Genomic DNA, 72,089 nt, shown 5'->3' on the forward strand with positions numbered 1-72,089 from the left:
TTAAAGAAGCACATGGTGCACGCTACTCGATTCATCTAGGGGCCATGAAGATGTACTGTGATCTACAGGAAATCTATTGGTAGAGTGGGATGAAGAGAGATATTGTAGAGTTTGTTGATAAGTTCTCTACTTGTCAACATGTTAAGATTGAGCATCAAAAGCCTAGTGGGTCTATGTAGGAGTTTAGTATTCCCACTTTGAAGTGAGAAGTAGTGAACATGGATTTTGTGACAGGTTTACCTCGTACTCATCAACAACATAATTCAATTTGGGTCATTGTGAATAGGATGACCAAATCAGCCTATTTCTTACCAGTCCATACTTCCTATTCAGTCGAGGACTATGCCAAGCTCTATATTAGAGAGTTGGTTAGGTTGCACGGTATTCTATTATCTATCATCTCAGACAGAGGTACTCAATTTACCACTCACTTATGGAAAGCTTTTTAGAAGGTTTTCAGTACCTAAGTACACCTTAGTACAACCTTTCACCCTCAGACAGATGTCAGGAAGAAAGGACCATTCAAATCCTTGAGGACATATACAGAGCTTGTGTTGTTGAATTTAATGGAGGTTGAGATGACCACTTACTTAATTCCAGTATTCAGATGGCTCCATTTAAGGCTCTATATGGGAGAAGATGTAGATCTTTGATTGGTTGGTTTAAGATAGGTGAAACCACTTTGATAGGGCCCTAATTGGTATTTGATGCTTTAAAGAAAGTTTATCTAATCTAGGAAAGGCTTAAGGAAGCCCAAAGCCAACAGAATCTTATACAGCTATGAGAAGAAAGGATCTTGAGTTTGAGATTGGTGACTTTGTATATCTAAAAATATCTTCCATGAAGGAGGTAAAGAGGTTCGGTAAGAAGGGGAAGCTTAGTCCCCGATATGTTGGCCCTTATAGAATTTTGAGCCTTTTCAAAAAGGTGGATTATAAGCTTGAGTTTCCTACAAACTTAGCATCAGTGAACCCGGTATTCCATATCTCTTTGTTGAAGAAGTGTATTGGTGACCTAGCTATAGTTGTTCCCTTAGAAAGCGTAGATGTTCAGAACATCCTTTCTTACAAAGAAATTCTAGTCAAGATCCTTTATCAACAAATTTGTAGACTAAGGAACAAATAAGTTCCCCTAGTCAAGGTTCTTTGGCAGAATCAGTCTGTTGAGGGAGCCACTTGAAAAACAGACGCATATTTAAGGACCAAGTACCCTCATCCTTTCTCCACAAACTCAGATTCAGCTAAAGGTAACAATCTTCTTAGAATTTCTCTTTTCCATGCTCAATTTTAGTTGTATATCATTCTCATGTCAGTCTTGCATTCACAAAATCAGTTCCTTCATGTGTCATTTTTTAGACTCAATCATGTTATCACGTTGTCATCACATATATTCAACATGTAACCTAAAAATTCCTCAGTTCTTTCAGGTTAACCAATCTCATTCAAGGATGAATGTTCCCAAGGGGGAGATTGTATTACCCCAAAAATCTAAACCAATGTTAGAGCCATGTTTCAAGCTCATGCATAGTACATTATAATTATTTTATAGTTTTATGAGTGAGTTTGATGTATCTTAAGGCCTCAAATAACTCCCAGCTATTAGACGGATCAAAATATTCCTTACTGATTGAGTTTTTAGGAAAGAATGTTGCTTTAGTCAACTTCAAATGATCATATAATTTATTTTATTCAGAATTTTTCCATCTCAAGACCCACCAAATTATAGAAAATTGAATTAGCTTTCCAATGATACCAATTTTGCCTTAATCCGATACTCGGGTGAGAAGTTAAGGCACTTTTAGTGAAAAATAGTAGCCCAACGCGATCAGGCTACGTAGCGGTGATAGAAAAAATCACGTTCGTCTTTTTCCAATGGACCACCATGATAACACCGCATCGCGCAAAGGGGCAAAGTCACATTCAGTGAGGCACCATAATGATGACGCATTGGCTAATATTCTAATCTAGAATTGTGCTTTTCCAGTGGCTCAATACAATTTTACCGCGTCACACTACTGGATATATTTGGGATGGTCCCTTTTTCTAGTGGTCCGACGTGATTGCACCCGTCACTCTGGAGCCAAAAATCAAGATTTCTAGCTTTTGCGATTTAAATTCCATGGATCATTTGGTCTTTTCCCATAGATCCAAAATCATCCAAAACACAAAATTAAAACCCTAAAGAGGCATTATGTTCCCCATTGCTCATAATTTCACTCTAATAAACTAATTTTCTTTCAAGAGAAAAACTTTAGCCTTCAGATTCAAGATCAAATCTCAAGAAAAACCTCAATAACTCTCACGAATTCACCAACCCAGGTATGTTAAGTGTTAATCCATGGGTTCTTTTCACCCATGGAATCTAAGTATCCAATTTTAAATTCAAAGTTGGTATCCTTACAAGTTATTGTGAATTTGAACCATGAATTCCCATTAACTTTGATTCCATACCATGTTACATAAAATTATTGTTAATATTAAACCTCATATGTTTAATGGTTATTGTTGACTGATCCAATTCATAACTTGTGATATTGGTGTTGAAATTATGCTATTACTTCAAGCTTTTAACTATTACCATGCTTAGCTTAAACCATGCAATGCAAGTGTTTGATAAAATGCTTATAGGAATGGATTTTGAACAATGTTTTTATATTATGTTCCCAAAGTTTATGCTTTTATATTATGTCCACAAAGTTTTAGTACTATCTTAATATTATTTCTATCGAGTCCTAGGGGTTATTAATACCCGAAAACATTATTGTTTACTTAGTCTCAGTATCTTCAGAATAGTTTTAGAAATATGTAATGAGCATTATTAGTTCAGTTAGTAATCATAGTCAGTTAAGCTTAGGACAATTTAGTATGTTGAGTCAGTACAGTTGGGAGTAGGATTTAGCACCGAGCAAATGCAGGGATGGCGGATTCTCCGTCAGATAGGTAAAGTTATTAGTAGTAGTCTTTGTACTCCAAAACCATGTAGCCATCGTAGGATATGAGGATTACTAGTCATTTTAGGCTTGACTACTTTATAGGGCTAACCTGTTAGTTTAGGCCTGACATTCTTAGTCCTTCGGGATAACATATTAGTTAATCCATACAACCAGTGTTATTACTCGTGGCACGGTACTGGCACCTTTTCAATTGGGGTCACAGGTTGGGCACCAAATTGCTCATTGGGGCATGTCGGTTAGATAATAACTTCCACAGTCTCAGTTCAATATTCGGTATACTTCAGTTTAGGCTTGTATTAGCCATAACGTATAGATATCAGTTATTGAATTATCAGTTTTCAGTATTTTAGTTTACAGATTATATTAAGAAAATATTGTATGCTCGGTCATGCATTCCTTGTATTTATAGATTACATGCATTCTATACAGTACTTCAAGCTATTCATTCAGTCAGTTATTACTCTTGTACATGAAATGATGCATATCAGCCTACCTCATTTAGCATACCTATACATTCGAAGTGCTCATCGCATACTCATTTCTTGTGCTATGACGTATCATATCATAGGTTCAAAGAGTCATATAACACCCTATATTTTTGAGCTAGAAATTGAATCATCGCTCTTACATGTGTAAGATCTAATTCCATGGTTTATATTTATATTCAAGTGTCATGATCTTTCTACTAGTATATGAAGTGATTAGGAGGTGAAAAGTGTAAATAGAAATCACTTTGAGCAAACTTAAGCTAAGAATCATTCCGTCATCCAAAGTTTGATATTCAATTCTTCAAGGGTCTACTTTGAATATGTATAACTTTTGATATGCATAGAATTTTTCAGCTCAAGACCCACCACATTGTAGATAAGTGAACTAGCTATCCAATGATACCAATTTTTCCAATATTCGATAACCGAGTTAAAAGTTATGGAATTTTCCATGTGAGGTAGTAAGCCAACGTGATCTTGACTCGTCGCATCGACTACGCCCCGAAATGAAACCTGACGTGAATTTAAAGCTGTTTTACGCATTATTTTAGTTCCTAATGGGTTTAGGAGAATTTTGGTCGCTTCCCCTCACCCAAAATCCATCTATAACATATAATTTCAGCCTCAAGAATTATAAATTGCATCTTTCTTCAATTTTTTCTCTCAAAAGGCTGAAAACCCTAACCACCTCTCCAACAACAAGATCCAACTTTTCTTTTCCAAAGATCAAGAATTCAACTCTTTTAATTCAAGACTCTCAAGAAAGGTTTCAAGATTAAGGTTCCATTTTTTCAAATTAAATAACCTAAGGTATGTGGGACTATCTTTACACTCCATGGGCATGGGTTTTAATGTTTTAATAAAATTTAAAGATATACAACCATGTTTTCAAAAAAGGGTTTAATAACAATTGAATTATATGTATCATGGTTTTGTTTTGATGAAAGTATATGTTGATTTAGATCCCCTTTATTTGAAATGGAATTCACAATTATATATATACGCACATGTGTTTTCGATAATCTTTTAAAGGGTTCAAATTGAGAGCTTGATTAATGAACTTCCTTCTTTGTTATGAAGTATATTGTTTATTTGAATTATGGGTGATTTTGAATGCATAAACCACATTTTTAAAGTTTCTCAACATCATGATGATTAGAATGTTTTGTGATATGATGAGGGGGAAGTTTTCTTGATATAATTAAACCCATTGTATTTAAAAAAAGAGCTGCATGTGATTGAATAAATTGACATGATCACTGCATGTTTTAAGTCTTGCAAAAGAGGTTGTTTGCATAAGTTTTTCTTAAAATTTATAAGTGATAACTCTAATATGATATTGTGAATGTTGGGTGGTCATGTTCATGTTTTGAATATGAAGGGCTATAAATTTAACATGATATGGAATTACAAGTCAGGGTTTGATGATACCCGGTTATAGTATGCCCTTAACAGAATAAATGATGAATGTTTTGAATGCATGGAGAATGGTTTTAAAGAACTAAAATTAGGCCTAAAGAGAGGTAGATGGTTACCTGAAGAAAATGTTTGAGTGTAAGGGCTCATCGCTGGAAATTAAGTTTGCCGATTCGGGTGATATGAATTGGCTAATGCCATTGTATACTTGTCCTTGAGACACTGGTATACTAGAATGGAAATTAGGACTCCCATACTTGAATTGAAGGCTTGGCTGCCGAGTCAAGAGTGGATTCTATATAGCCCATGGGATTGTAGAAATGTAGGGTGTACCATCTATCTCAGGATAAATGTAAAGTGTGATACTTGATTTCAAGGAAGCATTTGAAGATTCTAAAATAATGACCATGTGTTTTACTTATCTCATATGTAATGTTTTATAAAATGCTATCATCTATATTATGAAATAAAAATGGTATTTTGGGAATGTTTCTCATACCAGTACATATGTATTAACCTGCCTATATCTCAGGATATGAGGCATAGTATTGCGGTCCCATCCAACAGTAGATCCATGTGTATCAGAAGTAGCAGTTGGTGAGCCTTCTCCATTCCCAAAGGCCTAATTTTTAGATTTCATAGTTTCTTTCTTTTTATGGTCTATCGGGGACCTTATCCCAGTTTTGTCTCAGATTTATGCTGGATATTATAATGTTAGAGATTTTACAGATGGTTGTCACATATTTAGAATACTCAAAATTTCCTTTTTAAATTGTTCAAGTTTATGTGATTAAACATGGTTCCATCATGTATTGTTTTTCACAAATTTCCTTATACTATATGAATATTGTGCATGATTACCAAATTTAAAAGAATGCTTGGGCCTTCATGGTTTGGGATGCTCATTACAACTAGGGCCCTAGATTGGGTCATGACAAACTTGGTATCAAAATATGGTTCATGGTCCCAGGGTGTCTACAAAATTATGTCTAGTAGAGTCTTGCTTATGGGTGTGTTATGCACCACACTTATAATCACGAGGCTACTAGGCAATTAGGATTTTTTTTTATTCTTTCATACTCTAGTTCGTGCTATAGCAGCATCCATAATAAAGTTATCCAAATTCCGTCCTTACTTTAATTTCATAAGCTATGCCTCATTGTCGAAGCGATGCAAGTCCAAGTATATATCCCCCCTAGCGATATGGTTCTCTCTGATTGAGTTGTCTATACAGTTATGAATTTTCATAAAGACTTGGGAGGAGTCCATAAGTTCTTTAAAATGTGTTGATTTAAGCATATACCCCTATCTATATCAGTTGTGCAGTTGAGCCTAAAGTATCAAGTGTATTCAGTCTCCTTTAATAAAATTATTATTGCGATGTCATTCATTCTTGCATGTAGATTGCCTATCATCTGTATGCCCTATATCTATCAAACTTATGGGTAGTTTCATAGGTATAAGTATGGGTGCTACTTGTAGTATATTATGTGGTTCTTGTATCTATTAGCCTTTTGAGGGTTGCATACATATAGGCTCGGACTGTTGTTTGCTGAATATTGATTAAACCTTCTGAGCCTATGATAGTGGTGGTTTACGAAAGGCCTAATGAGGTATTGTTTGTTCAAACCATCTAGTTACTTTATATTGTTATTATCATTATTATGGTTAGTTTGTGATAGGCTTATTATTGGACTGCTATTAAGATTTTAGGTATGATTCTGATTCCTTTATCTTACGGTTATTTGATTATGCATGATCATCACATAGTTAGGTATTATGGTTTTGGACACTAATTATGTTAGAAATAGTTCCCACTCTGATTAGAAGGACTTGAGATCTTTGTGTGATTACTTAGCTCATACATTTGAGTTAGCCTTGTTTAGGTATATGTATCTATCTATAGTGGTTATGGTATTATCATATATCCCTCCTGTCTTTTATTTATTCATGTATATATATTATTTTACCTTGTATATAGATATATACATCCTTTTATGTTCTTTATTCGTATAATGGCCAATGATATTTGGAATAGTGCTTCGGTTCCTGAACATGGCTAGAATAGGATAGATTATCCTTATTATTTCCTTAGCTTTATCACATTAGTTTCTTAGATTATTAGGTGTAGTTTAAATTCCTGATTGTATGCTATGTATATTTTTTATTATCTTTGGAGTTTAGTCTACAGTTTCCTACTGAGTACCACGTGTATGGTACTCATACTACACTTTTGTAGTGTACAAATCATAGTACGGGTTCTTGCCATTGTTTTTTGTATCATGCAGAGTAGGCTGTCAAAATAAACCCGTTAAGGCTAAACCCGTTTAACCCGCCCAAACTTTCTTGGGTTGGGTACAAACTAATTTCAAATTGGGTCGAGTTTGAGACCATTAAACTTGACCAGTTAAAAAACAATTCTCACCCATTTCAACCCTTAATATACCCATTTCAACCTGTTTTCCTCCAAGAAAAAAAATTAACCCGTTTCAACCCTTAAAATCTAAGATGCAATCGGTCACTGTTAAAGTTACTCCATATTTCCGTAACACATTTTTTCCAGTTGGTACTCTGTTCCCAACCTCTGATTCAATGTTCTTCTTGAGTCTCAGTTAACCCATTCAACTAAAATCACTCTAATTTCTTTGAAGTCATTCCTGCCAGCTGGTATTGCTCTAATTTTGTACAAAAGTTTGACCAAATTTTGGATCTACAAGTAATTTTCAGTAAGTTACTATCCTACTGCTAACATGTATTTTCATAAAGTTTGGAAAATTCATATGATGATAATAGAAGAAAAGTATAGTCAAGATCCTTATATTAAGGCAATGACAGAGAAAATGGAAATTAAGTTCAAAAAGTATTGGCAGGATGACTATAGTCCAATTGCTTCAATGTCGGTAGTTCTTGATCCTCAGTACAAGTTAAAACTTGTAAGGTTTTGCTTTACCAAACTAGATCTAGTCACTTGCAATGAAAAGATAAAAGTTGTTGAGTGTAATATGGATGCGTTATTTAGAGAGTATTTAAAAAATTCATCGGTTGATGTTGATATGGTAAAAAGTAGTCATGGTAGAGATAATGTTGAAGTGGTGGATGAAATGGATGATAATGATACTTTTGAAAGTCAATCGGAACTTGGTTCAGAAAAGACACAATTAGATTTCTACTTGGAAGAACCCGTGTTGGTTCGCAAAGGAAATGAAGATCTAGATGTACTTAAATTTTGGAAAGATAATAGGATTAAGTATCCGGAACCCTCACTGATGGAATGAGATTTGTTAAGTATTCCTATCACCATTATTACATCTGAGTCTTCTTTCAGCATTGGAGGTTGTGTTATTGGTAAATATTGAAGCTCAATTTTACCTGAAAATGCAGAAGCAAAATTGTGTTCGTGAGATTGGATCTATGGTCATACAGGTAAAGTATTATCAAATCACATCAATTTTTTTCTTATAAGAAAACATAATGTGTCTTGGAAATTTGTCTCTAACCTTCATGTTTTTAGCTTTTGCTGACTCTGAAGAGGAAAATGACATTAAAATAGATATGAGTGAAGTTGCTGCTTAGAGATTTAATTAGCTTAGTGATTGTGTGCAGGTATATGCTTAATTCTTTCTTCCTATGACCCTGTTCCACTTCTCTTGTTGTGTCTCTAAGAATCTGCCATAGTGCCATTAGCCATCTATTTGCAGCTGGTTGTAATAGGTATTGAAAATTGCTTACTACGAACATCTTTATTGTATATATATTGCTGGTAGAAAGTTGTATATAGTGAAACCTGGATAGTTGATGTTAGAATGAGACTCAACTGTGTAAAGAGAGTTTCCAGAAAAGATCATAGGTAATGGCTTCTAGTGGTACTGGTTTGTACACAGTACTAACAGAAAAGTTTGGGTCTATCGCACTGTTGATGAAGTGGCATACTGTTGATGCTGTTGTGTATTGATCCCTATTTGATGCTGCTATGATTTTCTCTGTGTTAGTAACACTCAAGTAATTGTCAAAACCTGTTAGAATGCTACCAGAGATGCTGTCAGCTGTGATTCAAGTCAAAGTTTCTTTTGATAGAATAAACAGTTTCATACTTGAAGATGAAATCAAACCAGATGATGTAGTGACATTTCCTTTAGGGAACTTAGTTCATAGTGTTTGCGTAGTAGGTAGTCATTCCACTTGGGATCCCCAGTAACCTGATCCACTGCTTAAAAATTTAAATTTTCAAGCCTGAGAAAGACAAAAAATTACAGTTTTGACTATGGTGAGCTCGAAGACACAGGTCAGCGAGGGCTAAATATGAGTGAAGGATAGGAGCAAAGGATTAAACTTTATCAAGCTATATATAGTGATGATGATGTTTATGTTCTTGATAGTTCTTTTAGTGCCATAGATACACAAATTTTGTATATAGTGTGACACAACAGCAACCCTTTTACTGACTAAAGAAACATAGTGTTTTATAATTTGGACATAGTTACAAGTCTGTGTTATGACTCCTCTTAATAATAAAATAGTTATTCTTGTTACTCATAAAGTGGAGTTTCTTTCTGAGGTTGACCAAATTTTGGTAACTAATGTGAACTAGTTAGAATTTTTTTTCGGCTCTTATTCATTTATGACATATAAATTATTTATAGTTTTCTACTAATTGTTTTACCAGGTAATGGTAGGTGGACAAGTTACTCAATTAGGAAGTTATAATGAGAAATTCCTGTTTTGGATTGCCTTTGAACAACTTGTGAATGCTCACAGAGGTTCAATAGATGGACTTGATGGATCTATGGGCGTGCCGATGGACCTTCTTTTTATTTTTCTGGATAACTTGCCAATGCTATTTAGTGTTCTTCAATTGCTTTATATATCAAATGATTTTCTTGAATCATGAAGTTTATATTCTTTGTTTAATGTTAGTTGTATGTCTACATAATGCTGTATTAATATTAGTTAGCTGTTAGTATTTGTTTATGATAATTATTAATTAATCTTACCAATCTGGGAAGTTAGTATGAATTTTACATCCTCTATAGTAGATGGATACATTTACTATTGAAAATACAAAGAGCTATATTATTTATATCAAGTCAAGATCAACTATAACTATAACAGCTAGTGTCTATTGTTAAAATAAATCAAAAGACGAAATAAGTAAATAATCTATTTAACTGAAATCATAATTTTAGCAGAACTGAAACTTAAAATTTGAACTATTTAATTGTAGAAAAAGTGATTCATATTGGGTGGGTCAAGACCCAACCCGATAGTTTACCCATTTCAAACCAACCCATTTCAACCCAAAGCATATTTGGGTGGGTTGTGACCCAACCTGATATCTAATTCAACCCATTTAATATCTTCAATATCAACCCAACCCACCCATTTGACACCCCTAATACAGAGTAGCTATGGTATAGAGACATAAGGTGAGCTCCTGGAGTTTGAAGTATTGCTATTATCCCTCTTATGTACTTGACTAGTCTCTATGTTGTTTTTAGAGATGGGTTGTATTAGTAAATTTATTTAGTACATTTTGTAGTCTTATTTTAGTAGAATCTCTTGTACTAATTCAACCAGGTTTTGGGACTATTTTATGTATTTTTATTTATTTTGCATTCTTCCTTCATTTCTCTGGGTAGTTCGTTAATAGTATTTTTGGACTATGGGTTGGCTTACCTTCTGAGGGGTTATCGTACATGCCATTATAGCCTGAGAAATAAAGTTACAAATTGATATTAGAGCCTAGGTTTACCAGTGTGTTGGTACAAAATCTAAGTGTCTAGTTGAGTCCCACAGATCGATGTAGAGATGTTTGTAGCCTATATTCGAGAGGCTACAAAGAATTCTTAGGAAATCCTATTCTTGACTCCTCTTCGTGTGTCTATACTTCTATGAGCCTTAAGTACATTCTTTGACTCTGTTCTGTCCTAGATGGATGATAAGAAGTTGTCGACAGATGTGGATGAAACTTCAACACATATTTTTAAAGTGTCAGTATTTTATTAGACTAAAGAGTCAAGAATGGATATCGATGATCTTTAGCATCAGTTAGAGAATTTGGGACCAACCCAAGCTCTGATGGAGCTCATGGTCGCTTTAACCTTTACATATTTAGAACTAGGGGCCGCAAGTCTTTTTGTAGTTACCTCATAGCCAGGGATGACATTTAGTTTATTAAGTAGTTCTCATGATAGAGTTAGATTTATTGGAGTTCAGTAGGGTTCCTTGTCAGTTTTAGAGTATGATATTGGGCTTCTTGAGTGGGATAAACATATTCCTATGCTATATCCTTTAGAGAATTATGTTGTGTATGAATTTATTAAAGAATTAGCATTGCTACTCTATTTGGCGTTGAATCATCTAGTAGTAGCTGAGTCTTTTTTTCCACTAAGTTGTTGATCATGCGAAGTCCATAAAGAGAGTATGTATCGAGACTTATAGAGGTGGTAGTAAGACACCATGTCAACAATACAGTGCTATTGGTATTCCATCATGGAGTAAAAATCCTTCCAACTGAGGTCAACTTTACTTGCAGTGTATTGGTTCTACATAACTACTATTTCAAACTTTTGGTGGCTCTCATATTAGTCATGGTGATCATAGAAGACAAAGTTCTCATCAAACCTTATGAAGTTATTGGTATGTGTCTTTAGAATATGGTGGCCATTCTGTATTAGGAGGGTCAGTATCTCCGAGTATTCCAGGAGCTTGCTTAAGTTGTTGCGAGATGGGACATTGGTCTAGAAAGTGCTTTATATGTGGGTTGGGTGGTTGCTCTGATAGAGTTAGCATGTGTTACTTTCCATCCTAGAGTTCTTCAGTATGTTATGAAAGCGGGGAATATGGTTATTTTAGTAAAGAATACCCTCGGTGTCAGCTGGTTAGCCAGTTTTGAACAACACAAATTTCTCGCCAGGTTAGAGCATTAGCGGTTTGCTATGACTATAAAGAGATCATTCACTGGTCTAGAAAGTGTCCTAGAATGGTATTATTAGTCATTCAGATTAGTCTAATAGTGTTGTGGCCCCATCTATTGGAGGCAGCATTCTTGGCTCCTCATTTAATAATTTAAATGCTTATTCTGAGTTTGGACCTATTCAAATTTGTTCTCCCTTGGACCCGTCCGGTATATGACTTTCAATTTTATTATGATATCTGTGCTCTTATCTTATGCCTTTACCTTTTTATTTATGTGTAATAGGGTTTGCGTACTTATAAATAATTATATGTCTTGGTAGGTTTATATCGATTGTTATATGACTTGATATATAGTTCATACTTATATGACTTCCCCTATAAATGATTTCTTTTAGTAGTGGATGAGTGTATCAGTATTGATATTTTTCCTATAGTTGTAGTAATTGGGTTCGAGTTCCCTTTACTTTGGCATATTGGCCCTCTTGTGGACCTAGAGTGGTACTTTCTATTGATTTTAATTTTGGATACCGCACATTATTTTATGTTGATGATTATATTACTATGTTATTATTGTCATTGTTTGATGTTGATCGATCCTCGTTTGGTACAGGCTAGATTATTAGTATCTAATTAGAATTTCCTTTCTTGTCGTTTATTTAGTTAGCTTGGATAGCTAGATTAGATGGATGAGTTCTCTCTTTTAGTAAGGTGAGGTTGGTCATTTTTTCTCTTCTATTAAAGTATTCTAGATTGATTGTGAAGTAGATTATGGTAGTGAAGGTAAGTTGACCTTTTATGGTCTTGTTATGGTTCTAGAGATGGCAATTGGCTATGCTGTCTGTTTCTGGGTTTGATATTCTTTGGACTTACCTTCTAGTTTGTTGAGATTTTAGCTTTGTCTATCCTTCTCTATGTATACTATTTCTGAGGTTGACTAGTTTAGGGTTAGTTCTTCTGATTTAAATAGTTCATCGCCCAGTAGTGATTACAGTGTTGATAATGAGAAAGATTGGGTTCACTTTTAGGTTTGTTAGGTTTATCTCCTAGTGATGGTTTGATCTTGGTATTGGTTTTGATTTGGATAATATGTTCTTTTCATGATGTGGTTCTTGTGTAAGTAGAGTTAAAGAGTTAGATGTAGGTGATCCAACTGGTGACCACTTCTTAAGTTGGCAAATTTGAAATTCATTAGCTTGAGTTACTTGGTTCATTTTCTGATAGTAGTCTTGACCTAGGTATCCATGTCAAGATGGAGTATTGGATTGATTAGTTTCTTGCTAAAGTTGTATTTATCTAAGTTGCTAGAGTTTTGGTTATATCTAATGTAGTTTGCAGCCTTAGTGAGTTCTTGAGTATGCTTTTGTGTTTTATGCCCTCCAGCAGATATAGAGTTGGTTGTTTGTGTTTTCAATAGGTGATTTACTATCTATTATGATTTTGTTCATCAACTATGTTTCGATTCTGGCTCTATATGATTGTTTGATTTTGATAGTAAGGTCGATTTGAGTATTTGGCCTTAGATTAGGCTTGCTGGTACAGTTTTGTATTTGACGTCTTGGAATGGCATTTTGGAGGTTATAATAGATTTGGAGTATTGATGCTTATCCATCTTGAGGTTTGGTTTAGGTAGTTGAGATCGAGCGATTCAACCTTTATGTCAAGATTTTAGATTGGAATTGTGGAGTTTGGATTCAACCTTCATTTTCAGATTTGCCTCAGTTAGGATTGCATCTATAGGTTGGCTAATCCTACTTCGTGATTAACTATTCGGTCTTCTTCAGTTCATATGGATTGTGGTTGATAGATGTTCAAATGATATTCTATGGAGACAACATTGGTTTCTTCAGCTTTGACAATAGTTTTCAGTTTTTCTCAAAATTTTTGGATGATTTACTCAGTAGGAGTAGTATACTTCAGTTGGACGCTACATGGATTATCCTATAATTTATGTAGAATCCCTGAGCAGATTATTCCATGGTGAGTGTGTGTGTGTTTCGAACTCTTGGCTTCCAGTTTCGTTGGTTATCCAGACCAGTTGAAGCATTGACATATTTCATAGACCTTGGTTATCTTCATTTGTGTGCCTAGGTAGCACCTTATGGGCTTATTATTGTTGCACCCAAGCGCACACTCAAGTGTACTTGGTCAACCAAGTAGTAAAATGGCCTTATAAAAGCCAAGTATGGATCCCACATAGACTTGTGTTAAAACAACTTTCCAATTTTAGTTCAACTATCAAGATTAAGCAAGTTCTAAAGTAGCCAAAAGTGTTTAATAGTTATAAAGTAAGTGTAAAGTAAACAATACGGTAAGTTAAAGGTTCTTGAACATCTATGGGGAGAAACATAGGGTTAAGACACTTCGGACAATCATACTAAGCTATATAACTTTGGTGGTTAGGTTAATTATCTTAATTGTTGGTCCACAGTGTTGATACTATGACTTTGGCCTTCCGAACCTCTAATCAACTATCTATCTTAGCCCCACAACTACATTGTTGACCGGGATTGTGAGAACTAAGTTAAAAGCATTCATATTTTATCCCATAATTAAACCAAATAGGGCACTTAGGTTTATTCCTATCCTAAATGCAAATCATCACATCATTCAATTGAGAGATTACGATCTTATTCCATCTATCCCACGTTCTATCCTATCATTCCTCATTCCAGGATTATGATAGAATTAAGCATGTATTCTAAACGATGTGAATCCATGAAATAGTTAACTCAAGGACAAATAAACAACCAACAGTGATAAATATCCCAAACCAATTCAATTCATAAAAAGAGTAATCATGTTTAGCCATTCATGAATATACACATAATCACAATAGCTGAATCCATGATATAATCCTAGAATAACCTAAAATAAAGGAGTAAAATCCCTAATTTTAGCCTCCTTAATCGTGTGTCATGCCCCTAGGCTGTCCAAGATCTTTTCCAAAGAGTTGAAGTGTCCAATTTATAGTAGGACCAAGCTGCCCGTTTTTAACATAGCAGCGTGCCATGCCAATATCGTGCCATCTAGGAAACATGGGAAATGAAAAATGTGGAGTTATACTTGTTTGTACATTCCAAAATTAATCCAAGGGCTTGGCACGAACTTATCACCATGCATAGGGTCCATGGCATGCCAATGAGTCCCAATTTTCCAAATTTTGTAATACTTTGTCCCATGCATTTGTCCTTCAAGTCCAAGCTTTGTGGTGACTTTTCATATTAGTTTACAGCTTGTATATCATACATATACCATGCGAATCATCTCACCAAGAATCCTACAACATTAAGCACCACAAATTAGACCTCAAAACTCAATTGAATCAAATACGATAAACTAGAAAGAAACATAGCTCAATCTAAGAGTACTAGTTTTCATGTTTGAACTTTAACTTAATGTTTTGACTCAAAACTCATTATGACACACCTTAAACATTAAAATTACACAAATTAATACTTAGATGCTCATTTATACCAAGATTAGATCATTAAGCCCATGAGAAGTCCTCAAAACTAAGCTAACTAGTGTTGGATAACAACACTTAGGTGCATAAATCCACCTAAGATCATCACCCCACACTTAAAGCTTTGTTTGTACTCGAACAACTCTTCACCTAAGAATAAAGATCATGAAACTACTCCAATACTACTACTAGAAGAAAGACAGTCAACCTAGAACTACAATAACTACACAAACATCAAGTTTTATGCTAAGCATGTTATATACACCTGAAAGCTCAAGTACACTACTCTAAAACATCCTAGCTTATAGAATTGACTCACCAAATTGGAAAACTCATGCATATTATTCAATCAAAGAGGTCATATAAGTCACCCAACTATCAATAAACATGTTCCCTTACCATAAGAGAGTTACGCATAATCACTCACAGACATGCAATTATAACATGAATGGGTATAAAAACCAACTTATGCTCACCATCACAATGAATTCATAGGTTACACAAGATGAACCACAGGTTTTCCCTTAGTGTAGTACTCTACTAATATCATAATGTTAAGGTTTAAGATCAACTAGGACTTTAAGGGTTGTAATATAGGCTAACAGATGGGCAGGAACTATTCTGGCAAGTAATAGTGACTATATTCCCAAAGAGCTTTAACTTATGATACTTACCAATTAAACTCTCCTCTAACAACCAATTTCTACCTTCACACCTCTTTTTTTTTTACCATCTCATTAACCTACTCACATTAAATCCGGAGGGAGTGCACTCTTTCACACAAGATTAAATTTTGATAATTTTTTTCATGACACAATTCCCAATCACACATATTAACTTTTTCACATGGTTAGCTAACACTTTGGGGCTTCACTTTCACGTCTTTATTCTTTAATTTTTCTTACTCCTTAACCTCATTAATTTTTCATTTAAAGTGGTTAGGAGCTTTAGGACAAAATATGGTCAATCAAGCTACAAATGAGGTTGCCAAAAAAATAGGCTAAGGCTCAATGGGGTTAACTAGGATTATGCACAAAGGTGGGTAAAATAGGATATGGGATCTGGCTATCAAAGAAATATTGTCACAATCTGAACTAGGGCATGGATGTGACAGGCATCTCAAGTCCATGGAGGACTGAAGACCACCTCCATTTCCTAGTCAATAGTACACATCACACACTTACATGGACTAAAGTCCAAACATATAACAAGAGAAAGTAACATAAGTTCAAAGAGTATAAGTTATTTCAATAACCACCAACCGATACCGATAGCTAATACGAACTACCAACATAACAACCAAGTCCACATTACAAATAAACCATCTAATAAAATTGAATATCAATAAATTATTGGGACATGCCCCCGATCATAACCAAAAATACAAGTTTGTAACAAAGTCTAAGACATAGGAAACCAAAACATGAAATAAAGTCCTTCATAGGATGGAAGCTCACTACTTCTAGTCAACTAACAAACTATTAACGAACACCTGACCTCTGCATAAGAAACGTAGGATAATTTCTACCTGCATCGCGTGGGGATAAATCATCCGGAGATGGTTAGCGGCTGGAGCACTTGAATATAACTCAGGGATAAGGGATAAAATAATGTCATAAGTAATAATTTAAAACTGGTCAAATCCAATGCATATCATCAAATGGAAATACATATATATCACATGCCGGGGTAGGTCATAAGGCTTAGCATAAACTTTTAAAATCTTAACCTAGATTGTGTAGCATAACTGTCATAATCAAGGCACCCACGGGCTATATGGGTCCAGATCTCCCCTAGTTGGAAGGGCCCAAGTGCGTGTTTCCGCATGAACCAGAGAATAATCATATATCATATGCCTGATAGAGACTCGAACCTCTCGGCATAAATAAAAGGTAACTTAAGCACCAATTTATATAGCATGGGGGGTTTGAATATCCCAATCATATAATAATAATAATAATAATAATAATAATAATAATAAGGGGAACTCGAACCTCCCAGTCATTTAGACCTGCACTAGCTAACACGGTTTTAGATGTTGGTCCCTTGGGATCTCCACTTTTAAGCCCAATTAGAATATTTAAGACACATCCCAATTCATTGAATTGATTATGCATTTACAAATCCCATTAGTAAGGTCATACCAACCCAACTTGCAAGTTCATTATTAAGCCATAATTCATTAACCATCACATGGGGCAAATTCATGACCCCTTAGGTTCAACTAACATTAACATAGGTAATCCACACATCCCAGAGTTTAATAAAATCATACCATAATTCATTAACCTTTTATGCCAATGCATCAATTAAAGTGATCAAGTCAAAACATATGACAAAGCCTTATATTATTATCAATTTCACATTTAGGGTGAGGGAACTCAATTTCCAAAACCATGTGTCAAAGAAAAATTCATCACAATTTGGGGAAAACATAACCCCTTTGTTTATTCATTAATCACATATATCCTAAAAGTTTAAAACGGTTAATAAACCATGAATAATGCATAATAAACCAATGGAAACCAATTTAAGAACCATTCATGTCAATGCCCTAAACCATATCAAAACCCTTATTCCAATTCCACATAATTAACCTTGTAAATTCATACATTAGATAAAAGAGTTTAAAGGTAGAGTCACATGCCTGAAATACCAAAGATTATGGAGAGAATTCAACCATTAAAGCTCTACTTGACCCACTTCTTGGAAACCTTATGTATTGATTCGTGAGAGAATTTGAGAGAGAAGAGAGTGTATTTGATGTGTATTATTGATGAAAATAGGGTCCAAAGTATGTTTATAGGGCATGGGTTATTATTGGAATAAGAGGGAAATGTCTAAAATACCCTCATTAAAAAGCTGGAAAATAAGCCACTAGTCGTTACGAGGTGATCTTATGATTCATAGGGTCACCCTATGACTCGTTTCCCCTCATTCGTAGTTTGGACAGTATCCCGGACCACTTACATTAGTCTCGTTAAAAAATGGACTTTACAACTCGCTATAAGTCCATATGACTTGTTACATCTTGATCGTACTCAGGACAAAATACTTTGGGCATCACACTGGTTTCTTATGGAAAGGATTATACGAGTAATTTAGAGTCCTTACAACTCATAACATGGAAATCCTATTCAAAATAGTGAGTTACAAAAATCTCACTGGGCGTGTTATGATTGGGTCCTATGACCCGTAATGACCCCCTATGACTCGAACGGAGAGTCATAGTCAGGGCAGTAAGCTCAGAACTAAGAATTGTCCATGGACCAACACCTGGGTATTTCATTCTCGTCCCTTGGGATCATTTGTCCCCAAATGATAGGACAAGGCTTTCATTAGCATGATTTTGACATAGAGTACACACCCATTCTTAACTTTAACAAAGACAGAAAACAAAGATACCAAGGAAATCATAATTTCTTGTAACAAAGTTAGAAAATAATAATGTTAAGAATAAAACATACCTTAAGAACGATTATCCGAAGCAGGAAGCAAGAATGGATACTTGGCCCTCATGTCCTCTTCAGCTTCCCAAGTGGCCTCTTCAACCTTTTGGTTCCTCCATAGAACCTTTACCAAAGACACATCATTAGTTTGCAACAAATGGACTTGTCGATCCAAGATCTCCACCAAAACTTCCTCATAGGAAAGGAATTTGAAATTCCCACACCTTCCAAAGGAACAACCAAAGAAGGATCACCCACGCATATCCTCAACATAGAGATATATAAGACTTGATGAATAGAGCCCGAACTAGAAGGCAACTCCAATTCATATGCAACATTACCAAAGGTCCACAAAACCAAATACAGACCAACATAATGGGGACTGAGTTTTCCCTTATTCCAAAAATGCATCACTCCCTTTAAAGGAGATACCTTTAAGAACACCCAGTCACCAACATTAAACTCCAACTACTTTTGTCTCACATTTGTGTAGGACTTTTGGAGACTTTGGGTGGTCTTAAGACTATCTTGACTAACCTTCACCTTCTCCATAGATTGGTGAACCAAATTAGGACCAAATAAATCAACCCCACAAACATAAAACCACCTACTAGGAGAATAACACCTCTTACCATACAAAGTCTCAAACGGAATCATACCATTGCTAGAGTGATAATTAAAGTCGTAGGAAAATTATACGAGAGGCAAGTGGTCAAACCAACTGCCAACAAAGTCAAGAACACAAGATCTAAACATATCCTTCAATGTCTAAATGGTTCTGTATGCTTGGCCATCCACCTGCGGGTGGAAAGCGGTACTAAGGCTCACCTTAGTCCCCAAACCACTATGAAATGAGTGCCCAAAATACAATGAGAACTGAGTAACTCAATTAGAGATAATAAAAATAGGTGCACCATGCAACTTCACGATCTCTTGAATAATAACCTTGCATAGTCCTCGACAGAGTAATTAGTTCTCACCGAAAAGAAGTGAGAAAACTTAGTAATCCTATCTATGACGACCTAAATAAAATCAAACTAATTTTGAGATTGTGGAAGACCGATGGAAAATTCCGTATTAAATATTTCCCATATCCACACAGGCAGCTCAATTTCTTGAAATAATCCACTGGGCCTCAAGTACACCACCTTTACTTGCTGACACACCATGTACTTAGCCAAGAAATTTGCCATATACCTTTTTATGTTATTCCACTAATATATCTCCTTAAGATCATGATATATATTTGTTGAAATAGGAAGAACCATATAATATGACTTATGAGCTTCGGCCAAAATTCTTCCTCATAACCCATCAATGCCGAGAACACACATTCTCCCTTAGTACCTCAAGATACCATCACTGCCGATATCAAAAGCCATCACCTTCTTCTTACCCACATCATCCTTGATTTGTATCAAGATACGGCCCAACGCTTGTTTCTCCTATACCACAACACAAAGAGATAATTTCTCCATCTCTTGCACCAACACACCACCATCCTCAGAGTCTAAGACACAAACTTCAAGAATAGCCAAACAATGAATATGCTTCACCAAACCCCTCTTATCCTCATCGACATGAGATAAGCTCCCCATGGAAAACCTGCTAGGAGCATTAACAATGACTTTAGCTTTACGTGGGTGATAGTGGAGACTCATGTCATAGTCCTTTAGTAACTCAAGCTACTTATTTGCATGAGATTTATCTCGTTCTGAGTGAACATGTATTGCAGGCTCTGATGATTAGAATAAATATTAACATGGGTCCCATCCAAGTAATGCTGCAAAATCTCAATGCGAATAAAATAACTAATAATTCCAAATTATGAGTCGAATCATTCTTCTCATGAACCTTCAAATTTCTAAGAGCATATGCCACCACTCTTCCATGCTGCATCAAGACACAACTAAATCGCACTTGGGACACATCCCATAGATAATGAATCTATCAGTGACCTTGGACCAAGTCAAAATCAGAGCAGAAGTCAACCTGTCTTTTAGCTTCACAAAAGTCCCTTCACAAGCATCCAACCATAGAAATTTCACCTTCTTCTAGGTTAACTTAGTCAATGGAGCCGCAATAGATGAGAAGCCCTCCACAAACCTTCTATAATAATTAGCTAAACCCAAAAATCCCTAAATATCAACTGGAGTCATGTGTCTAGGCCACTTTATAACCACTGCCACCTTCTGTGGATCCACCATGACCCCTTCACTAGATATAACATGACCCAAAAATGTCACAGTGTTCATCCAAAATTCATACTTCAAAAACTTAGCATACAAATGTTGATCCTTTAGGGTCTACAACACAATATCGAGGTGATCGACATAATCCGCCCCACTCTTCAAATAAACTAGAATATCATTGATAAACACAATAATGAATAAATCTAAAAACTAATGAAAAACCTAATTCATAAGATCCATAAATGCCATCGAGGCTTTGGTCTACCCAAAATACATGACCAAGAACTTGAAATGACTATAACTATTATGTAAGGCAGTCTTAGGGATATCTTCCTCCCTAATCTTTTGCTGATGATAGACTAGATGAAGATTAATCTTGGAGAAATACTTAGCATCCTAAAGTTGGTCAAATAAGTCATCTATCCTAGGAGGAGGGTACTTATTCTTCACCATCACCTTATTCAACTGGTTGTGATCAGTGCATGTTCGAACGGAACCATCCTTATTATGCCCGAAAAGAATAGGAGAACCCTCAAAAACACACTAGGGAGAATAAAACCCATATCAATGAGATCTTTTTACTGATCCTTAAGCTCCTTCAACTTAGTTGAAGCCATCCTATATAGAGAGATAGAAATAGGATGAGTGTCCAGAAAAAGATCAATCCTAAAATCAATTTCCCTATCGAAAGGAACACTAGGAAGATCATTAGGGAACACCTCACAAAATTCACAAAACACGAGTATAGACTGTAATGAAGGACCCTTCAAGTTAGAATCCTTAACCTGAACCAAATGATAAATACACCCCTTGGAAACAAAATTATAGGCTCTAGGATATGATATGAACCTCTCCTTAAGAACTAGGAAAGATTTATCCCACTCAATAACTAGCTTATTTGGAAATTTAAAAATGACTATACGGGTCCAATAGTCAAAAGAGGCATAGAATGAGAGAAACTAATCCATTCCAAAAATGACATCAAAATCAACCATGTATAATTCAATGAAATCCACCAAAGTTTCCCTACCAAAATAGATACCAAACAACCCCTTTATACTATTATAACAACCACAGAGTTACCCACTGGGGTAGAAAAAAAAGAAGTCTAAAATGCACTCAGGATCAAAACTAAAATACACAACCACAAATGGGGTCACACAAGAAAAAGTAAACCCCAGGTCAGGAAAGCAATACACATCACAAGAAAAGAGTCTTAATATACCAGTGATGACATCGGGAGATGCCTCGAACTCTTGACGGCTAGTAAGATCATTAAGATAGTTTTGACCAGTGCCAAAGCCAGAAGTGGTATCCTTTGGTGTAAAAGCTGATAAAGTACCAATAGGAACCATGTTGGCCCCAGAAGCAATCTTTGAAGGACAATCCCACTGTATGTGACCAATCTAACCATAACTAAAGCACAGGTTCATCCCCTTCTCACACTTACCACGGTATAACTGACCATAAAATCTAAAAAAGGATATAATGGTGCAGACTGGGCCCTACTGGCCTAAGATTTTGGGTGCCCTATGCCCTAGAACAATCACCACTATAAAAATGCCAATTTTTGGATGGCTTTGGGTAAGGAGTATTAGCCATCGAATAGGAGTTATTAATCCCCCAATTATTCTTCTGAAACCATTTCCCATCATCTCTACCACTCTACTACTGGTTTATACCTTGCTATGAATGTCTAAATCTCTTACTCTATCTTTTTCCTATCTCATCTTTCTTTTTCTTTTTCTCTTTAACTTATTGAATATACACTACAAGTCTATAGATTTCCATATCCCTATTCAACAAGGAAATCTTTCTCTCCAAAATCAAATTATGAGAAAACCAGGAGCAAATTCCCTCATTTTAGACCACATGCTAGACACTAACTTGAAAGATCTTTTTTGTTTTATCTATGAAACCTTAAGGATCCTCCTTAACCTTAGTAATAGTGAAAGTTGGAGAGTGCAACCTCATAATCTGGCCTACTCTAGTGGTCTCAGAAGAACTCACAGCAATACTAGCATGAACCTACTATTGTAACTGAGATGTCGCCGATTGGGTCAATAGATGAATGAAGTGACAAAAATCAACATTAGTAATATCTCCCTAAGTTGACTGAGTAGGAGTGTCACCCTCTAGAGTAGGATTAATGGATAATGGTTGGACTCTATGGGGTCAATCAGAAGTAGAAACCCTAGATTGGGTCTGTACCCTAAAAGTACGATGAGTTTTGTCAACGTTGTCCTTAGATAGGATAGAAGGGCTTCCACGAATATCATATCTTTTTGGAGGCATGATCTAAAAGGAGAACAAATGAGAATTAGAGAGATTCAAGACCTTAGACTCTATGGCTTAAAAATAAGACAACAAGAAAGAGAAATATTCCTAAATACCTCGTAGACTCTCTCTTATAAGTGTGACGCGCTACACATACATAAAAGAGACTCTACTTGACATGGATTTGTGGATACCTAATTGACCATAAATCTAGGCCCTGATACCAACTTTGTCACAACCCAAACTAGGGCCTGGCCCTGATGGGCATATCAAGTTCATCAAGGACTAGAGACCACCCCGTTTCCTAGTCAATAAATACATCATACACTAACATGGGTTAAGTTCCAAACATGTAACAAGATAAAGTAACATAACTCAAAGATTCTAAGTTATATCAATAACCACCAACCAATACCAATAACTAATATCAACTACCAATATAACACCAAACTCTATAGTACTTATAAAGCCTCTAACAAAACGGAATATTAATAAAGTTATGGGACTTACCCCTGACCATAGCCAAAAGCAAGTTTGTAACAAAGTCTAAGACAAAGGAAATCAAAAAATCAAATAAAGTATTTTAGAGAATGGAAGCTCACCACTTTAAGTTAACTCACGAACTATCCATGAACACCCAACCACTATATGAGAAAGGTAGAAGAATTTCCAGCACCTTCATCACATAGGGATACACCTTTAGAGATGATTAGTGGTTGGTGCGCTAGCATGTAACTTAGTGCTAAGGTATAAATAAATGCCATGGGTAATAATTCAAAACTAGTCAAATCAAATGCATGTCATGAAATGCAAATACATATACATATATCAAATGCTGAGGTAGGGAACAAAGCTTAGTATGGATTTTTAAAAACTGAAACTGGATTATATAGCATAACTATTATAATCAGGGCACCCATGGGCTATATGGGCACATCTCACCCCCAGTTGGAAGGGCCACAATGCATGTAACCACATAAACTAGAGGATAATTATATGTCATATGTCCGATGGGGACTCAAACGTCCCAACATTAATAAAATATGACTTAAGCACCAATTTATATAACATGGGGAGTCAAAACTCCTAATCATATGATAATAATTATTTGGGGACACGAATATCTCAGTCATTTTGACCACTGTGGAGGCTAGTACAGTTTTTGATGTTGGTCCCTTTGGACCACCACTTTCACGGTCCGACAACACTACCTGTTTTTAAGCCTAATTAAAATATTTAACACACATCCCAATTTATTAATCCGATTATGCATTTAGGAATCCCGTTGGTATGGTCATACCAACCCTACTTGCAAGTTTATTATCATGCCATAATCTATTAACTAGGGGAAATTCATGATCCTTTAGGTTCAATTAACATTTACACAGGGAATGCACATATCCCAAAGTTTAATAAAATCATACCATAGTTCATTAATATTTTATGCCAAAGAATCAATTTAAGTGAGCAAGTCATGACATATGACAAAACCTTGTATCATTATCAATTTCACATTTAAGTTGAGGGAACTCAATTTCCAAAACCATATTTCAAAGAAAAATTCATCACAATTTAGGGAAAACATAACTCCTTTGATTATTCACCAATCCCATGTATCCTATAAGTTCAAAACCGTTAACAAACCATCAATAATTCATAATAAACCAGGGGAAATCAATTTAAGAACCATTCATGTCAATGCCATCAACCATATCAAAACACTTATTCCAAATCCACATAATTAACCATGTAAATTCAAGCATTAGATAAATGATTTTAAGGGTAGAGTCACATACCTGAAATATGCAAGATTATGGAGGGAATTCAACCCTGAAAGGTTTACTTGATCCACTTCTTAGAAACCATAGGTATTGATTCTTGAGAGAATTTGAAGGAGAAAAGAGTGTATTTAATGTGTATCATGGATGAAAATAGGGTCCCAAGTAGGTTTATAAGTTGTCAGTTTTTATTGGAATAAGAGGAACATGTCTAAAATACCCTCATTAAAAAGCTAAAAAATAAGCCGCTAGTCAGTATGGGTGACCTTACGACTCGTTGGGACACCCTATGACTCGTTCACCCATAGTTGTGGCATTGTCCCAAACTACCAACAAAAGTCTAGTTATGGAAAGGAATTTACAACTCGTAATGATTCCATATGATTCTTTACATCCTGGTCTTAAGCAGGACAAAATACTTTGGGTATCACACTAGATTCCTTATGGAAAGGACTATATGAGTTATATAGAGTCCTTAAAACTCGTAACATGGAAATCACAATCAAAATAGTGACTTAGGAAAATCTCACTAGGCACATTACAATTGGGTGCTATGACCCGTAATGACTCCCTACGATTCACAAGAGAGTTGTAGTCAGGGCAGTAAGCTCAAAACTCAAAATTTTCCAAGGACCAACACCTGGGGTGTTTCAAATGCCTATAACATCTCCTAAACCCATACTATTTAAATCGCTTTGCAAATATACTAGGCAAGTTCTAGATATCAATATATAATAAGGAGTACAACAAAAATCTCACTCACCCATGGCACTCACTGAAATCAAGTAGGATCATCAAAGACTCTTAACCAAGCAATCAAACGAGTTTAACATTAAGCTAATAATGTTCAAGAATCATAAATAAGAGCCCTTGTGTCTTAAAAGTAGCCATTCAATATAATCAATATGCTTTTTACAAACAAAACAACTTGCATCATGCAATCATACACAACACTAACAAGAATATCTCACTTACCTAACACACAAATTTTAAAATTTACTCCTAAAAAGAAAAAGAACACTAGGTTCAAAGGGTGCCCCTTAGGAAAAGAATCCCAATAAACAACCATGGGGTGGGAGAAGTGTGTGCACCTACTAAAATGGCACCAACAACTAAAAACTAACAAACAAAAATCCTTTTAAAATTTTTTTAAATTTACCCAAAAATTAGAAAATAACTAATAATTTAGATCCTAGAGTATCACTTTACTTGAAACCATGGGAATTTTCCCACCCCAAACTTAAAAACATACTTTTCCCAGAAATTAAACTTAAAAGTAGAGATAAAAATAATCATTGAGGCTTATAGACCTATCTAGTAGCATCTCTGAACATCAAGAGGGTCTAGAGACCCTATACCCAATCTTTTCCATACTTCTCAGCTTAAGTTTCTGGTACTTAGACTTTCCATCAACATATGACTGATCAAAAGCAAAAACTACATGAAGTAAAAACTAAGATAAAAAATATAAGTACCTATCTTAACTTGGGTTAACTCCCAAGCAATGCCTGATTTAGTGTTGCGGCATGACTGACATCACTATATGTCAACAATTTTTCTTCATCTTGTTTCTCCTACTCGAAGGCCATCTTCTTACTCTTTTCTGACATCTTAAGTGTGTACTCTTAAGTTCATCATATTTACCAATAATAGCTTTTTCAGGCTCCACATCTTGATTACATACATTTCCATGAGAGACTCTGTTACCCCATACACATCCACTTTAATAGTTGTGATCATATATATATCCTTATAATATAAAGGTGGATTGAGTGTTTTGTAGACTTTGAAGACCACCTCTTTATCATCCAATCTTATCTTGAAAGTTCCCTCTCTCACATATATCAGTTTTTATTTTGTTTCCAATAATGGATTTACCTATATGATTGGTACCCTAATCATTTACATCATAATTAAGAACAATAAAGTTAGATAGGATAATAAAATTAACTAATTTTAATGAGCACGCGCTTGATGATTCCTTCAGGCTGGACTCTGGTTTGGTCTGCCATCTGAGAACAAAAGAGCATTGCCTTGGCTTTACTAAACCCTTAGTGTTGAACACTGATAGGGGCATCAAGTTTATACTCGCCCCCAAATCACTCAAGGCATGCACATATCACAATTACTAATTTATATGGGGAGGGTGAAACTTCATAGGTCCTTTAGTTTCTTGGTCATTTTCCGCATAACCATAGAACTGCACTTCTCAGTAAGTTTCGCCATCTCAATTTCCTACAATTTTGTATTATTGGAAACCACATCTGTCAAGTACGTATAATACTTGGCCGTACCCTACAAAACATCTAAAAGAGAAAGATTACATTGAAGTTTTCTGAATGTGTTAAAGAAATTCTTGAAGCAAGCATCTGCCTTGGATTTTTTGAGCCTTCGAAGGAATGGTGGTGGTGGTATTTGCTGCACTTATTCTGTAGTTTTAGATTTTGAGTACTCAGACCTTCCCGAATTTTTGGCCTCTTTACTTGCAACTTGTTGAGTAACTAACTTTGCATGTACCTCTGGATTTTTCTTTGGAGGCCTATCAATAAGATCTCTACAACTTCTCAAGGTGAATTACATAACTTACTTTGGATACTCTATATCACTTGGAAGTCTATCTTATGGCCTAGTACTCTAAGCCTGAACTAGCTACCCAACTGCAACTCTAAATCTTTTTAGAAACTGGCTGATGTTTTGTCTTTCTATGTATTTATTCTTGCTTAGCTAAGATCTTCTTTAAGGATTCCTCTATATTACTGGCCTGAGAATTGCACTGCTTTTGAAATTGTTGATTCTGATTAATTTCCCATGTGTTATTAGGATGAGTTTGCCACTTATGGATGTAAGCATTTGTATAAATTGGCTTCTGTGGATTGCCCCTAAAGCTAACAAACTTTGGGTTTACCCTATAAAGGTTTTCAGAATAACCACTATTTCCATAAATCTCACACTAAGATGGGGTATGATGAACTGTATTCACATGAGCCTGAAACTTAATTACACCCAACTTGCTAAATTGTGTCATCATCTGATTCTGAAGGCCAACCAATTGGCCAATTAAGGTTGTGACACTATCAACTTCGATCATGCCCGCATACTTTTTCACAACACTCTTGGATATGTCACTTTGTTAGTCTAAATTTCCTTGTGTAATATGGTTTAATAAGGTATAGAGCTCTTCATAGGTTTTTTTGAATGCTTGGCCACCTACAGTTGAATCTAACAAAAATTTTGAATTATGGTCAAGTGCTTCAACAAAGGTGTGAGCTAATACCTCAATAGACTATTGGTGGTATGGATAGTCCCTAAGGAGATATTTGACCCTCTCCCAAGCATGATATAAATTCTCATCTGGATTTTTCTCAAAGCTCAAAATCTCACGAATGAGAAATTTTTGGGCCAAGTCATCCATGTAATTATGGAACCTACCATCTCACTATTCAACCATTTATTAGCTTCCCCCAAAAGTGAAAAATGGAAGACTGTCATCCTCACATAATCAGTGGATACCCAATGGGTATGAACATATTAGGATCTCTAAAAATTTCTGTAAGTGAACTTGTGGATTATTATGTGACAATCTGGTAAACTGCCCGCTATTTTGCAAAAGCTACACCATGTTTGTTTCAACTCAAATATACTTCCTATAGTATGTGTTCGGATCGTAAAGGTAACACTAGTCAAAAGTGGGATTGCCACTTTACAAACTATCTAGTAGGATGTTGGATCATTAGCCATAGAAGAAGGAATATCTTTTTCTTCATTAATTTTAGTGATTCGGTAGAGAAGTACTGCTTCTCTACTCAACTGGTGTAAGCGTTGCTCAAGCTTAGGATATGGCTCAACCAACACCTTGTCCCTTTCCATCTTACAAACTCTACAAACCTATGACTGCAAATTTAGAAAATAAGATCAAGTAAGTAGCACCAAAGAAATCATTAAGCAAAACTAAACTAAGATAGTTGCCTTTTTACAATTCTCTGCCAAACTTATTATATCTAAGCACACATGGAAGTGATATGGTACACCAAGTAGTAAAATGGCCTTATAAATCCAAGTGTCTAATCCACAGGACTTGTGTTAAAAGCTATCTTATTATAGTTCAACTATCAAGATTAAGCAAGTGCTAAAGTAACCAAAAGTGTTTGAGAGTTATAAATAGAAAGTAAAGTAAACAATACCATAAATTTAAGGTTCTTGAACAACAATGGGGAGAAACCCAGGGTTAAGGCACTCTTAATGATCATACTAAGATATATAACTTCATTGGTTAGGTTAATTATCTTAGTTGTTGATCCACGGGGTTGATAATATGACTTTAGCCTTCTTAACCTCCAATAAACTATCTAACTCAGCCCAAAAACTATATCATTGAGTAGGGATGCAAAAACTAAGTTAAATGCATTCAGATTTTATCATGACTTGATTTTTGAGTCATGATGGCACCTACCATAACCCACCAGTAGGTAAGCCAGCACCATAACCCGGAGCTAATACAATGGGTTACCTTGGTAGAAATGTCCAACATAGACCCTATATGGGAACACCATATTACAATAACATTCCAAATAAAAATGACTAACATTTGAATACCAATCCCATGACTTGATAGTATTAGTACAAGAGCATCTCTACATTTGACAATAGAAATTAAACTCAACGCCTAATAGTTTTAAATAGTCTCATACATTCATCTCGAATACAAAAGACAGAATAAGGATAAAAGGGAAAAAGGGAAAATCAAAATCCAAGAGCTCACCCTATCTTATAATGATCAACTCCGCGCAATCTCAACTCAACGACGGCAACTAGAGCAACTAAAGTACTCTCATACTATTCACGAGACTACAAGCAGAACTATCCAAGGTTCTAGGTTATAGTAAAGCATCATATTTTAAAAGTTTAATAGCCTACGCGGATCAACTAATCCCAAGTATCATCATTAACCTATTTATCATCTAAGACCCTGCCCAATCTCATAAGATACCATAATTATACTATAATTAAGCTCAATCTAACTACAGTAAGCCTAACCTACCTTGAGTCCAAATTGCTTATGAACCAATGAGCTTCGCCTTTCCTTTTATTGATTCTTCTTCCATGAGCCAAGCTATCACAACATAATCTAAGCATAACATAAGACCGACAATACCAATTATGGCACTATTATGCCATCGGTCCAAAATAACACCAGACTTCTAAGTGGGTCCCTCCTTTGAAAAATGAGTTTTTGAGACCAACCCATTGCTCAACTATTATTTGGGACCTACAACCCTCAAGAAATTTTAGTAAATCAATCGCATTTATGGGTACAATTAAACCTTAAAGACTTAGGGGTTTTGGGTTTAGAAATCAAGAAATAAATAACACCCAAGTTGAAGGAATCTTACCTAGATTTGTAGCTAAATTGGTTTCCTCCAGTTACTTAAGCTCCTAATCAACCCACAAGACTCAATTTGGAAATTTTTCACTCTATTAGGGGTTTAGAGCTCAAGAGGGAGGCACAAATGGGCAAAATTTTAGGCAAGAAAGTCTTTAAATAGGCTTTTCCTAAGCCTCAGGTAGCACGGTCGAGGACCCCGCTTAGACACAGTCGTAGAACCATATTCGCACCTCACACACCGTAGTTATGGTGTCTCTGTCTATGGCAGGCAATGGCTGAAGCTTAGAACTTAGTTCCGAGCTTAGGCCAATGCCTCGAGATATATCTAGAGTCCGTTTTGAGTAAATGAGATATGTAAATACATAGATATTGATATTCTAGATTCATTGGCGAAGTTAGATTTCACATTTAAGGCTATTTTAATGATTTTTTCACACGGTGGTCAATTAGAACTAATAAGACCTCAAATTGGGAAAGTGGTTAAAAAACTAAATAATCACCAGGTAACCGAACTATTGATTCCAGCAAGTCACTAATAACTTGGGGCAGCTATTGAGAAGCTCTATCAACAAAATAAGCAAGAACGCAGACAATGACCTGAATGGTCATTACATGGTCATTACATATTCATCCTGTAATTGAACTAAATAGGTCACTTAGGTATATTTCTATTCAAATTTCATATCATAACACTATTAAATTGAGAGATTACGATCCTATTCCATCCATCATATGTTCTATCCTATGGTTCCTCATTTCAGGCTCATGATAGAATTAAGAATACATTCTAAGGGTAACAAATACTTAAAAAAGTTAGCAAAAGTATGAATAAATAAATAAACAAAAATAATAATAACCAAAAAAATTCATTTCATAACAAGAGTAATAATATTTTTGGCCTTAATCCTGGAAAAGAGTGTTTAGCCACTCATGGACATGCACGTTATCACAATGGATGAATCCATCTTATAATACAAATATAAAATAAATTAAAGGAATAAAAACCTTAATTAAAGCCTCTTTTAATTTTGTGTTAATTCCCCAAGGTTTTCCAAGTTTTTTTCCAAAGAGTTGAAGTGTCCTATTTATAATAGAAGCAAAGCTGGCCATTTTTAAGGCATGCCAAACCCTTATCTCAATGGATAGGGTACATTACATGCCAATGAGTCCCAATTTTCATGATTTTGTAATATTTTGCCCCATGCATTTGGCCTTTAGGTCCAAGCTTTGTGGTAACTTTTAATCTTGATTTCTAGGCTTTACATCATCCATATATTATTTCAATAATCTAACCAAGAATCCTACAACATCAAGCACCACAAATTTGATATCAAAACTCAATTGCATCAAACACAATGAACTAAAAAGAAACATAGCTCAAGCTTAGAGTATTAATGTTCATGTTTGAAATTTAACTTAATGTTTTGACACCAAACTCATTATGTCACACCTTAAACATTAAAATTACACAACTTAACACTTAGATACTCATTTATATCAAGATTAGCTCATTAAGTTGATGAGAAGTCCTCAAAACTAAGCTAAGGATGGATAACAACACATAGGTGAATAAATCCACCTAAGATCAATTATTATTCTTTCTACTATGGATTCTTAGTGGACCAGCTTCAGTTCTTTATGTATAGTATGATAGAGTTGTGCGGGCAGGAATCAAGTGACTTTCTTCTTGGTTTGGAGTGGATAGTAGTTTTGGAAAAGCAAAAGAAGGTTATATTTGGATTTTGACACAACTCAAACTAGGGCCTAGTCATGTCAGGTATCACATGTCTAAACAAGATTAGAGACCATTCTAATACCCTACCATTAACTAAGCTACACCCCGTGTTAGATTAATTCCAAACATATCATAAGATAATACTGAAAGTCAAGAGGAAGGTGAATTGAAATTTTCTTTTGTGAGTTGACTACTGACTCCTGGCAGTTGACTCACCTGGAGATCAGAACACTTCACAACTAAATTAAACTTAAATAGTTAAGCATGTAAATAATAAAGCATAAAGAAAATAATACAAAGATTTATCTTAGTTTGGTACACTAATCCAGTGCCTACGTCTGTCCCCTTGGGTTTCAAATTTCCTTTAGATTGTTGAAGGTTTGGTTTGAGTACAATGATAAGGAATAATTTTTGAAGACTTATTTTGCTCTTCATATCTTGTGACACAACTTCAGTTGATGTTACAAAGATGACTCGATCTTACACTTTATATAACAGTTGTAAAGTAAAATTAAAGAGCTTTGTAAGACTAAGAATGAGAAACTTTAAATTTTCTCCTTGAAGTTGCGTGAAGAATGTCTGTCTTTGGTCTTCTACTTTTATAGTCTTCGACTGCTACCCTTCATAAGGAAACACAAGGGATTTATTATAAATAAGGGACTTAGATTGATTCCTTGATTAAGGAATAAAGTTGTTTGATATATCTATGTCAGATATGTCCATATACAGCTTCGAACCATGTCCATATTATATATGTGTGTGATCTTTCTTTCTTTATAGTCTAGATGTCTTATGGGATAATTGTGTCTTTCTTTCTTTTATTTATATTATGATTGATTCTTTGATTGATCTTGATCTCCCGTTCTGCCATCATTGATAGATGATGATTCTCCTAAATTTTTAAGCATTTTGATTTATCTTCCATGCTTGTTAGAATGTCATAATCTTTTTGCGATTGGATGTCCTTACTTTACTAGAGTCGGCTTACTTTATTAGTGGTCTTTCAATATCCTGCAAAGATTCACTTGTTAGTTTGTCATTATTAAAATATAAACCTTAGAGGCTAAAAATCTCCCCCTTTTTGATAATGACAAACATGACTAAATATCAATTGACTTCCCTATTAGTTAGCTTACCCCTGGCTTTGTAACCATCAGTTGGATTTTACACAAGCAACATTGACTCTAACTTTGCTCCTCCTGACTCGTTATCACCTTGGTTATTTTGACTTTTCTCTCCCTTACTTGTGATCATTTTGGTTGTTATATGGTTTACTAGTCAACCTTTGTATTTTGGCAGTTGACTTGTTCCTGCTGACTGATGGGTACTTTCCTGGCTTTCCTGTTTCCCCTCCCTTTGGAATAATTAAAAAAAACAATAAATAAAAATAGCACATACAGATAAGGAAACACATAATCATATAGGCAGCTGATAACTAGGATAGTCACTACTACGCTTAGAAAACCAAATTTTCAAAGAAGGTAAAAAATCATCTTTACAACCCAAGGACATAAGGGACAGAACCCCCTTCTGAATGATAAGTTTATATTCACCATTTTTCTATAAAATAAGAAAGAGTATTATGCATGTTTTGACAGAACATGACATAAGACTTTTCAATATTTTTGATAAAGAAAGATTAGGAGTTTTGAACGCACACATCCAGATCATTATTTGAGGAAGAGAATTAGGATTTCAAGGAGTCCATGTGAGAGAGTACTCGAGAGAACAACTTCACTCCTTCTTGTTTGAGCTGTTCAAGACCTAGCCAAACCACGCTTATGTCGGAGCTTTTACTTTTCCCAAGGTCCAAGATCTTGGTATTATACTATTGGAGTTGCATGATACCTTTTTTGATAGTATTGAACCAATGCTTAAACTCTTCAAGTTCCTTCATCAAGGAAACAAAGGCATTAGAGACAGGTTTACTTACCTTTGAAGGTTTACTTTCCATGTTGCTGAAGGTTCTTGAGTCTAAGTTGTAGCGACTTCTATAGGTGGGTAGGCGGAGAGATCGATGGAGCAGTATAGGAGGATCCGTATGATAAGTAGTCCATATGGAAAACTAGCATAGGCATTTGCTTCTCTTTCACTCTCAAGCATGTACTCGTGAATCTATGTTTCCAAGTTAATTTTGATCTTTTTGACTAGATAGTGTTGAACAAAAACATCACGACAAGTGATGTTTCTTAGAGATCCTTTTTTGGGGATTATAGTAGTGGACACAATATGAGCCATAATATGCTATTTGAATCAGAGAGACAGGAGACCAATGCTAGATGACACAAATTCAGAGTTAGACAAAAACTTTTTGGCTTGCTCGAAGCCTATTTTGAAGTCCTCAGGCTAGTTACTGTTTATAAAGGTCAATTAACCAAAAAATTTAGTATCAAAAACATTCTCGAATAGAAAGTTGTTCAAGATAATTCTTATGCCAAGCACAAGAGTCTCAAACTCCCCAGTTTCTGGGGAAAGCTTGAGATTGGCATAGAACATGTGAACAACATCCTCAAAATCTAGAGTTCCACAGAGTCGGAAAAACAAGGACAGGTCTTGAGTTTTGAAAAAGTGGCTGACATTGCATGAGGCATCTTTAAGTTGGCTGAGACTGATGATGCACCCAGGAACTATTGAGTGATTCTTGAAATAAAAGAACTTCTTTTTGGATAGATTTATCCAGAACTGGGGCATTTCATCTAGAGGAATAGAGTTAGAGGGATTTTGAAGGTTTTTTTTTTACTGAAGAGATAAGGCTTGGAGAGGGTCTCCATCTCTTGAGAAGAATAGACAAAGATTCACTTAAGGATTTTGAAAGAGGGATAGGACCATTAAAGGAAATTTTGGAGACATTCCATTGATCGGGGTTTGGGTATGAGAGAGTGAAGGGAAGATTTTTAAAAGAAAAGAGAAAGAGGGAGGAGGAAGGATAATTAAGAGAACCTGGGAGGAAACAGTTTGAAGAGGATAGAAATAAATGAGTGAAAAGGTGTAAGGTTAATGGGACTAATGAAGATGAAGGGTTGCAGTCTGGGGAAGGGTGAAAGGCGGCAGAGGTGGCGTAGGAAACAGTGATACAATGATGGCAGCCCATTTTAAAAAAGTTCCCCTTTTTTAAAAGAGGTAAAAATTGGATTAAGTAAAGAAAAAGTGCAATCAGTAATCACGTATGATTCCAAAATGTAGAATTTTTTTGATGATCTTTCCTTCAGGCTAAATAAGATTTGACTAAGTAAAATGATAAGTGTCCAAAATTAAGACTCATAAATTATTGACAGCAAATTTTTTTAAATTATTGACAGCAAATTTTTTTCTTAGAACTCAGATTATGAAAAGATCCAATCATGGAAAGAAAGTACTTAACACTAAAAAACTTAGTCTTGGATATACAAAAGAGTTTAAATAGATGATTAACATAGAATCATCATATATTTTGGGCATAATTTCAAAGGATTGATTAAAACCAAGTAGTTGATGCAGGATCCAGAGAATTTAAGTACAACAGCTTCTGAGAGTTATGTATATTGCTTTGGTCCAAAGTGTGTTCTTTGAGGAGTCATGATTTTCAAACAATACTCAGGAGACACAGCTTTTATTAGAGTAAAAAAGTTAGAATTATTTGGATAGTATGCAGTAAAAATAAAAATTTATGCTATTTTTTTAAAAAAATGGTAGCTTAAAATAATTTTTAGAATGTCAACAGATGAGGACAATATTTATCGAACTTTGACTTTGTCATTTGAAAAAGTATTTTCCTGGAGGGAAAATATCTTTATTTTACCATCTTAGTTGTGAGAGTCGGCTCTAAAGAAGGTGTAGTCAACTTTGATAACTTTTCCTTCCGCGGTTGTCACTGAATCTACCATATTTTTGTGAAAACTTTTTCTCTCCAGCTATACTTCTAGAATATCAGCCATCAATTCCTTTTTGTTATGGATCTTGCAGACATGTTCTTACAAAACAAAGAGATTAATTCTGCTTAGGTATCCAAGAGGTCTTGGGTACTTCCGGGTTAGATGTACAACCTTTGGATTCAAAACCCATACATTTCTAGGCCTATCTGCAAATGTAGGATTTGTGCCCTCTTTGTCCACAGCCGAAACAAATGGGCCCTCGATAGGAGAAATAGTTCTTATCTAATTTAAATGACCCTAATAGGGAACTCGAATAGTTTTTAAACAAGTTTGATATTGTAAATTGTGGCTTAGGGATTCCTTAATATTGTTTAATTTTATTTTTGCAACATCAAGCTCTTCATAAAGTAGGTCAATTTAAATTTGATGTGCTTCAATTTCAATTTTCCAGTTTCTTCGCTCCTCTTTGAGTTTTCATTTAAATTTAGCTTCTCAACATTTATTCTCTTGGGTGAGTTTTTTATATTCATCAATAACTTTTTGAAGTTCGTTAGTAATCATTTCCAGGTTAGATTTAAGAGTATTACAGTTACATCAATCATGTAGTCTTACCATGCTTGATTCACTAGTTGCTTGGGATCCTTATTGTCTCTGTCTCATGATCTGCCTTACTCCATTGTTGATGAGGTCCATTTCTTTGCTATTCGAATCTTTCATAATGTCCTCCTCTCTGGTTGGAGCAACATTGAAAGCTATTGGTTTCTTTTTTTCATCCTTATGAAACCTATTAATATAATTTTTCTCATAAGCAATAAGGTTACCTTGTAGTTCATCGTATGTCATATTATGGAGATCTCCATCTTCTAGAATTGTAGTCTTGGTTTCCTAAATATTTGGGAGACTTTGGACTAGTGTCTGGACTTGCAGGCTATGCGGATAAATCATCCCTAGTGATTTCAGTTTACACACCATTTTACTGAATCTGACAAACATTGATTCAATATCCTGATTTTCTTCCATCTTCAACAACTCATATTCATTTACAAGAGCAATAATTTTTTACTTCTTGACTTTGTTGGTTCCTTCATAGTTTACCTAAAGTTTGTCCCATATTTTTTTGTCGTCTCACACGTTGAGATCTTGTTGTATTCTTCTCCGCTAACTGCACACAAAAGTACACATATAGCACGCGCGTTAGTTTGAATTGCCTCATGTTGCTCTTTGGCAATATCAAATTTTTCATGATCTTCCATGTCAATATTACTAGATTCTTTATCATTGTCTTTTTATTTTTCCTTGAGCCCCGGAATTAGATTAGGACCCTTTTTTATGACAACTCAGCCTTGGTATTCATTTGATTTGGAATAGATTAGGGAACAAGGTTTATCATGCATTTAAATTGTAACCAAGATTGTGTAGCTTTACCATCATAAATGCACCCATGAGCTATATGGGTCTAGTGTAACCCCATCAACGGGTTGCAATATATGTAGCTACATGAACCGAAGATATTATAAGGGCTAATAATTCGTGTGTACCCTTCTCCCTCCATGATAAATATAAACAAGTATAAACTTAAGGGATTACCGTTTACCCCACAAGAATAAGGTCACCAAGACCAACCCTCATGTCAGTAAATATGAGTTTTCCGTGTCTGTCCATCGAACTCACACCTTCACATCTAGTTATCACATCCCCCATTATTGTACAATTAAAACATTTATCACATAACCAAACCATCAATTCTAGGAGTCAATTATCAATGCATTATAAAGTGGTATCGTCATACCGACTATAGCTTGCAAGCAATGTCATTAGCCAACACTTAGTGGATTTCTATGTACCTTGCAGACTCCATTATTAAAATTACTTGGGGGATTCTAATATACACCACAAGGTTTTCAATTCAATTAAATTTATGGCCATCATAGACTTTGTAAAGTCCTTCATCAATTATTTTCATAGTTATACCAACGCCTTAGTTTAAAAATACAATTCAACTTGTGACAATATGATTCTCATTGACAATTTCATAAAAAGGTTGAGGGCATGCCATTATCAAAGATAAACTCATCAAATTTTTGGGGTTCAAGCATGACCCCTCAAATAAAATCACCATTCTCATGCACCCACACGTGCAAAACTATAATTAAAACATGCATAATCACAATTTAAACCATAGAATACAATAGTCAATGATAGGCAGTCAAACCTCTCAACTTTGGTTTCAAAACTACCATTAATGATTCATGAACAATGCTTTAAAGTTGTGATTTTAGTAAACTGACAATGATGGAAGAGTCACATGCCTGAATTACAAAGATTTACGAAAAAATATTGATCCTTAAGCCCTTGGATGACCATTTTGGAGAAACCATAGCCAATTTTGCTTGAGAGGATTTTGAGTGAGTAAAGAGGATGTTTAATCCTGTAAAGTATGGAATGAATGACCAAAAAGTGTTATAGGTGCATAGGGTCTTAAGGGTTTTAAGTGGGAAATGTCTAAAGTGCCCCCAACTAAAACTTGTAAAAAGACCGCTGGTGGTTATGAGTCAACCCCTTGACTCGTGATCACAACATGCGACTCGTACCCTTGAGTCATTACCAAGATAGTGAGGTGAACACCTATATACTGTCCACATACAAATTCATGATCCTACTCATGAACTGACCATATGACTCATATGGTCCAGTCATATGAAAGATGGAATTGAAAGGGATTAGACACTGGACAACATATGACTCAACCCTACCACTCATAACCTATCCTCACGACTCTTAGTGAGCCACTCATATTCAGAGCCAAGTCGAGCCACTAAGTTTCTGATTTCATTAAGGATCGTCCTAATGACTCATCACCACCCCTAATGACTTGTACCACCAAATTGTTACCGAGAATGGAAGCCCAACCACCACTCACCGGACACCATATAACTAGGGTCACCTGACCCATACCCTCATCATATGACTCATATGATGAGTCATTTCTAGGACTGTGAGCTCAAAGCTCAAGAATTTTTAAAGGGCCAAAATTCAAGGTGTTTCAATTCTCCCCCTCTTGGATTATTTGTCCTTAAATGATGGGAAATTTCATAGACTAGAACGATTAAAACCCAAATGTCTCCACTCCTGCCTTTAACTAAATTAGAAAACAAAGATATTTAAAATAACACATACCTTACACATGATCTTCTAGAGCGAAAAACAATAATGGATACTTGGATTTTATGTCCTCTTCAGCTTTCCAAGTAGCCTCTTCAACCTTGTGGTTCCCCCATAGAACCTTGACTGATGCTACATCCTTTGTCCTCAACCGATGAATTTGTCGATCAAAGATTTCAACACGGACGACCTCATAAGACAGGGAATCTGAAGTACCAACATCCTTGATAGGTAGAATGTGCGATGAATCACCCACATACTTAACATAGAAACATAGAACACCGGGTGAATGGAGCTCAAGCTAGAAGGCACTCCAATTCATATGCAACATCACCAACCCTTCTAAAACCTAAGTACGAACCAACATACTAGGGACTGCGCTTCCACTTCTTCTCAAACCGCACCACTATCTTCATGGAAGACATCTTCAAGAACATCCTATCCCTAACTTCAAACTCTAACTTCCTATGCCTCACATCCGCATAGGACTTTTGGCAACTTTGGGCAGCTTTAATCCTTTCTCGAATGACCTTCTCTATCTCCATGGCTTGATGAACCAAATCAGGACCAAACACCTCTGCCTAACCAACCTCGAACCACCCAATAAGAGACCTACACCTCCTACCATACAAGGCCTCAAACAGAGTCATCCCAATGCTAGAGTGGTAGTGATTATTATATGCAATCTTAATAAGAGGCAAATGATAAACCCAACTACCACCATAGTCAATCATGCATGCTCTAAGCATATCTTCCAATGTCTCTATAGTCCTTTCTACTTGTCCATCCGACTGTGGGTGGAAATCAGTACTAAGACTCACCTTGGTTCCCAAACCTCTCTGAAATAACCACTAAAAGTGGGATAAAAATTGCAAACCACAATCCAAGAAGATAGAAATAGGCAAACCATACAAATTCACAATCTCTTGGAGGTACAACCTCACATAATCCATTGTCAAAAAAAAAAATTTCATTTGCAAGAAATGAGAAGACTTAGTCATCCTATCCATGATGACCCAAATCGAATTGAATTAATTCCAAAGTCAGAAAAGAAAAGTAATGAAATTCATATTAATCACCTCACACATCCACACAGGCAACTCAATTTTTTGATACATTCTCTCAAGCCTCAAGTGCTCTACTTTCTCTTGCTAAAATACTATGCACTTAGCCAAAGAACTAGCCAAATACCGCTTTATATTGTTCCACGAATACATCTCCTTAAGGTTATGATTCATTTTCATCGAACTAGGATGAATAGCATAGCATAACTCAATCGCCTCAGCTAAGATTCTCTCTCGCAATCCATCTATGTCGGGACCACATAACCTCCCTTGGTACCACAAGGTACCATCACCACAAATCTTGAAGGACATGACCTTCTGCCCATCTACATCACTCTTGATCCTCATTAAGATAGGATCCAACACTTTTTCTTCTTTATTTCAACACCCAAAGGCGATAGTGACACCTTCTGCACAAACACACCACCATTCTCAAAGTTAAAGAGATGAACTCTAAGGTTAGACAAATGGTCAATATCTTTCATCAACTCCCTCTTTCCTTTACCTATATAAGCTAGACTCCCATGGATAAACTTCTAAGAGCATTAGGAACAATGTTGGATTTACCTGGATAGTAGTGAAGACTCATATCATAATCCTTGAGTAGCTCAAGCCATCTCCTTTACCTGAGGTTTAGCTCTTTCTAAGTAAACACATATTATCGGATCTTATAATCAGAAAAGATATCCATATGCACTCCATACAAATAGTGATTCCATATTTTCATCATGAATACCACAACAAATAATTCCAAATCACTAGTCAACTAATTTTTCTCATGCACCTTCAACTGTCTGAAGGCATAAGCTATCACTTTGCCATGCTGCATCAAGATGCAACCAAGACCCACGCGGGACACATAATAATATACCACAAATACATCAGTGCCTTCAGGTAAAGTCAAGACTAGAGCTGAAGTAAACTTACTCTTCAGCTTCTTAAAACTACCCTCACAAGTATCATACCACAAGAACTTCACTTTCTTCTAAGTCAACTTAGTCAATTGGGAAGCTATAGAAGAGAAACATTCCACAAAAATTTTGTAATAACTGGCGAAACCTAAGAGGCTTTGAATATTAGTTGGAGTCATGGGTCTACGCCACCTCTTAACCACTGCGACTTTCTGTGGATCCATCATGATCCCTTTACTAGAAATGACAAGACCCGAAAAAGTGACAAAGTTCAATAAGAATTTACATTTAAAAAATTTGGCATACAACTAAAGATTTTTTAGGGTCTACAACATAATTCGAAGGTGATCAGCATGATCCACCTCACTCTTAGAGTACACCAGAATATCGTCTATGAATATGATGATGAACAAATCCAAAAACTAATGGAAGACTCTATTCATCAAGTCCATGAATGTCACCAGGGCATTAGTCAATTAAAAAGACAAGACTAATAACTAAAAATGCTCATATTGGGTACAAAAGAAGTTTTAGGGATATTCACTTACCTAATCTTTAATTGCTAATACCCTGACCAAAGATCAATCTTGAAGCAAAACTTAGCACTATAAAGCAAATCAAACAAATCATCTATCCTTGGAAGAGGCTATTTATTCTTTAACGTTACCTTATTTAATTACTGCTAATCAATACACATCTAAAGGGAACCATCTTTCTTACATATGAATAATACCTGTTCACCCTACAAAGACACACTAGGATAGATGAAACCCTTGTGTAAAAGATTTTTTAGTTATTCCTTAAGCTCTTTTAACTAAATTGGAGACCTTCTATTTTTGGGGAATAGAAATAGGATGAGTGTCCAGAATAATATCTATCCTGAAATCAATCTCCCTATCGGGTGGAACACCAGAAAGGTTAATGGGAAGACCATAGGAAATTCACTCACCACTGGGATGGAATGTAAAGAAGGATCCTCTGAGCTAGAATCATTAACCCAAACCAAATGGTAGAGATACCCCTTGGAGATTAATCCTCGAGCTCTAAGATATGATATGAACCTTTTCTTAGGAACTAGGGAACCATCTTCCCATTCAATAACTGGCTCATTAGGGAATTTAAAGATGACCTTATGGGTCCAAAAGTCTAAAGATGCACAGCATGAGTGCAACCAATCCATCCGCAATATAATATTTAAATCCACCATATCTAATTCAAACAAATCTACCAAGGTCTCCCGACCACCCGCAGATACTACACAACCCCTATAGACTCTTCTAGCCACCACAGAGTCACCCACCGGGTTAGAAACTAAAAATGGATTTGAAAAACACTCGGGAACAAAAACAAAATACACAGCCACAAATGGGGTCATATATGAAAGAATAGACCCCGAATTATGTAAAAAGTACATATCAAAGGAAAAAAGTTTCAAAATACCAGTAATGTCATCAGGTGAGGCCTCAGACTCCTGATGAGTATTCAGAGCATAAAGTAGGTTTTGATAAGTGTCGGAGATGCGACACCCCTTAGTGCTGGAGATAAAGAAGAGGCAACAAGAACCTTGTTTACCCTAAAAACAATCTTACCAATAGGACAATTTCTAATAATATGCCCTAACTGACCAAAGTTAAAGCACTTGTCCTTTCCTTTATCATAGAACCCTAATCCAATCAATTATAAAATCTATTAGAAGGATATAATAGAGATGATTGAGCCCTACTAAGATGGGATTAGGCACCTTGTGGCCTATAATTATTGCCACTCTAGAAATTTCTATCATTAGATAGCTTTAGATAAGAAGCACTGGCTATTGAGTGAGGCCCATAATTTCTCCACCTCTCCTTAGGCCACTTTTGACCATCCCTGCCACTCTGCTATTGGATACTACCTTGATCAGAGAATCTAAACCTCTTGCTTGGTCTCTCTCCTATATACGCTTTTTTTTTTACTTTCCCAACCTGCTATATGTGCACCACTAACCTAGAGATGTCCTTGTACTAGTTCAACAAGGTGTCCTTATTCTCTGCAATCAAGTCTCAAGACAACCCAAAGGAAAACTTTCTCATTCTACCACTCATGGTAGAAACTAACTCTGGGCATATTACAATAATTGGTGAAACTTTAATGCGTACTCTTTGACTAATATCTTGCCTCACTTCAGGTGAACAAACTCTTCTGCTTTTGCCTCCTTTAACTCCCAAGAAAAAATCCAATCTAAAAAGTACTAGAGAAATCATCCAACAGTATTGATTCTGCATCATCACTCCTAGAATATTCCCATTCCTCATATCATTGGTAGGCTACATCTTTCAGTTTGTAGGCAGTAAATTCAACACCGTCCACGTTAGTAGCATGTATTATATGTAAGATCTTCTCCATCTTATCAATAAAACCTTAAGGAACTTCCTCAACCTTAACACTAGTGAACAAAAGAGGGTTTAACCTTATAAACTGGCCTCAAAAGATGGAGTAATAAAAGCACCACTCTTGTACTAAGAAGCTACCAACTAAGCCAATATATGGATAAACTGAAGAAACTCAACATTTATCATATCAGCCTGGGGAGCTCGAAAAGGATTGGAGGAGACCAATGGAACTCTAAGAGAGTAGTCAAGAACTGGAACCCTAGATCGAGTCTATACCATATAAGCAGGATGTTTTCTATCAACGTTGTCCTTGGGTGGGACAGAGGAGTTTCTGTGAGCTTAAAATTATTTTGGAGGCATGATCTAAAAATTGAACAAGTGGGAATTAGAGAAGATTTCACGATCTTAGACTCTATAGCTTGAAAATAGAACACAAAAAAGAGAAATATTTCTAAATGCCTCGTAGCCTCTTCCTTATGAGTGTGGCACACTACACACCCTTAAAAGAGACTTTACTCGACATGGATTTGTGGACACAAAATTGACCATAAACCTAGAGATCTGATACAATTCTAACACAGCCTCAACTAGGGCCTAGTTGTGTCAGGCATCTAGAGTTAAACCAGGACCAGATTTCACCCCTAATACCCAACCATTAACTACCCTACACCCCATATTAAATGAATTTAAAATATATAACTAGATAATACAATATTAATCAAACAATAATAAATTAAATCTATAACCATTACCAAATGTCCAATCAATACCTATCCCAAAGCCAATACCAATACAATGCTAAAACTAATTCCAACACCGCCAATGCTTATAGTAGTTTAATTAAGCCTCTATCCATAATAAAAGAATATCTGATTGGGACATGGCCTCAATAATAGAAAAACCAAAACCAAACAAATAACAATAAAGAAACAAAGTCCATAGCATGAAATGCAATTTTTTGGAGTATGGAAGCTCATCACTTTAATTTGACTCAAAGATGTACCTGAATGCAAATCACTGAGAAAGAGGAATGGTAGTATGGTCGATTCCAACATCGCATAGGATACAACTGAAATACCTTAAACCTTGGCCCTTGCAAGAATTCATGAATTTTGAACTTTCTAGGTAAGGTACAACTCAAGGGTACCAAACATACCCTTAGATATGATTTGGGGATGGATCACTCATCTATTAGGCAGTATATTTGGCTTGGTTACTGTCCAAGGTATGACTTAATATCATTATAGACATATGGTTGGATATGAGGTGTATGATGCAAAGATATATAATGCTTGTTGGTTGTTTTTTGGAAACTATCTAAGATATAGTTTAGGGTATGGTTTAGGGTATTATTAATACCCTAAGGTATGATTTGGGCTTGTGTTCTCATATGTTGGTCAGTGTAGGGGGACTATGGTGAAGGGTTGGGTCTGAGCTAGGGTACCACTCGTACCTTAGGGTACAAGTTAGGGGGTTGGGTCGTACCCTCCTAGGAGTTGATTTTCAGCTTTTAAATAAGGGTAGTCCGAATATTTACCAACCTAAAATCCTTCTGTATGTATTTTATATAATCCTTGGTGGCCTCTCATAACACTTGTTAATGGATTTAAATACTTTAAAATACTTTTTTAAACTTACTCTTGAAGATTGGAGGCTTGGGTTTCTATAAACATTCGTTAAAGGGATCAAGCGCAAAGTTTCTCTTTGGAATCTTCTTGTATAAGGCATTTACTCCTTCCCCTATTGTTATTATCAACTAAATACATGATTTAATGTGTTCTAAATGTTGACTTATGAATCATAAATGGTGGTTTAGGAAACATTTGTTGAGAGTTTGGATGCATATTGTTGAATGGTGGTTTAAATTGTGTTTTCACATGTTTCTTGTGATAGTTTGCACATTTGGGTACTTGTTGGTTGTGGTTTAACAAATGGTTCATAAGTAACCCTTATTTTGATGGTTTATTCTTAGGTTTTGGTCTTGGTAAAAGTATTCCCTCAATATGTTTGATAAAATGCATAAGAGAATATTTTTTACACTATTGTTGAACTTTCATTGGAACTATTGCATGGTGTGGTTTGGTAATGGAACCCTATATGGATTTGTATGGTTTTGCATTGTATAAATGGTTTGAATTGTATAAATGGTTCAAAGGTTTTGGAATGGTTTTAAATAGTATGAATGGTTAAATTTTAATACCCCATAATACTCTTAGCTTGATTCAGCTCCTAGTTGCATGCATAAAGCTCTTAAAGCCTGAAATTTTCACTAAGTGTTGGGTACTTAGTCATTTTCAAGACCCCTAAACTTCAAGAATTTTAATTTTGGTCTTCTCGACCCTGACATATTGGTTTTTGAGTTAATTCATAGATAGGGATATGTGAAGTATATCTCAGAGAAGTTTCAAATTTTTTTGAATATGATTTGGGGAATATTTGGATCATGAAAATAGTCAGTCTCCGAAAAAGACCACATTGCAGTAGCTAGTCCTAACCTTATGCTGACCGCATAATAGTTGGTGAATTCTATGACCTCGATAAGACCACATCGCACTGATGCTATTTCATCTAGATCTTGATTTAAATAATTGAGAGGCAATTGAGTCATTTCTCCCTCAACCCAAAACATCCATAACATGACTTAGGGCATCTTGTAGGGCATTATTTGCCCTTCTTCTCAAAATTATTCTAAAAATAACCCTTCCCTTTCCCCAAGAATAAATTCAACTCCTTTTCCCCAAGAAATCAAGAATTCAAGCTCTCCAAGTTCAAGAACATTCAAGAAAGCATCAAGAATAGGGTTTTTTTTTACCAACTTATGAATGTTAAGGTATGTGGGATATTTATCCATAGGTCCCTTTCACCCATAGAGCCCAAAAACCCTCTTTTGGTTTAATTTATGAGTTTATCCATGTCCAACATAAAATAAGTTCATGAATCTCTTTTTAATTAAATTACAATTTATAGTTACATGTGTTTTCATATAGAGTGAGTCATATTATGCTTTGAGTCTAGCAATTCCCATGTCATGTTCAATTGATTTCAGGATAAAGCCCTAAACTATGGAATTTAGCCCTGTAATCCTATTGTTTCCTCATGTTTAATACTTTCCATGTCCAAATTCATGCTTCCCACATGTTTAATGAAATGTTTATATTTTGGTTCTTTGAACTATGATTACATACTTCAGTATTTCAAGTTTGATATTATATTTTATTTTTAATCATTCAGCGCAGGTGGGTTATGAACATCCGATACCTATGTGTTTTACATGGTTTCTATTTTTAAGTAACAATTCAATAAGATCATGACTTTAATATCATATTTAGAACACCATGATTATGTTGAGTATTATCAGTTTACATGTTACAATTACCTCAGAATTCGTATGCACTATTATTTTCAAAATACTATGGCCTGAGCTTATCAGTTATCAATGATCAATACTTGCACCAATTAGTATTTTAATGTCATTCAGTTGGGAGTAGGATTTATCACCAAGTGGGAATTATGGGTTTAGCGCATCCTACTTCCGCAAAAACTATGTACCTCCATAGGTTTATATTTAGGGGCCTCGTGAGAGAGTGTTTCCCCTTGCCCAATATGGGCTTAATTTAGTGATCATTCTAGTTCAAGGTTCTACTCTGATGTCACAGATAGAATAATTTTCCTTGGCGTGTGTCAAACTTTGGACTCTATGATAGCTCATATGGATTATGTCGGTTACATAATAGCTCTTATAGTTTCAGTCAGTATTTTAGTGTATCTTAGTTCAAGTTTTCATGACCAAGTGTACAAATTATTAGTTAATTAGTTATACAAATTTTAGTCTTTCAGATTATAGATTTATCTTAAAAATATATTTATACTTGGTCTTGCATTCTCAGATATTACATATTCATGTTTTTCATATTAATTATCCATACATGACCCCCGATTTAGTTTTACAGCATGTTCAACCTTACAGTAGAATTTGTTACAACATTTATATTTTTACCACTTCCCATCTTTAGTTCCACTTATTTTAGAAAATTAAAGATTTCAGAAACTAATTATAGTAATTCACCAGCTTATCAGATCATGTTTGTCACTCATATTTTAAAATACTTTAGTTTTCAGTTTATATCAGTCTCTTGGTAATTCTACTTGTACTTAGTATGTATGTTTTAAGATTATATTCCTAATCAGTTTTACTTATTGCATTCACCCCTACTTACTCAGTAAATTCCAAAGTACTGATCCATATATATGTCTATGTCCTACATTATCTTATAAAGTAGGTACAGTTATAGCACACATATTATAATCTGACAGTTTGCAGCTTCTAGCCAGTAGGTGATGATTTCTCCTAGTTTTGAGAATCTCTAGTCAGTTGTATTTCATGTACTTCATTTTGATTATTCATATGTATTGATTATTGGTAAATGGGGGCATGTCCCAGCTATCTAGAGCCAATATAGTAGTGTCTTCATAGACAGTTAGTCAGAGTCATTACATGTAATTTATGTTTCTTTCTTTAATTTTATCATGTTGTAAAATGTATCAGTATTTCATTTATTCAAACTTTATCATGATCAAGATTTCGCACAGTAAGAATTTAGTTTTATGCCATGTAATTCAATTTCTCAAGCAGTATGCCAGTCCATGGGTTAGCTTGGGATCACTTATGATTCTAAGCACCATGTTATGATTAGGGGGTAGCCTCATGTCGTGACATAAATGTTAAAGCATTTATGGCTATGAAATTGATTTGAATGAAAACCTTATGGGGTATATGGGAATCCCCCAAGAGAATGAAATAATGAAAATTGGTTTAAATGTTGAATGACTTTGCTTACAATTCTTTGTCTTGAGTTGGGGGTCTATTAGAAACAACCTCTCTATTTCTTCAGTGGTAGTGGTATAGACTGGGTATATTTTTTACCCACCCTAGACCCCACTTTATGGGAATATACTGAGTTTGTTTTTGTTGTTATACTTGAGGGGTACATAGTAATCCCCCAAGTAAGCTTAATAATTATGTACTTGTAGGTTACATAGGAATCCCTCAAGTAAATCAAATATTGTAACCTATAGGGTACATGGGGATACCCTAAGATTGGTTAAGGAGATTGCTTGCAAGATATAGTCAGTATGATGATACCACTTCTTATAGACTTGGTTAATAATAATGGAATATTGGTTTGGTTGGTTGGAAATGATTTTAATTAACCAATAATTATAGGGTGTGATAGCTAACCGTGAAGGTGAGAGTCCAATAGATGATCACTGGAAACTCATGTTTGCTGACATAAGGGTTTGGTAATATCGACCATATATAATACTATGAGGTATATGAGAATCCTCTAGATACACTGTACATATATATCATAGAGAGCACAGGGTACTCAGGAATCCCCTACTATGATGGTAACTCTAGTTCATACAGCTACACATATCGAGGCCCATTTAGGGTGTTACACTGGACACATATAGCCTGTGGGTAGTTCTAAGACAATTAAGATACACATACCTAAGTTAATGGTTTTAATGGCATGCAAAATCTAGTTCCCTTTCTCGACATGGTTATACATATATATATATATATATGGTTTGTATGCATAAAGTTGGTTTACATTATTTATTAAAGGTTTGAATTATTTTATCCTTATCTTGAGTGCTTGCTAGTATTCACCCACTAACCCATCTTAGGGAGACTGTATCCCCACGCGATGTAGGAACCGACCATACTACTTCTCCTTCTCATTGATCAAATTTGGGGACAACCGGTGTTAGATTAAAGAGGTGAGATTTCATAGTTTGAAATACATCTAATTCACATCATGGATTACTATATATACTTTTGTCTTTCATAGACTATTGTTTTTACTATGCTCGGGGACATGTCCCAAGTAGGTACACATTGGTTTGGTCTAGAGGCTTTGTATGGACAATTGTGGACTTGGGTATGGATTGATTATGTTATATATAAACATTAGATTATTTTTTTGGTTTTACGGTTGGTTATTGGGTGGTTTGACTTGCTTGGGTGGTAATGGTTATAGACCTATCCCAGAGTCTTGGATCATGCATTACACTATCTTGTCATATGTTTTAAGTTTTTTTAACTGTGGTTATATTTAAACACGATGGTAAGTTTGGTTGGGTATTGGGGGTAGTTCCAATTCTGGTTGGACATGAGATTGCCCATTATGATAAGGCCCTGTTTCAGGTCATGTCAAGTTATTATCAGAGCTAAGGTTTTAGTATCGTAGGGTGTCCACAGGGATATGTCGAGTAGAGTCTTGCTTATGGGTGTGATGTGCACCATACTTATAATCAGGAGGCTATGAGGCATTTAGGAATGTTTTACATTTTTTTTGTCTAGTTTCAGGCGATGAAGTTGAAGGTCTTGAACTCTTCCCTAAATATTCTTTTGGTTCATCTTTCAGATTATGTCCTCTCAACTATCAAAAGTTCATGGAAATTCACCCATCCCACTAGAGGACAACATGGATGGATCTAGTCCAAATTATGGAGCACAGACTCGATCAAGGTTCACAGTTTTTGGTTTCCTCATAGAGTCCAATCGATCTCCATTGACCCCATTTCAGAAGGTGGCACTCATTCTTGGTTATCTCAAAAAGAGGTTACCTTTATCGATTTTTGACTTTTTATTAATCTAATAACCCAGATAGTGACAACTCCTTTACACGAATTTGGTCCTATTAGTTCGGGGAGGAATAAGGTAAGGCTGGGAAATAGGAAAGGTAAGGGGTCTCAATTTTTTTAACAAAGAGGAGGCCAATGGTATGATGGTAAGTGGTCTAAGAGGAATAGTTAGGTAGGTACTAAATCTTATTCTATGGCTAATGCTCCTGCTCCCTACCTCAATTTATTGGGAGGTAGATATTTATAGAGTAGTAATGCTTCTAGGGCACAAGGTTCCCAATCTTAAGCTATTAGGGCTAAATCTGCATTATCCTACCCTCTTTGTAGATTTTATGGTCAGTCGCACCGTGGTTTTTGTGAGAAAGGGAATAATTGGTGTATTAGTTATGATCAATTGAGTCATATACAATGGGAGTGTCCCATAATGATTGCCGCTTGGAATAATAGGGTACCGATTGCCACTTCTCTAGCTCTTATGCCAAGGGGTGCTGCTTTTAGTTCTAACATTGAGCAGGATCGTCTCAATGACTTCACTATCCCTTCAGAGTCTAAGACATCTCCTGATGCTAACACTAATATGTTTAAAACTCTTTTTCTATGATATGTGTATGGTTTACTTGGTTGGGGTCTTCTTTCTTATATGACCCCATTTGTACTTGTGTATTTTGGTTTTGGTCATAAAGTTGTTACGAATACTTCTTTCTTTCCATTTTTACACAGGTAAGTGACTCCGTGATTGCTAGAAGAGTCTACGGGGGTGTATGGTATCTGTTGGTCTTGGTGGATCAATTTGACTCGGATATGGTGGATTTTAATATTACTCGAGGGATACACTGGTTATACTTGTGCAATGTATTATTAAATTATTGGGTCTATACAAGTTGTCTTTAGGCTTCATAGTGAGTCATCTATGGAATGGGAGGATGGTTTCATTCCCTAGTTATTAAGGGAAAAGGTTATATTGTACCTTAGAGCTCGAAGATTAATCTCCAAGGGGGTATCTCTATTATCATATGGTCCAGATTAAAGGTTCTAACTCTGAAGGTCTTTCCTTGCATTCAGTTTTGGTGGTGCATGAATTTATTAGGGTCCTTTCTGATGACCCTCATTGTGTCTTTATAATGGGGATGTTGAGTTTGGTATTGTTATTGTTTTTGACACTTTTCCAATTTTGATTCTTTCTTTTTAGAATGTTTCTGGCTGAGTTAAAGGTGCATAAGGGGAAAATTAAGGGATCTCTTAGATGAAGGTTTCATTAGTTCTAGTGTTTTTTTGTAGACTGTTTCTATTCTTTCATGCATAAGGGGATGGTTTCCCCTGGGAATGCATAAGTAGTCAGTTGGTGAATAAAGAAATTAGTGTGTCCGCCTCATGGGGTAGATCCTGTATATGTTCTAAATATGCATATTCTATATCGGGTGCTTTGTTAATAGTACATGGTGGTTAATTGATATTAAGTGTGAATCTTATATATTAATTTTTATGAAGAGAGTATGTTATCTCAGGGGTAGCAATATGGGCATGGTGGAGGTAAATTGATAGGTTGGATAAGGTATACAAAAAGGGTGAGGTTGGTGGATTGGGGAATACAATAGTAGGAAAGTTCTGATATATTGGTTGGGGCTTCTGCTTGAAAGGATGGATTGGGGATTTAGTCATTAGATGTGTTAGAGCATCGGGTTTTTATAACTATACTGGGATCTAGGTAGCATATGGATGAATAAGGTCTTAGGTATAGGAAAACCAAGTGTCCCTAGTAGGCATTCTTGCTAATACCCATTAGAGTAGAGTGTTGTGCTTTTAGGTATCATGGGATGAAGGTCAAAGATTAATCTAAAAAATTGTTTTAGTGGTGGACTTCAAGAGAAAGTTGATGTGTGCGCAATTGCTAACACATTTAAGGCATTTAACCTAGAATAATTACGAGGCCTTAAGAAACTTTTGTCATTTTTTGATGTTTTTATGTTTATTTTACAGATTAAGCTAATGGAGTAGAGAACCAACAAGAATGGAGGCAAAGAAGTTACAATCTGGAGAAATCTAAAAAAAGGTGTGGCTGATAACATCTATGATAAATCGTCAGCACCGTGATAAGCTATCACAGTTGGAGTCAAACATAACTAGGGAGTTGGCATGAAGTAAATGTTGTGACGACATCTGCTGATAAGACATCAAAAGTGTAATAAGCTGTCAGGGATACCATCAACCTTAACGAGAGAATGGGAATTGCTATAAAGCTATGACGGTGTATCGTAATAAGGCGTCAAAGTTTTGACAAGCCATCAGAATCACCGTCAACCTTAGACATAAATTATCAAAATAGAAGAGGAGCTGACGACATCTATGACACGCCATCAGACTCCTGATAGGCCATCATGATCGTCGTCAGCTTGAGATAGCAAAATCCAAACTTAAGAAGAATCTGACGACGTCCATTATAGGTCGTCAGGCCCTTGATAGGCCATCATGGGCGCCGTCGTCTATTCTGAGGAGAATCTAAAACTTTTAATTTTATTTCCTTATTTAGGGTTTACTATTTAAAGCCTTATTTGAGGGTTTTTATTGAGATGAAATTATTGAGCTATCCAGCTATCCAGCTATCCATTGACATATTGACAATATACGATTTTTTCTCTCTCTCTCTCTCTAAGAACAATATTTTAGAGTTTTGCCTTGTGATTCAATTACAAGAACACTTTGAATTTCCTTCATTCTTGTAAATTAATATTTCCAGTTATGAATTCAAATTGTGTGCTTATTTCTTGCATTATGAGTAACTAAACACTCTTAACCTGGATTATGAAATCTAGGGTTAGGTTATGATAAGGTGTTATTTAATTACTCTAGGTTTAATAAGTGATAGGATTTCTTGGTAATTCTGAGATTAGAATTTATGTCTGTTGGTTGCAAACAATAGGCGTACCTACTTTGTTTTACTTGAGAAAGAAATCATAAACAGTAGGAAGTGAACTATCAACAGGGACTCGAAAAGGCTTCGTTTAATAAGCAGCGCTGTAATAAGGTTGATTAACCTGAAGTAAAATCTGGGCAGTGAGTTTGATTCCATAAGTTTGAGAGGATTAGAAAATTAGATGCTCGAATAGGTCAAGTGACATTTGAGCATATCATCGATAAAGATAGATTATCATCATAACTACCATGAGAACCTTGAGTTAATGGTAGCATCTGTCATGTTCCGTTAGCCATAGTGAATATAATCCTTGTTATCTCATAAAATCTTGGTTACAAAAATTAAGTTCAACGTGATAAACAATTTTTTGCAAAACTAAAACCCCTATTTTAGGAAATAGTAAAATACCAGTGAATTAAATCGCAAACAATTTGAGTTCACACCCTATTCCCTATGGGATTCGACCCCAACCTAGTTGGGTTTTATATTGACAACGATCGCTTACACCCATTCAAGAGTGTAATTTGAGCGTTATCAAAGGTCGGGTTGTATATTCTAGTGATTTTCTTCCATCTCGATTAAGAGAGTACTCTACTAGTGTTGCATACATTCTTATAGAACTTATGCCTAAGGTTCATAATTTGCATTTTCCTTGTTCCCTGGATATGAATGTTGACTTTATATTACATAACCTATGGTATATGCGGCTGTGTTTCTTTTGGTGTCTAGTCCTAAGGACTCCTTTTATGGTACGATTATATTGGGATGGTTCTTTATTATGGTCTAGATGGTTTCTATAAAGTACTTCATACCTATGGTGATGTGTCTTATTTTGGGGGGTCTTGCCTAGGGTTGCATGGGTAATTCTTGTAATTTAGTTCCTTAATTACCCATATTATGATTAGTGTAGTGGTGGCTTGGAAAGCATGGTGATGTTTGAAACAAGGAGTTTGGAAATCCCTAAGTGTGGGAGAGTCTAGGGTGACTACTAAAGTTAAGGTTTTAGAATGCGAGGTATGGTTGTTGCCATGAGAAATGGTTAGGAAAGGAATAGGAGGTGATAACCTTTGTGAAAGTTGTAGAGGTGCTAGATCTTTGGAAGGATAGATCATACCGCGAGTATATAGGTGGTAGGCTTGAATGTTGTGATTGGTAGATATAGCAATAGTTGTCTTGGGTACTTAAGAGGCTTGGGGAGGCATGATTTATGAACTATTTTCATGGTGTAATTGTATAATGGTTTTGGGTTTTCAACTATATATTATGGTTTCGAGTTATAATCGTTGGTTATGGTTTTTCTGTGTCTTTTACTTATGGTTTTTATATTATAATAGTGATAGAGCAGAGTAGTATTTCAGGAGAGATGTAAGAAGTAGAGTGGCCTAAGCTAACTCCATTTAGTTTTGGATAAAATTGAACATGGGGTGGTGTATAGCTGGACTCAAGCTCTCGTAGTGATGTGTCTTAGGGAAGTTGTAAGTAGAATTGGACTTGCTCTCTAGCATGGGTTCTATTCACTCGTTATTCCATGTGTCGATGTGGCAAAAAGGTGTGGGTGATCCTTTGTAGGTTGTTTCCTTTGGGCAGTATTGGTATCTTAATTTCCTTGTCCTATAAAGAGGTCTCAGTGAGGATCTTGGGTTGGAAAGTTCGTCGGTTGCAAACAAGAAGGTGTGGGTTCGATGAAGGTTCTATGGTGGAACCAAAATTTTGAAGAAGCTTTTTGGGATGCGGAAGGGGACATGGAGTCCAAGTATCCGCATTGGTTCTTTATTTTGGAAACTCATGTGTAAGTTATGTGTTCTTCATCACATCTTTGTTTTCTAACTTAGTTAGGGGTCGAATGGAGGAGTTGGGGTGTAAATCGTGCTTGGGATATGTGGTGATTTTCTCATCTTAGTATATGTCCTTATCTTCTATTTTGGGTGGAGGAAAGTTAGATGTGTGATAATGTGTTGCCCCATTCTTCTTCTTTCTTTTACCCATAATTCGAGAATGAATGATCCTAGTGAGGGAGTATGAAACACCCTAAACCTTGGCCCTTGTAAAAATTCATGAGTTTTGGACTTTTTGGGTAAGGTACGACTCAAGGGTATAAGTCGTACCCTTGGATACTATTTGGGGATGGCTCACTGGTATGTTGGAAAGTAGGTTTGGCTCAGTTAGTATCCAAGATATGACTCAACATCATACTAATCTTATGGTTGGATATGAGGGGTATGATGCCAAGTCGTATGATGCTTGTCAGTTAGTCTTGTGGAAACTGTCCAAGATACAGTTTAGGGTATGGTTTGGGGTACCATTCATACGCTAAGGTACGAGTTGGGCTTGTGTTCTCATATGTTGGTTAGTATAGGGGACCATGGTGAAGGGTTGGGTACGAGCTAGGGTACCACTCATACCATAGGGTATGGTTAGGGAGTTGGGTCATACCCTCCTGGGAGTTCATTTTCATCTTTAAAGTAAGGGTAGTTCGAACATTTCCCACCCTAAGACCCTTATGTCCCCACATTATATAATCCTAGGCGGCCTCTTATAATAATTGTTAATGGATCAAAACATTTCAAAATACTCTCTTAAACTCACTCTTGAAGATTAGAAGCTATGGTTTCTATAAGTGTTCTTCAAAGGGCTCAAGAATCAAGTTTCTGTCCGAAATCTTCTTGTATAAGGCATGCACTCCTTCCTTTATTGTTAGTTCCAACTAAAGGCATGATTTAATGTGTTCTGGCTTATGAATCATAAATGATGGTTTCAGAAACATATGTTGAGTGTTTTGATGCATATTGTTTAATAATGGTTTAAGTTATGTTTTCACATATTTTTGGTGATGGTTTGCACATGTGAGTGCTTGTTGGTTGTGTTTTAACAAATGGGTCATAGGTAACCCTTATTTTGATGGTTTATGCTTGGGTTTTGGTATTGGTAAAGGTATACCCTCAACATGTTTGGTAAAATACCTAAGAGAATGTTTTTTACTCTATTATTGAAATTTTATTGGAACTATTGCATGGTGTGGTTTGGTAATGGAACCATAAATGGTTTTCATGGTTTTGTATGGTTTGAATGGTATAAATGGTTTAAAGGTTTTGGAATGGTTTTAAATGGTATGAATGGTTTGGAGTGGTTAAATCGTAAAGCCTTGGTGCCTATAAATTAATTTGAATGAAAACCTTATGGGGTACATAGGAATCCCCTAAGAGAATGAAATGATGAAAATTCGTTTGAATGTCTAATTACTTGTGGGACACAAATAAATCCCCCAAGCAAAGCTTAAAAATGAAATACTTGCGGAGTACACAAACATCCACCAAGTAAGCTTAATAACAATGTACTTGCGGGGTACATGGGAATCCTCTAAGAAAACTAAATAATGTAACCTATGAGGTATAAGGGAATCCTCTAAGGTTGCCTAAGGACATTACTTGCAAGCTATAGTCATTATGATGATATCACTTCTTATAGCCTTTGTTAATAATAATGGAATAATGGTTTTGCTGGTTGAAAATGGTTTTAGTTGAGAAATAATGGCGGGGTATGATAGTTAACCATGAAGGTGCGAGTCCAATGGACATTCACTAGAAACTCATGTTTACCGATATGAGGGGTTGGTCATAGCAACCATATATAATAGTATGAGGAACGTGGGAATCTCTTACTCTTATCGTATCTCTAGTTCATATGGCTACACACGTCGAGGCCCATCCATGGGGTTACACTAGACCCATATAGCCCATGGGTGGTTCTAGGACGATTAAGCTACACATACCTCTTTTAATGGTTTTAATGGCATGCTAAACCCGTTTTCCTTTCCCGGCATAGTTATATATATATATATATATGGTTTGTATACATATGGTTGGTTTCCTTAGTGTTAAAAATTGGCTTTATTTTATCTTTATATCGAGTGCATGCTAGCGTTCACCCGCTAACCCATTTTCAGGCTACTGTATCACCATATGTTGGAGGAACCGGCCATGCTACTCCTTCTGTTAATTGATTGGATTTAGGGACAGTCTGTGATGGATTGAAGTAGTGAGCTTCCATAGTTTGGAAGTCATCTATTTCACATCATGGATTACTATTTGGCTATGGTGGGGGACATGTCCCGACTAGGTACTCTTTGGTTTGGTCTAGAGTCTTTGAATGGACAACTGTAGACTTGGGTATGGATTGATTATGTTTTATACATAAATATACATTGGATTATTGTCTTGGTTTTGGCTAGGTTATACGGTTGATTATTGGGTGGTTTGATTTTCTTGGGTGGTCATGGTTATAGACCTATCCCAGAGTCTTGGATCGTGCATTACACTATCTTGTCATATGTTCAGAGTTCATCCGACTTTGGGTATATCTAACCACGATCGTTGGTTTGATTGGGTATCAGGAGAGGTCTTCGAACTTGGTTGGACTTTCGATTGCCCATTACGACAAAGCCCCTCTTGGGTCGTGTAACAGCGCTCGAAGACGGTTAGCGGAGTGAATCGGGGATAAGGTAAAATAATGTCATCATTCAGAACAATATCAAATAACCATATGCAATCACATATATACATATATATATACCATGTTGGGGTAGTGAACAAGGTTTAAAATGCATTTTAATATTAACCTGGATTGTGCAGCTTAACTGTCATAAAAACATCCATGGGATATATAGGTCAAGTGTAACCCCCTGAACGGGCGGTCTCAGTGTGTGTAGTCGCATAAATCAGAAATATCATAGGGGCCGGGGATTCCCTTATACCTTCGCCCTCCATTATACATATATACAACTACAGACATGGGGAATTCCTGTGTACCCCAAAAGAATAAGGTCACCAAGACCAACCCTAATGTTGGTAAACATGAGTTTCCAGTGACCGTTCATCGGACTAACACCTTCACGGCTAGCTTTCTCAACTGCCATTATTTCCCAATTAAAACATTTAGCATATAACCAAATCACCAATTCCAGTACTCAATTATCAAGGCATTATAAAGTGTTATGGTCATAACTATAGCTTGCAAGCAATGTCATTAGCAAACACTTAGCGGATTCCCATGTACCCTACAGACTCTATTATTAAAATCACTTAGGGGATTCTCATGTACCGCTCAAGGTTTTCAATTCAATTGAATTTATGGTTATCATAGCCGATATAAAATCCTTCCTCAATTATTTTTCTTGTTATGCCAAAAACAGTTTAAAAACACAACTCAACTTATGACAGTATGATTCTTACGGACAATTTCACAAACAGGTTGAGGGAATGCCATTATCAAATCCAAACTCACCAAATTTTTGGTGTTCAACCATGACTCGGCCCCTCAAATAAATAACCATTCCCATGCACTCACACATGCAAAACCATAATTAAAACATGCATAACTGCAATTTAAACCATTGAAAACAATATTCAATGATGTGTATTCAAACCCGTCAACCTTGGTTTCAAAACCACCATTAATGATTCATGAAAAATTCTTTATGCATATGCTTTTAGTAAACTAACAATGAGGGAAGAGTCATATGTCTAAATTACAAAGATTTACGAATAGAAATTGATCTTTAGGCCCTTAGAAGACCACTTTCGAAAAACCCTAACTAATTTTACTTGAGAGGATTTTGAGACAGTAAAGAGGATGTTTAATCTTGTAAAGTGTGGAATGAATGACTATAAAATGTTATAGGGATGTGGAGTCTTAAGGGTTTTAAGTGGAAAATATCTAAAGTGCCCTAACTAAAAACTATAAAAAGATCACAGGTGGTTATGAGTCGACCACTTGACTCGTGACCACTACATACGACTCACACCCTTGAGTCATTACCAAGATAGTAAGTTAGATACCCATACACTGTCCACCATACAACTCCATGATCCCACTCGTGACCTGACCATAAAACTCGTATGGTCTAGTAGCATGCAAGACAGAACCCAAATGGATTAGACACTAAACAACATATGACTTAACCCTACCACTCATAACCTATCCTTACGGCTCTTAGTGAGCCACTCATACTTAGAGCCAAGTCAAGACACTAAATTTTTTATTTGATTAAGTATCGTCCTAACGACTCGTTACTACTCCTAAGGACTTGTACCACCAAGTCATTACCAAGATCGAAAGGCCAACCACCCTCTACTGGACACATAAATACTAGGGTCACCTGACTCGTACCCGCACCATACGACACGTAAGATGAGTCGTTACTAGGATAGTAATCTCAGTGCTCAAGAATTTTCTAAGGGCTAAAATTCAGGGTGTTTTAGAGTTGGAGTGGGTTGTGTGACTCATGACTTGGTTTTCCTTTAGCTTGGATAAGTTTCAATTTGTTTACGTTGGTATTGGTGTGGTATCAATGTGTTATGTTTGGATTTCTATGAATCAGTTTTCCTCAGTTTAGTTGGTAGTCAGTCGATGGTTGAGGCTAAGTTTTGGTTATTTCAGATGTGAGAAAAGGAAGTTGTTTAAAAAGGTATACCTATGGTAAAATCCCTTGGAACTATTGTATCTTTATTAAGGTTATCTGGAGAGTCGTGCTCAGAGCATGCGGTCCCAGTACCTCGTCATTTTGAGCTTTTGAGATCTTTCTATATATTGACTTTTGTAGATGAAAATTCTTTTTGTAATAGATATTGTAATGACCCTTCAGATCACTTGCTCAATTTGGTTGTATTTTCAGCATTTCTAGCCTTCCCACAGTGGCTACAAGTCATTTATTACTTATCAAAACTGTTGATTTGGTTATCGAATAGTTCATTTGGATTTTTGGCTCATTTCCATAATTTGAAGCTTTCACTATTTAGAATTTAGTCTCGAGCTAAAACTCCTAGTAGATGATATCTGATGATAATTCTGACAGCACCATCAACTTTAAAACATTGATTTTAGGCTAAGGGAACCCTTAGTTCAGGTCCTGAGTCTTCCGAACTCATTTTGGAATATTAGGCAGATTTTATTAAATATAAAAATATAGATGTGGGCCCACACTTAGTAGAAATGGTCTCAAATTAAAGTTTTGATTGTTCCAATGAGTTTGAAACATCAAATTTGGTATGGTAGCATAGTTTATTTGGACAAAGAGTTCCAGAAGAATCTTGAGTACCCTATCAAAGATCATTTTTTACTTGGTAAAAATCTGTTGCATGGCCTCTTTTAGGTCCACTGAAGAACTTATTGGGCCTTTTTAGAGCCCCCGAGCCACTTAAGCGGCTCTGGACCATTGGTAGTGGTGCGCTTTAATGCCGAATCACTGCTAAATTGATGCCTACTTTAGCACCATTAGGCCACTTTAGCGGAACCTGTGACTATCTGCCAGACTCCTAAAGCAATCGAGATGCCGCTTAAGTGCCAGGTGTCCACTTTAGCGGCACCTGTAGCCTATTTGTCCTTATTCTCCCACCCAGTTTTCTACCATTTCTTCTACAATTTTCATACTAAATTGGTATCAAAGAGTGGAAAAAAGTAGAAAATCATCCATAGAAGCTAAGGTAAGCTATCCTAACTCTTATTGGTCATTTTTCATTAATTTTTCCTACAATTTTCATCATAATTCATGGTAAAATTATTAGAAATTAGGTCATGAATTCCTAAAATTTTGAGGGTTGATTTGAGACTCAATTTATGCTTCGTTTGTGTTCAACTTTTGAGAACACATTCCTTGTCCTTTGAGGGTCATTGTGGAGATTTATTTTTGGATTCCATTTATGGACTTCGCAGGCCTATGCTCGACTCAAAATTTGACCCGACCCTTACTATTGCAATATGGGTCTTATTTTAATCCTAACAATATGTAGGTTGCATGTTTGATAGCTTGAAAATATTTTTGGATTGTGGAGTAAATATAGATAATTTGTGGATGATTCAAGGATTGCAGTTCAACATCGAGGTAAGCTTCTATCTACTCTTCTTCTTGAGATAGTGTTTTATATATATTGCATATTATCTAAGGATGTTAGAATATTATTATGGGTAGAACACCGTGACTTAGTCTAGATTATGAGTTTGGGGGTTAAAAGGGTTATTCACCCTTAAGGTGAAATACTTATTATGCTTCTATAATCTAATTATCTTAGGTTGCTACCATGTTAGCCATATTTGAGACTAATAAGCCTTTAGTATAATATGTAATGCATTACTCGGTGAATTATGATGGTTTTCTTTGGATTATAATGCCATGGTTATGGTGGATATATATATGTGTGTATATGTGTGTATATATATATATATTATATTAGGTTCAAGGTTGTGTTTATGATAGTGGTTGGATTTTAGGAAGTATTCTATCCTTGTAAAGGAAGCGATAATAGTTTATAGGCATATTGATCCTTATAATCGTATTATTTAGATATAGGTGATGGAATGAATAGATTAAGCACATTCATGATCACTTAGATAGTAAATGGTATGATTTCAATTAAAATATGGTTTTACTACTCTTTTCCTAAAAAGAATTTGTTCCCACTTTTCAATTTTAAATAAGATTTTCTCATAACAGAAATCATACCATCTTAATGAATAACTTATGAGCCTTTGACCCAAAAAATGATGTTTTAGAGATTTGACCGAGATAGATTTTGGTCCATGATCTTACCAGTACTATTTTTCTTGGTCGAGAGATATTCCGACTGTTTCTATACTTCTATGGTAATTTAGTATCAGAGTTTACCCCGAGCAGTGGATTTATAGACTTACACTCTTTTAGTCATGACTTTATCCCGTGAATTATGTATATACCTATATATCTCTAGTATTAGATAAAGTGGATTGATGATGATAATGATGCTTATTGAAAATCTTGGATCGGTATTAGTTGGTGTAGATGGGTACTCCCGAACCCCCTGGGGGGCTTTTTGTCTGTAAGTCATCATGCCAGATAAGAGAGGTCACTATAGGTCCTTTTTTTACGAGCCGTAGAGCTAGAAGAAGTGTATACACTAGTTTACTCTATGATACTTTAATCGGTTATGGTATTATGGACTTACTTGACACTTATTCTTGCATGCACATTGCCTATCACCAGTATGCCATATATCTATCAGTCTTATGAGGAATTGTATACGTATAGGTATGAGTGTTGCTTGTAGTATATTGTGTGGTTCTTATATCTATCAACCATACGGAGTATTGAATAGGTATAACCTCTGAATGTGTTTTTCTAAGTGTTGACTGAACCTTCCGAGCCTATGACAACAATGGTTTATGAAAGGCCCAATGAGGTGTTGTTTTTCCAGATCAACCGATTACTTAATTTTTTTTATGGTTAGTTTGTGTTAGGTTCATTATTGGACTGGTATTGACATTTGAGGTATAATTTTGGTTCCTTTAGCTTATGGTTATTTTATTACGCATAATCACCCCACGGTTAGATATTATGGTTTTGGACCCTGATTATGTTAGCATTAGTTCCCTCTATGATAAGGAGGCCTTTGTGATGATAGTATGAATACTTAGGTTGTACCTTTGAGTTAGCCTTGTTTAGGTATATGTATCAACCTATAGTAGTTACGCTATTGCCATATATCTCTCCCTTCTCTCATTTATTCATATTGTATATCCATTTCTTAGCTTTGTATACAGATATATACATCCTTCTTCTGTTCTTTATCCGTATAATGGCCAATAATACATAGTATAGTGCTTACATTCCTGAACATAGCTAGAATAAGATAACTTATCCTTATTGTCTCCTTATCTTACCCCATTAGTTTCATAGATAATTGGGTTTAGTTTACATTCTTGATTGCATACTATGTATATTTTATATTATCTTTAGATCTCAGTCGACAGTTGCCTACTGAGTGACATGTGTTTGGTACTTATTCTAGACTTCTACAGCCTGCATATCATAATACGAGTTCTTGCTATTATTGTGTGGATCGTGCAGAGCATCTATGGTTCGGAGACACAGGGTGAGATCCTAGCACTCAAAGTATTGTTATTCTCTCTCTTATGTATTAAACTAGTCTTTATGTTGTATTTAGTGATAAGTTGTATCAGTATATTCATTTAGTACTTTATTTTGTACTCTTATTATAGTAGAAACTTTAGTACTAATTCCACCAGCTTTTGGGACTAATTTATGTATTTCAGTCCTTTACTATAGTTATTCTACATTCTTTCTTCATTTCTCTTGGTAGTTCATTATTAGTAGTTTCGGACAACGAGTTGGCCTACCTACTAGTTGGTTATAGTAGGTACCATCATGACCTGAGAAATCGTGTCATCACAATATTCTTATCTATGATTTAACACATCTTAACATATTTATTCTCAAGAATGATTGAGCATTCACGATGCTTATCACAAGTCTCATTCTCAGTCTCTTCAAGGAATGAATTATAATCATATGTACGTTCTTCATAAATTATCATTTGATGCTTATTCTCATGCCTTGAAATTTATCATATTTTCATGATCTGCGTCGACATTATTTTGAAAGGTCAAGTATATAACCACTTTATATTTCATCTTGATGAAGAATTTATAATACTTATCAAGCTAGGCCACGCAACAATAGTATGTCCAATGACCTTTCTTACAATGTTTATGACTAAACTTACCTTTACATTTTGGAGGACTATTTACAGAACCCATAGTGTTCTTTATTTTTACCACAACGATGACTATTATTAAATTGTACTTTTCATTTTCACATTCATTTGTGCAATCATAATAATTACTTTGTCATTTTTCAGACTTATCATGTACTATTACCACATTCTCCATATAGAATAGAGCAATTTAGCAGGGCATTGCCATCTTTTAGACTTGTCATGTATCGTTTCCACATTCATTTCATGAAATGAAGAAAATTTAGTGGTATGAATTTCATGATTTTAAAACATATTGTTTTGCCTTAGTCATCCTTGTACCATTACTATGGTGGATTAAGAATTAAATGTAATGCATTACTCATATAAAGGTGTGTTGATCATAACACGATGGGACTAAGACTCAACGTCTAATCATTATGGTGCACAAGTACTTCGACTTGATGTCCTATCCTCATAAAGTCATGTGTTGAAATATGAACTCAATATCTTGTCCTCTCGGTGAATCAAAACTCAAATCCGATGTCTTGCCCTAGCAGTGCTTTGGGACTTGAATCCATCATCATAACCTCAAATAATGATTATTACACGTTATCACATTCACTCCGAAGAATGATACATGATTTTGCAAGGTGACAACTAGGCACAATATAATTTCATAATTTTTTTTTTTCATAATGTCATCCTATACTTTCTCGTAATTGATCTCAAATCTATTTAATCAATATTCTTGTGTTCTTAGTTCTAGAGAATAATTGAATATAATATCTTAAAAATCAAAATTTCTTGTACTATTGTGAGTTACAATTTTTTTACACTGTTAAAAACTTACAAATAATAATTTTCTATGAGCAGTAGAGCAACTTATCAATAATAAGCATATCACACATTTGAAATATTTATCTTTAGTGATCATAATGAATAACCATAATTAATAATATATTGAACGTTTTATCACTTAGTTTTAACAATTATAGAGTTAAATGCTTATTTATAACAAGCCTTTATAAAATTATTTATTGTCAATCTAATGGTCATATATCTCTTAGAATTTAGTACGTAACACTGCTAATGAAATGAATATGTATTTCATATTATAACTTTTACTCTTAATGAAGATTCATCTAATGCTGATATTCAAATAAATATGATCATCATCAATTCCTTATAATTATATAATTTGGTACAATTTGTTTGTGAAAAATAACGTTGATATTTTATGGATAATCAAGCAATACCAAATATGAACGATGGTATTTTTTAATCATACCACAAGTATTCAACCACATAATTATGATATGAGGTAAGATTATATAGTGGCAGATATGATTGTAGTTATAATAATAAATATAAAATTCAGATTTGTCAAATTTTATAAATTGAAAGTAAAAAATCAAAAACCATCACTCTTCAATTAGAGAGTTGCTTAATATTTGAGAACTTCCATCTCATTAATTATGTTATCTCAAAAGGAGTTAGTAGACAAAGATATCAGAACATGAATATGAATAAGATATTTGAGAAACCATTTATACCAAAAACACAAAAAGACTCCTTGTTCATACCCCCACAAATTACCACATATCGAGATAGTCTAAAACAAGATAAAAAAGTTTACAACTATACAGCCCAAAAATATATAGAAAATATCTGTGGAGTACAAACTTTCCTAAACCTTAACCCCAGAGCTACAAATATCAAAGAACCAAACACAAACTATATAACCCAAAAATTACAAGGATATAACAAGCTAATTGCACTACCTTAAACCAACCCAAGCCTAGTGAAAACTTGTTTTGACTATGGATTGTTAAATACCATATACACTCAAGACGGAGAAGAACTAACAGCTATGGAAGAATTACATAAAATATTCACCACCTACAAAAGGATAACAAAAGGAAATCTATTTTATATAAAGTGTTATACTACACCAGAAGAGATATTATACGATGAAATAAAACCAGTTATACAAGTTGTAAAAATAGGACCAACCAGAGATATGATCATACCGGAAGATATTACGCAGCAGCCAGAGATACCCAGAATTGAGATACCTAATTTCTACGCAAATAAACGACTTATTGGACTAGCTACAATTATTCAAGAATTAACAAATGATTATACCAATGGAAACCCAATATGGAGCTATTATTCGCAAGACCATCAGATGATTTATTCAAATTCAAAAGAGCTACGACAAGCAGATATGGAAGATGTTAGGCAATGGATAATGACATTACTTAACCACAACTAAACTAACACCTATAGAATTATTAAAAAAATATGAAACAGTTATAAAAGATGAATTTGGTAGTATGACAACAATAGAAGAAGAACAAGATGAAGAAAAAGATACAAATAGGAATTTAATGTTAAAATTAGCAATATGTAATATGTGTTATATAGATGAATATACTTGCGCATTTAAAGAGTATTATTATAAAGGAGCATATAGTAGAGAAGAAAGTAAAGAAATAAGAAAATTATATTTTAATAAATGACCCGAACCATTTAGTTCAAAGATAATAAAAATTTGGGAAGAAGCAAAAATAGTAGATACGTTAGGAGCAAGAATAAAATTTTTACAACAATGGTATATAAACTTATGTGAAAAATATAGAGAAGAATTAAAATGGAAAAAACAGTGATAAGAAATTTAGCATGTTGCAAAAATAAAATAGCACCCCAATTTGGATGTGAAGAAATATATTATAAGAAAAGAAAAAGACATAAGAAATATAAAAAATCAAAATATAAATACAAGAAACCAAGAAAAAGATATTATGTAAAAAATTATAAATACAAAAGACCATATAGAAAGAAGAAATCTATAAAAGAATGTACTTGTTATAATTGTGGAAAGTTAGGTCATTTAGCTAGAGATTGTAAATTACCTAAAAATCCAAAAAATAAACAAATATCAAAAATAAGAATAGATAATACAGAATATATGTAGATAGATTATATAGATTATGAATTAGAAAATGAGGATAGTATATATGAAATTTCAGAAAACGAAACAGATAATGAAGTAGATAGTGAAATAGATGAATCAAATGACTGAAGAAAATATAAAAATAATAACAAAGGAAGAATATTTAAATGATGAAGGAACAGAGCAAAAAATAATATTTGACAGTAACATATTTAATGAAATAAAAGGAAAAGAATTAGATTTAAGTGTAGAAAAAATATTCAAAATATTTTTACTAGGAAAAAGGACGAATATTATGTAGTATGCCAAAAGGAACATGTAATAGACTGTAGATATGCAAAAGGCAAAGCTAGTATACCACTAGTAACAAAAAGAATAATAAATAAAGAGATAAATGATATAAAAAGTAAAGGAGACCCAATAAAATATGTACACCTTGGAGATACAGAGATATTAATAAAAGCATGTTTTAGAGAAGCCATAGATACACCAATAGAATTATAAAACCTATAGAAAAAAGCATAATAACTGCCGTAAAAGGAAATCTAATATACTAAAAATTTAAATTTATAATAAGTGCAAATTATTCCGTAGCGGTAACAGATAAAAATATAGATAAATCACTCGTATTATATTGGAAAATATCAGGAATAGAATTAACCCTAGGAAGTAAAATATTTACAGCAAGATGCAAAAATTTATATGTATTAACAACAAAACATAAAAGAACAGGAAAAAATAAGATTAACAAATTACGAATAGAAAGTCCATTCGAACAAATTGTAAAAACAATAGATTATAATGATTATAGTTATAGAGACATAGATATAGAAGAAAATTTAGAAAAAGTAAATGATAGAATAAGTACAACGAAAAGAATAGCTGATGAAAAACCAGAATCATCAAGCTCAACAAAAAGAATAAGTTATGAAATAAATTCAATAAGTAATTTAAACCAATATTACATAACAGGACAAATAAATGAAAAAGAATATTTAATACTCTTAAATACAGGACAAGAAGAAAATTATATAGCAAAATATCTAGTAAAAATGAAGAAATAAAAACTGATAATGATACGTGCCCAGATCTACCAAGAAGTTTAATAAATAGTAAAAATATAGCAGAAAAAGAAATAATATAGGAATTAGAAAAATAAAAATAGAATTTGAAGTAAAGGAAGAAATGCAAAAAGCAGATATAATATTAGGAAAGTTTAATTTGAAAACCATAATTTTACTGATCCTATTAGTGTTCTTTCTATATATTCTGGTGCATCTGTAATGTTTATATTATTATCTAATAATTGTTTTGTCATATATCCTATCCATAATTGTATTATTTTTTCTGTATCTATAACACAGTCTAGGTCTTAAAAGTTATAATTTTTATTAACTATTTGTTTTGGTGTCCATTTGTCATATTCATTATATTTTTTAAACTTATTCTTATAATATGTAGGTTTTCTTATTTCTGATGTTCTAGGTATTATATTTTCATCTTCTTTTTTATCAAGAGTATTTATTTCTGTGTTGGTAATTTCTAATTTTTCTTCATTAATTACTTCTTGTTTTTCATTGATTTCTAAATTTTTTGTATTTGTTAATATTTCTGTATATGTTTCACTATCTTCTGAATCATAATTATCTGTCTCTTCAACATCTATATTATTTATTTCTAATTCTTTGTTTTTTATTTCTAATTTTTACTTAACTTGATTTATCTCATTTAGTAATTTTTGTTCTTTATCTTTTTCTTCCTTTTCCATTTGTCTTTGTTCATACAAATCTTTTAACATTTGTAGTTCTTTTTCTAATTCAGCAATCCTACTATTTATAGTTTTTCTATTTTTCGTATTTCTTCTGTAGTTTGTTGTTTAATTTTTTCTATTCCCTTTTTCCTATCTATTTCTTTATTTTCTCTTTCTATTCTTACCATTGCTGTCAATTTATCTTCTAATTTTAATTCTTCTTTTTCTAACATTAGATATAAATGTTCACCTATTTTCTTATATCTTCTTTATAGATTAGAAAATACTATTTTTATTTATAATCCTTCGTGATTTTCATATATTTTTTCATCTATTATAAATTCTTCTTTGTTCATTTTATTGTGAATAGTTCATGTTGATATATATATTCTAAACTGTCTATTTGTGATTCTAATTTTGATATTTCATCTTTTTGTGTATTTATTGAATTTTTACTAACTCCGGCAAATATATTATAATGTAATCTTTCTATTCTTATTTTTAATTCTTTATGTTTTTCAGAAATAATTTGTTTTAATTCTTTGTATTTTTGCACTTTATTCATTTAGGCCATATTTATAATATCTTGGTGGATATCTAAATCTAATTTTATCATAATTAGGTGTTATGTGTCTCATTCTTCTAGATTTTAAATGGATTATTAATTTTGCTTCAATACTAGATATTAAGGTAATTAGGTAGACATACCTGCAGAAGTAGATTAATAAACGTTATGGTTTTTATGGAGTATCCCATCGTCTCCTTCTAGCTCTGGAACTTTAATGTCTTCCGATCGACAGAGCTCTGCACACTGCCGAGTTAGCTGATTTGTAGCTATAGACTTTAGTTTATCTTCATTAGTTTTTAGCTTTTCTATCTCATTACCCATACTGTCCACTTTCATTGAAAGCGTAGTTAGGGTGTTGAGTATTTTTTCTAGAGTATCTTCTTCTATTATTTCAATCTGTGTAGCTTTGTCTTGATATGTAATCTGCAATAACATTTTTGTTAGTACTAATTACTTCAATTATAAATGTGAAATTTAATATATTCAAGACTAGTCTCCGAATCTCTTTTGTTGTAACTGAATTTTGTATTTTCTTTGTTAACCACCAGCGTACCTGTGTATTATCTGTTCGTACAATAAATTTGTTATATACAATATATGGCTCAAATGCTAACAAACATTTATATAATGAACATAATTCTTTCCTATTTATTTTCCATTTTATTTCTGTCTCATTGAACGTACCTGAGTAGTATCTACAATGGTGTTCTAATTTTTCTGCTTCATATCGATATTTAAGTACTCCTCCATAACTATATTCACTAGCATCTGCTTCTACTATATATACAAATTTTCTATTTTCATCTGGAAATTGTAATTTTGGTAATTCTTTACAAAGTAATTTTATTTTTTGAACTTGTTTTTTATCTTCTTCATTATAGTTATATTCTACATCCTTCTTTAAAGAAGCATACCTCGCTTGATGTTCATTACATAAAATTAAATATCGTATCAAAACCTTTTCAGTTGATTAAAGATTCTTGTCAATAACGTATCATAAAATATGAAAAATATAGAATATTATAAACCAAGAACAGAGACAAGAGTTACCGGAGAGAATACTTTCTTATTTGTCAATTACTTGATAAGAAATATCTCTTTTATGGGGTATACAATCGACCCTTTATGAGAGTATTAATAAGATATGTTACACGAGTGTTAATGTGTATATGTATATTTATAGGACATTCACTCAATGTATGCAATTACAGTGAATTCATAACACACTTTGAAATATCCCACTTTTGGGTTTTATTAAGGAGTCAACTTTGACCTCATTTGGGAGTCAAACTAAACGTTAATAAATTATCATATGAAAAAGAGAAAACACACAAAGACACCTCCAACCTATAATTGTATTTCCAACTACACACGTATACTTCACGGGGTCCTATCACCCTCTTCAACTATTTAAAATTATAATTATTTCCTCCCTGAATGTTTATGTGGCATAATGAGTGTATTTCACTCTCTCAAAGAGAGTGAAAGACAAAAACAAATATTAAAACTATATTTTTATTATTTTTTTCCTCTAATTTTTCTCTTCTTCCTAGCAACTTAATATTCATCCATGAAATCTACTAAAATTCACCATCATTCTCCATGGAAACACAGTCACCATAGCCGATCAACACAACACAAATCGTTGACAATAATTTAACCAATAATTTCACTCTCTATAATTAGAAATGATGAACCTAAAATCTTCAAATCAAAGAAAATTTAAGCTTGAGTAAGCTTAATACTGTGACACCCAATTATTTTTTGTCAATAAATTTTTTATACTAAAAAAATTGATTCTATATCAATATCCAACCGATCCATTAGAAGTTTTGTAATTTATTGCATGTGCTGTGATCTAATTTCTCTCGGATTTAAAGCTCAAACTCCATCAATGGTGTTTCACAGAATTTTCTCAAGTTTCACCCAACCAATTTAGTGGATAAACTTAAATTCAGTTTCAAATAATAGTCTCAACTAATTTTTACAACTCTTCATTTTCCTGCAAATATGAAATTGGAGAGGACGTACTTCTTTGTTTTGTAAATTTTTTTTTTCAAAATTTGATGCAAAATCATCCGAATTCCTTTTCAAATCACCCCAAATTTTATATATGAACTTCTCACAATATTTTGATTCTATTGATATATTCTCCACTCAAAATGAAGCTCATTTGTGACAAGTCAAAATTGAAATTCTAGCTTTTGAAGAAGCTTTAATGGTGATTTTCAATCGGCCTTCACATTTTCAACCTCGACCTTCATTTTTAGTCCACAAAAAGCTCCAAAAAGTGATATATTTTTTAAACCATCAACCAACTCATCTGCACCCAATTCATGAATTTAGATTCAAAAATTACACATAAAAGATGGTTGATTTCTATGGAGTTCCGGCATTCTTTAGATTCAAAAATTGTTGTTATGTTTTTGAACTCAATCAACTCAGTGTTTTCAGCTTCAAGTAATTACCAACCAACAATGTAATCAAGAATTTTCAAATTTGAAGATCCAAAACTTTCATCAAATTTTTTTTACATTTTGACCTTTAATGGAGTATTAAATATAATAAATCAAAAGGAAGAAAGAATTTTAAAAATATTTTAAACAAAATTTAAACGTGGTAAATATTTGTCTAGCGAGTAGGTTTCATCAAACAAGTTAGTGTGGTTGTGACTTTTTAGGGGGATAAGAATTTTGATTTTAAATAGCTTGAGGAGGTAATAGAATTCTGTGAAGTATAAGTGTGTAGTTCGAAATTTAGACATAGATTGGGGATATCTTTGGCTATTTTTCCTATGAAAAATAATATTTTAGATTGAAAAATAAAATACAATAATACTTATAAATTTGAGAAACACAAATGGCATCTTTGTTTCCTTTTTGAGAAACACAAGTGGCATCTCTGCTTCCTTTTCTTAGCTTAACAAATATTCTCTTATATTAACTGACCATTACTGCACGTGATATTTTACCTAAGAAACTGAATTGAAGGGTAATTAACACAATTTTTTAATATCTTATAAATAGGAATAAGCGCACACTTGAAACATGTGTGTTTTGCCTTTTTAGGGGGGGAGGGGGCTCAATTTAGTTTAAATAGAAAGTTATGATTAGACCTAAGGAATCTTACTGTAGCTTCTATGCATACTTTTGAGCGGCTGGATTAAGATGTCCTCTGCTTATATCATCTCCGTCATCACGCTCCTCCACCACACAATCCTTACGTCCCTTGCCTTTTCCTAAGCTTTCTACTAGCTTAAATTAAAGTAGTTTGTCGATTAAATACTCACAAATTTTATGAAAATTTTTAGAAATGGAGACATAT

This window comes from Capsicum annuum, chromosome 3 (assembly GCF_002878395.1).
Source record: "Capsicum annuum cultivar UCD-10X-F1 chromosome 3, UCD10Xv1.1, whole genome shotgun sequence".
Lineage (NCBI taxonomy): Eukaryota > Viridiplantae > Streptophyta > Magnoliopsida > Solanales > Solanaceae > Capsicum > Capsicum annuum.